Source organism: Triticum aestivum, chromosome 3A, assembly GCF_018294505.1.
Source record: "Triticum aestivum cultivar Chinese Spring chromosome 3A, IWGSC CS RefSeq v2.1, whole genome shotgun sequence".
Taxonomy (NCBI): Eukaryota; Viridiplantae; Streptophyta; class Magnoliopsida; order Poales; family Poaceae; genus Triticum; species Triticum aestivum.
Genome location: NC_057800.1, coordinates 500,089,674 through 500,161,762, shown reverse-complemented (window position 1 = coordinate 500,161,762; position 72,089 = coordinate 500,089,674).

Here is a 72,089-nt window from a genome sequence, read left to right as displayed (position 1 = left end):
GAAAGAGGTTTAGTCAATGGATTTGCAACATTCAGATTTGTATGTACTTTGCAAATGTTTATGTCCTCCTTGACTACATCATGAACGGAGATGAAGTGTCACTTTATGTGTCCGGTCCTCTTGTGAAACCTTGGTTCCTTGGCTAGAGCAATGGCCGCAGTGTTGTCACATAACAGAGTCATTCGATTAAGTACACTGGGCACAACTCCAAGATATGTCATGAACTGCTTCATCCAGACACCTTCCTTCGCTGCCTCCGAGGCAACTATGTACTCCGCTTCGCATGTAGAATCAGCTACCACGCTGTAACATCCCAATTTTCAATTGGTTTTATTTGGAATTTTAATCCTATAAGCCTTAAGCAACTCAAGGACCAATCGAGAGAGTTGGAGGTTTTCACAAAAAATCCCTTTTTGAATTTTTCAAAATTGGTAAATTGGTTCAAGGTGATTTTGTTTGAAATTATTTTTCCAATTATTTCAATTTAAATAAATGAGAGAAGATGATATGACTTCTTCAAAACAGCTAGGAAATATTGGAAATTTAATTTTGAATAAAAATATATTTATTTGAATTTTATTTGCAATTTTATTCGTTTGAATTTTATCAAATTAGGGGAAAATTTGCAATTTTAGTGTGAAAATTGTTTCCGGAATTTTAGGATTTTTGTTTTATTTTATTTTGATTTTTTCTTCACGGCGAAATTATTTTTTAAAAAAAAGAGAGAGTTCCGGACCAAACTGGGCCGAAGGCCCAGCCAGCCCGTCGCGCCGCCGCCTTCCCAGCCGTGCGGGAGCTGGACTCGCCGGGTCTGAGCCGCCGCCGCGCGCCCGCCCCTCCCCCAAGTCGGAGCCCCTCCCGGCCCCTCTTATAAGCCGTGCCGCCGCCCCCTCTCCTCTCCACCAAGCCGCCGCTCGCTGCCGCCGCCGCTGCCCGCACCGTCGCTGGAGCCGCCGCGCCGCCGCTAGCTGATCCACCGGTGCCGGTTTTTCCGTTCGAACCGGTATAACCGCCGAAAAACCCACCCCAGTTTCTTTTCTAGTTTCGGTTTTCTTTTTAGATCGGTTTATTTTATTAGGTTAGTTTAATTAGCGAATGTTCGTTTACTTAGATCTGCTAGTGAACGTTTTCGTTCGTTAGTTTTTGTTAGCGAACGTTCGTTAGATTTTTTTAATTTAGTTTAGTTTTCGGCCAGGGACCTATCCGTAATTTTTTTCATCGCAGATTAGTCCCTGGTCTTGAAACGATCACTACTTTCTGCTCGTTTGTCCAAATCCAACGAAACCAACGCCAAATTCTTCATTACGATCTCCTCTGTTCATATAAACAACTTAAACATGTTTTTGAAAGTTTAAAATTGGGTTTAAAACAGATTTGAATTTGAACTTTTTTTGATCGTAGTTTGAGTTTCGTATCTCCGATTCGATTGATTCTTTTTGCAAATCGAAGCACTTCACTTGTACTTTCTGTTTAGATCTTTTATTTGGTTTTATCTTGCATCTTATGCTTGAGTGCTGTTGTATGCTATTGTTTGTTCATGATAGAGTACCCGAAGTGCAAAGCTTGCTACTACGAATCTCTAGGGTTTTCCTATCGTCAGCAAGACAAGTCACACTTTGATCACATCCCTTTATTACCCAGTTTTTATGCATTAGTTTCAGATTTTTTTTCAAAACTATGACACATTTTATAGAAAATTCGGAAACTATAGCAAAGAATGGAGAAAAATCAAAACTAACACCCCGTCGGCCACGCGTGGGCCGAAAAGGGTGTTTTCGGCCTCCCTTTGGCCGAAATGGACTTTTCGGCCTTGCCTTGGCCGAAAAGGTGCGTACTTGGGCCCAAAAGACCCTTTTGGTTAGGAGTAGGCCAAAAAGTTCTTTTTGGTCAGGAGTAGGCCGAAAAGTCCCTTGGGCCCACCTTTTCACGTTAATGGTTGACCAAAGTAGCATGGCTCCACTCTTCGGCTTACGTTAGGCCGAAGCAATATTTTTTAAAATTTTGGTATATAAATACTATGCAACCATTGTGCATCTTAGACATTGAAAAAAATATATATTCGCGCAACCCTTTTCCCTCAATATTTTCCCGCCACCCGTTTCCCGCCAACCCCTTCCCGTCATATGTTCCTGCCACCCGTTTCCCGCCAACCCCTTCTCGCCATATGTTCCCGCCAACCCTTTCCCGCCATACCATAGTATACCATTAAATAAATTTTTCATATTTAAAAAAAATCATGTTTCTCAAAATCTTTTCCCTTTTTCTAAATGTATATAAAAATTATTATTTTTAATATAAATACATTAGCCATATGCTATCCTATTTGGCTGGTAATACATATACCCAGCGTGAGGTCAGGTTTTTGACTCCATCGCTTGCACTTTTATCCCATTTTTTAAAATATGAAGAATTTATCTAATGGTATACTGTGGTATGGCGGGAAAGGGTTGGCGGGAAACGGGTGGCAGGAACACATGTCGGGAAGGGGTTGGCGGGAAACGGATGGCGGGAAAGAGTTGACGGGGAAATATTGAGGGGAAAGGGTTGCGCGAAAATATATTTTTTCAGTGTCTAAGATGGATAATGGTTGCACAGTATTTATATACCAAAATTAAAAAAAATCGCTTCGGCCTAACGTAAGCTGAAGAGTGGAGCCATGCAACTTCGGTCAACCATTAACGTGAAAAGGTGGGCCCAAAGGACTTTTCTGCCTACTCCTGACAAAAAAGGACTTTTCGGCCTACTCCTGACCAAAAAGGTCTTTTCGTCCCAGGTACGCACCTTTTCGGGCAAGGCAAGGCCGAAAAGTCCATTTCGGCCAAAGGGAGGCCAAAAACACCCTTTTCGGCCCACGCGTGGCCGACGGGGTGCTAGTCTTGCTTTTTCTCCACTCTTTGCTATAGTTTCCGAATTTGCTATAAAATATGTCATAGTTTTGAAAAAAATCTTAGTTTCAACCCTCAAACATTGCATGAGTAGGATTGTGAACATGTGGATATGGAAAGTAGTTGATGAGGTAGGAACCTATTGTCTTTTTATCAACCCCGGGAATTACACGTTATGCTCATATTGCTTAGCCATGCTCGTAGATGGGATTGGTATGTGAGATTCATGCAAGTTGTGAGAGATTTTAACTAAGGAAAACTTAAGGTGGCTACTTTGATACACATCTGGGTGGATTGGTTGCGGGCACCTGGAGCAATCCAGTGTTGTCCTAGGATATCCTGGAGTACCCGTGTGATCATCCTATGGTATGACACCCAGGCTCAAAGGGATCATTAATATTATTCATGCTCAGAAAATTCCGTGTGCAACCACAAGCCATTATGGGCTCTGGCATAGTTGAGTAAGTTGTGTGATCTCTTTCGGTGGTAGGCAAGCAGATGTAGGGGAAAGTAGGTGGTACTGTCTACCCAGAGTAAAGAGTTAATGCTTCAAAAAGACTATGTCCCGATCATCCGATCATGGATGTGGTCGAGTCTTGTGGGGAAAAGTGCGCAAACCTCTACAGAGTGTATAAACTAATCATGGTTAGCCGTGTCCCCGGTTATGGACATCTGGAGTATCTGGTATTTGAATTATTGATTGATCTCATCACTTTACTTAATGAATTTGTGGGTTATTAATATTATTTTGGGATTGAATTGGAGGAACCTTCTCAATAATGACATAAACTTAGTAGTTAAATAAAATCTATTCCTTTGTTGTAGGAAAACAATTAGCTTTATGCAAATGTTAAACTTAGAGCCTCCACCAACCAAATATGCATGTAGTGATAGTTATTCTTGCATCATTATTCTCTATAGTGTGATCTTGCGAGCATATTCCATGTGCTGACCTACACGGCTGCAACGTATCATGTTGCAAAATTTTCAGACGAAGAGTAAGGTGCGATAGGTCGTTGTCATGCACTCAGTATTGCAATGGAGTTGATGGACTCATTATTCTTCGATACTTCCGCAAGTTATTTAGATGGCCTTTAGCCATATTATTGTAATAAGTACTCTTTTTGAGACACTCGATGTAATAAGTGTGTGATTGAGCTCTATTATAAATCCTCGAGTACTGTGTGTGTCAGCAATACTCCAGGAATGACACTTAAGCACAGAGACTACGGTCCATTGGGATCGGGTCGCTACAAGATGGTATCAGAGCACACACTGACTGTAAAACATGACCACTAGGAAAAGCCACATGATACTCTTCTCTACTCATTTCTAACTCTTCTCTATTTCTACACTATAGATGATGGACCCAAGGAACAAGTTCATTCAACCGGATGACGACACCCCTTTTGAACGACACTTGAAGGAAGTGATACGTCTCCAACGTATCTATAATTTTTGATTGCTCCATGCTATTATATTATCTATTTTGGATGTTAATGAGCTTTATTTTACACTTTTATCTCATTTTTGGGACAAACCTATTAACGGGAGGCCCAGCCCAAATTCCTGTTTTTTTGCCTATTTCAGTGTTTCGCAGAAAAGGAATATCAAACGGAGTCCAAACGGAATGAAACCTTCGAGAACGTGATTTTCTCAACAAACGTGATCCAGGAGACTTGGAGTGGGAGTCAAGAAACAATCGAGGAGGCCACGAGGCAGGGGCGCACCTACTGCTACCTCTTTTAGCACTGCGTTGGTGAAAGCACAAGTGCTCCCTGGGTGATTTTGATAATTAATGACAACATATCTCTTGTTGGACTAATACTTTTACCTAGTATGTTTCAGACAAGTTCAACAAATTAAGTGGCATGGACTAAAGGATGTGGAACCCCTTCAAGATGCTAAGGACAAAGGATTAGCTCAAGCTTCAAGATCAAGACTCTACATTTTCTATTTTAGTGATCCAAGATCACATTGAGTCTATAGGAAAAGCCAATACTATCAAGAGGGGATGAGGTGTTGCTTGATGAGGTTCTTGCTTCATAGTGCTTAGTGATATGCTCCAAAACCCTCAACTACCTTCCCACATCCACATATGACCTAAACCAAAAGTCAAACTCAGCCCCACCGATTCTTTCTATCCGGCGCCACCGAGTTCAGATGTCATAGCCACTGCCACAAACCCTAGGCAAATCGGTTTCACCAACAGGGATCTCGGTCTCACCAAGATGGGATTGTAATCTCACTGTGTATGTCCATTACCAAAATTGGTCCCACCGAGATTGAGAAATCGGTACTACCGAGATTACAATGCAAACTTTTTGGTTAGCTTATTACCAAAATCAGTCCCACCGAGTTTGCGCAATCGGTCTCACCAAGTTTGCCTGACCAACTCTCTGGTTAGCTTAATACCAAAATCGGTCCCACCGAGTTTGTGTAATCAGTCACACCGAGATTAAGTTATGCCCTAACCCTAACCATATCGGTCCCACCGAGTTGCATCTCAGTCCCATCGAAAATCCTAACGGTCACTAGGTTTGCTAAATCGGTCCGACCGAGTTTCTCAATTCGGTCTCACCGAGATTGGTAAATTGTGTGTAACGGTTAGTTTTTTGTGTGGAGGCTATATATACCCCTCCACCCACTCTTCATTCGTGGAGAGAGCCATCAGAACATACCTACACTTCCAATACACATTTTTTGAGAGAGAACCACCTACTCATGTGTTGAGGCCAAGATATTCCATTTCCACCATATGAATCTTGATCTCTAGCCTTCCCCAAGTTGCTTTCCACTCAAATCTTCTTTCCACCAAATCCATATCCTGTGTGAGAGAGTTGAGTGTTGGGGAGACTATCATTTGAAGCACAAGAGCAAGGAGTTCATCATCAACACACCATTTGTTACTTCTTGGAGAGTGGTGTCTCCTAGATTGGCTAGGTGTCACCTGGGAGCCTCCGACAAGATTGTGGAGTTGAACCAAGGAGTTTGTAAGGGCAAGGAGATCGCCTACTTCGTGAAGATCTACCGCTAGTGAGGCAAGTCCTTCGTGGGCGATGGCCATGATGGGATAGACAAGGTTGCTTCTTCGTGGACCCTTCGTGGGTGGAGCCCTCCGTGGACTCGCGCAACCATTACCCTTCATGGGTTGAAGTCTCCAGCAATGTGGATGTACGATAGCACCACCTATCAGAACCACGACAAAAACATTCGTGTCTCCAATTGCGTTTGAATTCTCCAAACCCTTCCCTTTACATTCTTGCAAGTTGCATGCTTTACTTTTCGCTGCTCATATACTCTTCGCATGCTTGCTTGAAATGTATTGTGTTTGTTAAACTTGTTCCAAAACTCCACTTCAACTTAAAGAAATTAAAAACTGCAACTTTTGCTACTTAGTGTCTAATCACCCCCCCTCTAGACACCTCTTCTCGATCCTTTCAATTGCTGTCAGAGCTTTGGTCTCCATTGCCTTGGTTTAAACACCATTGGAGGAAGATGGATGAGTCTACTTTGGGGAGTCTTAGACGTAGAGTGCCTATTCTTGATGGAGAATATTTTCATGATTGGAAAAATGAAATGCTTGAGATTTTCAATGAATATCATTTGAGCAAGTATATTGCTAGCCCTTGTGCACCTCATGTTGATCCCATGCATCCTACCCTTGATGAGTCAATTGACATGATTCGCAATCTTAGAACTGTTAATCTTATCACTAGAGGCTTGCCTAGAAACTTGATTGGATGTTTGCCTACTATTAAGTGTGCCTACACCATATGGAAATTTCTTGAGGAACTCTTTCCAAATTATTCCTTGAAATATCTAGATGAAATCCTCCATAAGTCTATTGCCTTGATTAAGATGAGTTCCAATGATCCCAAATTTGGTGACTGCTTATTTGAGCTTACTAATCTTACGAGTGCCAAAGGAGATGTTGGAATCATTAGCAATATCATTTCCAGAGCTATTAGAATTCATAAAGATAACTATAGAAATGATCATTTGTCTAATGAATTACCCTCTCTAGGAATTGATCAATCACAAAATGATGTTGAAAATGGATACTACGATGAGGATGATGATAGTGACTATGATCTCGATGATGCGATGAGACACTTTGGTCTTATGGCAAATCTTCACGGCTACATGGCTGGAGGAAAGGAATGGGTCCTTGATAGTGGATGTACTAATCATATGACCGGAGATAAAGACATGTTCCGTGAGCTTGCTGGAAACGACAGCCCTCGAAAGTATGTCACTTTTGGTGATAATTCAAAGGGTAAGGTGGTTGGCCTTGGTAAGGTGGCCATCTCACATGATAGCTCCATACAAAATGTCATGCTCATTGAATCTCTTGGCTACAACTTACTTTCAGTATCTAGACTTGCTGATTTTGGTTTCAATGTCCTATTTACTGAAGTAGACTGCCAAGTGTTTCGTAGAGATAATCATAAAAGTCTTTATCGGTATACGTAGAGGGGATCTTTACATTGTTGATTTCACTAAAAAGGCTCAACCTAGAACTTGCTTAATTGCTAAATCTTCTAAAGGCTGGTTGTGGCATAGAAGGCTAGGCCATGTGGGCATGCGAAACCTTGACAAACTCATTAAAGGAAATCATATCCTTGGCGTTAACGATGTCATATTTGACAAGGATAGACTTTGTAGTGCTTGTCAAGCAGGGAAACAAGTTGGAGGAAGTCATCGCGCTAAGAACATTATGACCACAAGAAGACCACTCGAGCTACTTCACATGGATCTCTTTGGTCCAAATGCCTACAAGAGTCTCGGTGGTAACTCATTTGGTCTAGTCATAGTTGATGATTTTTCAAGATTTACGTGGGTATTCTTTCTTGATGAAAAATCGCAGGTCCAAAAGATCTTCAAAAACTTTGCTAGGAAGGCCCAAAATCAATTTGACGTGAAGATCAAGAAGGTTCAGAGTGACAATGGAACGGAGTTCAAGAATGCAAATGTGGATGCCTTTCTTGACGAAGAAGGGATTACACATGAGTTCTCGGCTACGTACACACCTCAACAAAATGGAGTCGTTGAGAGGAAGAACCGGACTCTTATCGAGATGGCAAGAATGATGCTTGATGAGTACAAGACGCCAAAACACTTTTGGGCGGAAGCGGTTGAGACAGCTTGTCATGCAACAAATCGCTTGTATCTTCACAAGCTACTCGGCAAGACGACATATGAGCTCCTCACCGGTAACAAACCCCAAGTTGGATACTTTCGAGTATTCGGCTCGAAGTGCTACATTCTTGATAAGCATCGTTGTTCTAAATTTGCCCCTAAGTCTCATGAAGGTTTCCTACTTGGTTATGGCTCAAACTCTCACACATACCGTGTCTACAACAATTTCACTCGAAAGGTTGAAGAAATGGTAGATGTGAAGTTTGATGAATCTAACGGCTCGCAAGTAGAGCAATTGCCAATTGATGTAGGAGACAAAGATCCCTCGGAAGCAATCCAAGACTTGTCTATTGGTAAGATTCATCCAACATAGATAAAGGAGAGTACCTCGTTCGTCCAAGTGGAAGCTTCTACCTCATGACAAGGTGAACCAAGAGTTGATACGGAAGCATCCACGAGTGGGACACACCAAGATGAAGAAAACGAGGAAGTGCACCAAGACGATTGTCAACAACCTCCTTCTCCACCACGACAAGAGAACGACAACGCTAACAATGAAGAAGGCCAAGAAGAAGAACAAGATGAAGAAGATGTTCAACCAAGACCCAAGCAAAAGCTTTCACGAGTTCGAGCAAGAATTGCTAAAGATCATCCCGTGGAGCAAATCTACAATGATATCCAAACCGGGAGAATCACTCGCTCTAAAACTCATTTGGCTAACTTTTGTGAACATTACTCATTCATCTCTAGCATTGAACCTATGAAGGTTGAAGAAGCATTGGAGGATCCGGACTAGATAAACGCTATGCATGAAGAGCTACACAACTTTGAGAGAAATCAAGTGTGGACATTGGTCGAGAAGCCCGACAACAACCACAACATCATCGGTACCAAATGGGTGTTTCGCAACAAGAAAGATGAAGATGGACAAGTGGTTCGCAACAAAGCATGTCTTGTCGCCCAAGGCTACACACAAGTCGAAGGTATGGACTATGGTGAGACATATGCTCCCGTTGCTAGACTTGAGTCCATTCGCATCTTACTTGCTTATGCTAATCACCATGATATCACTTTGTACCAAATGGACATTAAAAGTGCTTTTCTAAATGGTGAAATTGAGGAGGAAGTTTATGTTAAGCAACCTCCCGGCTTTGTCAATCCTAAGAAACCTAATCATGTCTACAAACTTCACAAAGCCCTTTATGGTCTTAAACAAGCTCCTAGAGCATGGTATAAATGCTTGACCAAGTTCCTTATTGAAAAAGGCTTTGAAATTGGAAAAATAGATTCTACTCTTTTTACTAAAAGGGTTAATGGAGAACTATTTGTATGCCAAATTTATGTCGATTTTATCATATTTGGATCAACTAACCCTCATTTTAGTGAAAAGTTTGGGAAACTAATGTCGGAGAAGTTTGAGATGTGTATGATGAGTGAACTCAAATTCTTTCTTGGTTTGCAAATCAAGAAAACTATGGAAGGCACCTTTGTCTCTCAAACTAAGTACACCAAGGACTTATTCAAGAAGTTCAATATGCAAGAATGCAAAGGTATGACTACACCCATGCCTACTAGTGGACATCTTGATTTTACCAAAGATGGTGAACCGGTTGATCAAAAAGTTTACCGCTCTATGATTGGTTCATTGTTATATCTATGTGCTTCACGTCCCGATATCATGCTAAGTGTGTGCATGTGTGCACGATATCAAGCTGCTCCTAAGGAATGTCATCTTAAGGTCATGAAGAGGATAGTGAGATACTTAATACATACACCAAATTTTGGCATTTGGTATCCAAAGGGGGCTTCCTTTGATCTTGTTGGCTACTCCGACTCGGACTATGCTGGTGACAAGGTTGATAGAAAGTCCACTTCAGGTACTTGTCAATTCCTTGGTAGATCTCTTGTGTCTTGGTCTTCAAAGAAACAAAACTCGGTATCCTTATCCACCACCGAAGCGGAATACATTGCCGCTGGTTCATGTTGTGCTCAATTACTCTGGATGACCCAAACTCTTAAAGATTATGGGATATATGTGAAACATGTTCCATTACTTTGTGACAATGAAAGTGCTATCAATATTGCTCACAATCCCGTGCAACACTCTCGAACTAAGCATATTGAAGTTCGTCATCATTTCATTCGAGATCACGTTGCTAAGGGTGACATAAACCTTAAGCATGTTCGCACCGATAAGCAATTAGATGATATATTCACTAAACCACTTGATGAGAAAGTGTTTTTGCAGGTTAAGAGGTTAATTGAACATCATTGATGCTTCAAACTTGGAGTAGGAACTCCATTGGATACATGCAAGACTTGAGCTTACGACTAATCACTTGATATTTCTCCTATGATGATTATCTTATGTCTTGAAAATTTGCATCTTGCATGTTATCTAACCCTTGTAGGTACTTGGATGAATCTAATTCTATGAGATTGCAACTCACTCACATCTTGAGCAATCTCTACATCACCAAGTCTCTACACAATGGTGGTTGATGACAAGGAAGCACGAAACCTTTCAAACATATCCTTTGACAAATTCTATGTTGAGCTTCATGATTGTCATGTTGGATACACAAGTGTTCTTCCTTGTGACAACTAACCCATGTAGGTAGATGAACTCAAAATCCAAAGGGTGCTCCCAACTCTTGATGGGCTACATCAACCTTGAGCAACCCACACAAGTTCAACTACATGATCAAGATCAACACCGCCACCCAATGTATGTTATTCCATCTTAGAGTAGCTTTACTCCAAGTCATGAGTCAAAGCAACTCGACAAGATGTGAATACATCAAGATACTTAAACAAAAAATGGTAACCCCATTTTGAGCTTAAACGATGAGTACGACCTATGATCAAGTGATCTCACTTGACTCCTAAGTCAATATACTCTAACATAGGTGACTTTGTCACCGCCCAATTTTAGTTTCTTTTCTTTGCTTTTTGTTATGCATTTTCTGCATCCAATTCATTGCATATCTTTGTGAGATCTTATTTGTCCAGTGAGCTGAGGTGACAAGTCTTTTTCTCTGTGATGGACTCAGTTCCACCGGTTTCATGTCTCCGGTCTAGCCGAAGATTTTCGGAGCAACCGAAGCATACAACTCGGTGACACCGATTTCACTATAAGAAAAACATTTCGCCATTTATTCCTGCTTTATTCTTGATCCAGCTCCACTCAATGAATCTTGTCCTCTGCAAGCATCACATTTACCTTAATACTTTGTACTGTGATTCAAGGACCGAACCCATTCACAACAAATTCCAGAAGACCCTTCTTGGAAATTGATGTCAAAGTGGGAGAGAGAGATCACATCAAAGCTTAATCATATCTCTAGGGGGAGGGAATACTCCAGGGAAGAGTAATCTTCAAGGATCCCAGATGCTTGATGTTCAAGAGGAGATATGCCACATGTCTTCTTGGGGGAAAGACACGTTCATATGTGCTTATTTGCATTAGCTCTGCTCATTTGCTTCTTTGAGCTCTGTTTTTCTGTTCCCTATCTTCTCCCAGTATCCCATGCTAGATTTAGGGGGAGAAAGACATCCAAGGGAAAGAAATTTATTAAATTCATTGCATATCTTTCTCTTTGGGGACATGTCAATATCTATCGTGGTACTCTGTACTCACTCTACATGTCATCCCAGTCTTGGTACTCTTGTGGTTTCTTTTGTTTGCTCTAGCTAGTGGGTGCATCTGTGTTATCTAACCTTGTTTACGCAGGCTCATCCCATCCTAGCCAACTCAAGACCACAAGGTAAGTATATGCATCATAGTCATGTGTATGAGAAATTCTTGCTGATGTACATACTGTTTGCAAGAAGGACTCATGGGCATGAAGGTACATTTCCCATATTCATGTCTTTTGCCCTGATGCATATATCCAAGATACATGTAACACATTGCTACTCTGTCATGGTTATGCTCTCACATGCTTCTATATTCCATATTCACATGATTGCATACATGTAGGGGGAGCCTATGCTTGTTACATGTCTTTCCAAAGCTTTACTTGCTATTCTCTATATCTTTATCTAAAGCTTTGATGTATGTTGCCATCAATTACCAAAAGGGGCGAGATTAAAAGCACAAGTGCTCCCTAGATGATTTTGATAATTAGTGACAACATATCTCTTGTTGGACTAATACTTTTACCTAGTATGTTTCAGACAAGTTCAACAAATTAAGTGGCATGGACTGAAGGATGTGGAACCCCTTCAAGATGCTAAGGACAAAGGATTAGCTCAAGCTTCAAGATCAAGACTCTACATTTTCTATTTTAGTGATCCAAGATCACATTGAGTCTATAGGAAAAGCCAATACTATCAAGAGGGGATGAGGTGTTGCTTGATGAGGTTCTTGCTTCATAGTGCTTAGTGATATGCTCCAAAACCCTCAACTACCTTCCCACATCCACATATGACCTAAACCAAAAGTCAAACTCGGCCCCACCGATTCTTTCTATCCGGCGCAACCGAGTTCAGATGTCATAGCCACTGCCACAAACCCTAGGCAAATCGGTTTCACCGATAGGGATCTCGGTCTCACCGAGATGGGATTGTAATCTCACTGTGTATGTACATTACCAAAATTGGTCCCACTGAGATTGAGAAATCGGTACTACCGAGATTACAATGCAAACTTTCTAGTTAGCTTATTACCAAAATCGGTCCCACCGAGTTTGCATAATTGGTCTCACCAAGTTTGCCTGACCAACTCTCTGGTTAGCTTATTACCAAAATCGGTCCCACCGAGTTTGTGTAATCAGTCACACCGAGATTAAGTTATGCCCTAACCCTAACCATATCGGTCCCACCGAGTTGCATCTCAGTCCCACCGAAAATCCTAACGGTCACTAGGTTTGCTAAATCAGTCCGACCGAGTTTCTCAATTCGGTCTCACCGAGATTGGTAAATTGTGTGTAATGGTTAGTTTTTGTGTGGAGGCTATATATACCCCTCCACCACTATTCATTCGTGGATAGAGCCATCAGAACATACCTACACTTCTAATACACATTTTCTGAGAGAGAACCACCTACTCATGTGTTGGGGCCAATATATTCCATTCCCACCATATGAATCTTGATCTCTAGCCTTCCCCAAGTTGCTTTCCACTCAAATCTTCTTTCCACCAAATCCATATCCCGTGAGAGAGAGTTGAGTGTTGGGGAGACCATCATTTGAAGCACAAGAGCAAGGAGTTCATCATCAACACACCATTTGTTACTTCTTGGAGAGTGGTGTCTCCTAGATTGGCTAGGTGTCACTTGGGAGCCTCCGACAAGATTGTGGAGTTGAACCAAGGAGTTTGTAAGGGCAAGGAGATCGCCTACTTCGTGAAGATCTACCGCTAGTGAGGCAAGTCCTTCGTGGGCGATGGCCATGATGGGATAGACAAGGTTGCTTCTTCGTGGACCCTTCGTGGGTGGAGCCCTCCGTGGACTCGCGCAACCGTTACCCTTCGTGGGTTGAAGTCTCCAGCAATGTGGATGTACGATAGCACCACCTATCGGAACCACGACAAAAACATCCGTGTCTCCAATTGCGTTTGAATTCTCCAAACCATTCCCTTTACATTCTTGCAAGTTGCATGCTTTACTTTCCGCTACTCATATACTCTTCGCATGCTTGCTTGAAATGTATTGTGTTTGTTAAACTTGTGCCAAAACTCCACTTCAACTTAAAGAAATTAAAAACTGCAACTTTTGCTACTTAGTGTCTAATCACCCCCCTCTAGACACCTCTTCTCGATCCTTTCAGTTGGTTTTCCCCGAAGAGGAAGGGATGATGCAGCAAAGTAGCGTAAGTATTTCCCTCAGTTTTTGAGAACCAAGGTATCAATCCAGTAGGAGGCTACGCGCGAGTCCCTCGCACCTACACAAAACAAATAAATCCTCGCAACCAACGCAAATAGGGGTTGTCAATTTCTATAGGGCCACTTACGAGAGTGAGATCTGATAGATATGATAAGATACTATTTTTGATATTTTTATGATAAAGATACAATGCAAAGTAAATAGCAAAGTAAATAACTAAGTAGTAGTAGATTGATATGATAAAGATAGACCCGGGGGCCATAGGTTTCACTTATGGCTTCTCTCGAGAGCATAAGTATTCTACGGTGGGTGAACAAATTACTGTTGAGCAATTGACATAATTGAGCATAGTTATGAGAATATCTAGGTATGATCATGTATATAGGCATCACGTCCGAGACAAGTAGACCGACTCCTACCTGCATCTACTAGTATTACTCCACTCATCGACCGCTATCCAGCATGCATCTAGAGTATTAAGTTAAAAACAGAGTAACGCCTTAAGCAAGATGACATGATGTAGAGGGATAGACTCATGCAATATGAAGAAAACCCCATCTTGTTATCCTCGATGCCAACAATACAATACATGCCTTGCTGCCCTTACTGTCAACGGGAAAGGTGTTGGAAATATGCCCTAGAGGCAATAATAAAAGCATTATTATTATATTTCCTTGTTCATGATAATTGTCTTTATTCATGCTATAATTGTGTTATCCAGAAATCGTAATACATGTGTGAATAATAGACACCAACATGTCCCTAGTAAGCCTCTAGTTGACTAGCTCGTTGATCAACAGATAGTCATGGTTTCCTGACTATGGACATTGGATGTCATTGATAACGAGATCACATAATTAGGAGAATGATGTGATGGACAAGACCCAATCCTAAACATAGCATAAAGATCGTATAGTTCGTTTGCTAGAGTTTTTCCAATGTCAAGTATCCTTTCCTTAGACCATGAGATCGTGTAACTCCCGGATACCGTAGGAGTGCTTTGGGTGTACCAAACGTCACAACGTAACTGGGTGACCATAAAGGTATACTACGGGTATCTCCAAAAGTGTCTGTTGGGTTGACACGGATCAAGACTGGGATTTGTCACTCCGTATGACAGAGAGGTATCACTGGGCCCACTCGGTAATGCATCATCATTATGAGCTCAAAGTGACCAAGTGTCTGGTCACGGGATCATGCATTACGGTACGAGTAAAGTGACTTGCCGGTAATGAGATTGAACAAGGTATTGGGATACCGACGATCGAATCTCGGGCAAGTAACATACCGATTGACAAAGGGAATTGTATACGGGGTTGCTTGAATCCTCGACGTCGTGGTTCATCCGATGAGATCATCGAGGAGCATGTGGGAGCCAACATGGGTATCCAGATCCCGCTGTTGGTTATTGATCGGAGAGTCGTCTCGGTCATGTCTACATGTCTCCCGAACCCGTAGGGTCTACACACTTAAGGTTCAGTGATGCTAGGGTTGTGAAGATATGTATATGCAGTAACCCGAATGTTGTTCGGAGTCCCGGATGAGATCCCGGACGTCACGAGGAGTTTCGGAATAGTCCGGAGGTAAAGAATTATATATAGGAAGTGCTGTTTCGGCCATCGGGACAAGTTTCGGGGTCACCGGTATTGTACCAGGACCACCGGAAGGGTCCCGGGGGTCCACCGGGTGGGGCCACCCATCCCGGAGGGCCCCATGGGCCAAAGTGGGGAGGGGAACCAGCCCATAGTGGGCTGGTGCGCCCCCTAGGCCCACCCCATGCGCCTAGGGTTGAAACCCTAGGGGTGGGGGGGCGCCCCACCTTGCCTTGGGGGCCACTCCAGCCCTGGCCGCCGCCCCCCTAGGAGATCTCATCTCCTAGGGCCGGCGCCCCCCTAGGGGAGCCTATATATATGAGGGGGGGGGAGGGGGCAGCCGTACCTTGAGTCTTGGCGCCTCCCTCTCCCCTGCTACACCTCTTCCTCTCGTAGTATACGGCGAAGCCCTGCTGCTGTGACGCCCTGCATCCACCACCACACCGTCGTGCTGCTGGATCATCATCAACCTCTCCTTCCCCTTGCTGGATCAAGAAGGAGGAGACGTCACGCTGACCGTACGTGTGTTGAACGCGGAGGTGCCGTCCGTTCGGCGCTAGGATCTCCGGTGATTTGGATCACGTCGTGTACGACTACCTCATCCCCGTTCTTTGAACGCTTCCGCTCGCGATCTACAAAGGTATGTAGATGCATCCGATCACTCGTTGCTAGATGAACTCATAGATGGATCTTGGTTAAACCGTAGGAATTTTTTTGTTTTCTGCAACGTTCCCCATCAGTGGCATCATGAACTAGGTTTATGCGTAGTTCTTCTTGCGCGAGTAGAACACAATTTGTTGTGGGCGTAGATGTTGTCAACTTTCTTGCCGCTACTAGTCTTATCTTGCTTCAGCGGTATTGTGGGATGAAGCGGCCCGGACCAACCTTACACGTACGCTTACGTGAGACCGGTTCCACAGACTAACATGCACTAGTTGCATAAGGTGGCTGGCGGGTGTCTGTCTCTCCCACTTTAGTTGGAGCGGATTCGATGAAAAGGGTCCTTATGAAGGGTAAATAGAAGTTGACAAATCACGTTGTGGCTTTCACGTAGGTAAGAAAACGTTCTTGCTAGAACCCTATTTCAGCCACGTAAAACTTGCAACAACAATTAGAGGACGTCTAACTTGTTTTTGCAGCAAGTGCTTTGTGATATGATATGGCCAAAGTTGTGATGAATGATGAATGATATATATGTGATGTATGAGATGTTCATGCTATTGTAATAGGAATCACGACTTGCATGTCGATGAGTATGACAACCGGCAGGAGCCATAGGAGTTGTCTTTATTTTTTGTATGACCTGCGTGTCATTGAGAAACGCCATGTAAATTACTTTACTTTATTGCTAAACGCGTTAGCCATAGTAGTAGAAGTAATAGTTGGCGAGCAACTTCATGGAGACACGATGATGGAGATCATGATGATGGAGATCATGGTGTCAAGCCGGTGACAAGATGATCATGGAGCCCCAAGATGGAGATCAAAGGAGCTATGTGATATTGGCCATATCATGTCACTATTATTATTTGATTGCATGTGATGTTTATCATGTTTTGCATCTTGTTTACTTAGAACGACGGTAGTAAATAAGATGATCCCTCATAATAATTTCAAGAAAGTGTTCCCCCTAACTGTGCACCGTTGCGACAGTTCGTTGTTTCGAAGCACCACGTGATGATCGGGTGTGATAGATTCTAACGTTCACATACAACGGGTGTAAGACAGATTTACACATGCAAACACTTAGGTTGACTTGACGAGCCTAGCATGTACAGACATGGCCTCGGAACACAGAAAACCGAAAGGTTGAGCATGAGTCGTATAGAAGATACGATCAACATGAAGATGTTCACCGACGTTGATTAGTCCGTCTCACATGATGATCGGACATGGCCTAGTTGACTCGGATCATGTTATACTTAGATGACTAGAAGAGGGATGTCTATCTAAGTGGGAGTTCATTGAATAATTTGATTAGATGAACTTAATTATCATGAACTTAGTCTAAAATCTTTGCAATATGTCTTGTAGATCAAATGGCCAACGTTGTCCTCAACTTCAACGCGTTCCTAGAGAAAACCAAGCTGAAAGACGATGGCAACAACTATACGGACTGGGTCCGGAACCTGAGGATCATCCTCATAGCTGCCAAGAAAGATTATGTCCTACTAGCACCGCTAGGTGACCCACCCGTCCCACAAAACCAAGACGTTATGAACGCTTGGCAGACACGTGCTGATGACTACTCCCTCGTTCAGTGCGGCATGCTTTACAGCTTAGAGCCGGGGCTCCAAAAGCGTTTTGAGAGACATGGAGCATATGAGATGTTCGAAGAGCTGAAAATGGTTTTCCAAGCTCATGCCCGGGTCGAGAGATATGAGGTCTCCGACAAGTTCTTCAGCTGTAAGATGGAGGAAAACAGTTCTGTCAGTGAGCACATACTCACTATGTCTGGGTTGCATAACCGCTTGACTCAGCTGGGAGTTAATCTCCCGGATGACGCGGTCATTGATAGAATCCTTCAGTCGCTTCCACCGAGCTACAAGAGCTTTGTGATGAACTTCAATATGCAGGGGATGGAAAATACCATTCCTGAAGTATTTGCTATGCTGAAATCAGCAGAGGTAGAAGTCAAAAAGGAGCATCAAGTGTTGATGGTGAATAAAACCACTAAGTTCAAGAAAGGCAAGGGTAAGAAAACCTTCAAGAAGGATGGCAAGGGAGTTGCCGCGCCCGGCAAGCAAGCTGCCGGGAAGAAGCCAAAGAATGGACCCAAGCCCGAGACTGAGTGCTTTTATTGCAAGGGAAGTGGTCACTAGAAGCGGAACTACCCCAAATACTTAGCGGACAAGAAGGCCGGCAAAACAAAAGGTATATGTGATATACATGTAATTGATGTGTACCTTACTAGTACTCATAGTAGCTCCTGGGTATTTGATACCGGTGCAGTTGCTCACATTTGTAACTCAAAGCAGGAGCTGCGGAATAAACGGAGACTGGCGAAGGACGAGGTGACGATGCGCGTCGGGAATGGTTCCAAGGTCGATGTGATCGCCATCGGCAAGCTACCTCTGCATTTACCCACGGGATTAGTTTTAAACCTCAATAATTGTTATTTAGTACCAGCTTTGAGCATGAACATTGTATCGGGATCTCGTTTAATTCGAGATGGCTACTCATTTAAATCCGAGAATAATGGTTGTTCTATTTATATGAGAGATATGTTTTATGGTCATGCTCCGATGGTGAATGGTTTATTCTTAATGAATCTCGAGCGTAATGCTACACATGTTCATAGTGTGGATACCAAAAGATGTAAGGTTGATAATGATAGTCCCACATACTTGTGGCACTGCCGCCTTGGTCACATAGGTGTCAAACGCATGAAGAAGCTCCATGCAGATGGACTTTTAGAGTCTCTTGATTATGAATCATTTGACACGTGCGGACCATGCCTCATGGGTAAAATGACCAAGACTCCGTTCTCAGGAACAATGGAGCGAGCAACCAACTTATTGGAAATCATACATACTGATGTGTGCAGTCCAATGAGTGTTGAGGCTCGCGGTGGCTATCGTTATGTTCTCACCCTCACTGATGACTTGAGTAGATATGGGTATATCTACTTAATGAAACACAAGTCTGAGACCTTTGAAAAGTTCAAGGAATTTCAGAGTGAGGTTGAAAATCAACGTGACAGAAAAAACAAGTTTTTGCGATCAGATCGTGGAGGAGAATACTTGAGTCACGAATTTGGCACACACTTAAGAAAATGTGGAATAGTTTCACAACTCACGCCGCCTGGAACACCTCAGCGTAATGGTGTGTCCGAACATCGTAATCGCACTCTATTAGATATGGTGCGATCTATGATGTCTCTTACCGATTTACCGCTATCTTTTTGGGGCTATGCTTTAGAGACTGCTGCATTCACTTTAAATAGGGCTCCGTCGAAATCCGTTGAGACGACACCGTATGAATTATGGTTTGGGAAGAAACCTAAGCTGTCGTTTCTAAAAGTTTGGGGATGCGATGCTTATGTCAAGAAACTTCAACCTGAAAAGCTCGAACCCAAGTCGGAAAAATGCGTCTTCATAGGATACCCTAAAGAAACTATTGGGTATACCTTCTACCTCAGATCCGAAGGCAAGATCTTTGTTTCCAAGAATGGATCCTTTCTAGAGAAGGAGTTTCTCTCGAAAGAAGTAAGTGGGAGGAAAGTAGAACTTGATGAAGTGTTACCTCTTGAACTGGAAAATGGCGCAACTCAAGAAAATGTTCCTGAGGTGCCTGCACCGACTAGAGAGGAAGTTAATGATGATGATCATGAAACTTCAGATCAAGTTGCTACTGAACTTCGAAGGTCCACAAGGACACGTTCCGCACCAGAGTGGTACGGCAACCCTGTCTTGGAAATCATGTTGTTAGACAACGGTGAACCTTCGAACTATGAAGAAGCAATGGCGGGCCCGGATTCCGACAAATGGCTAGAAGCCTTGAAATCCGAGATAGGATCCATGTATGAAAATGAAGTATGGACTTTGACTGACTTGCCCGATGATCGGCGAGCCATAGAAAATAAATGGATCTTTAAGAAGAAGACAGACGCGGATGGTAATGTGACCATCCATAAAGCTCGGCTTGTCGCTAAGGGTTATCGACAAGTTCAAGGGGTTGACTACGATGAGACTTTCTCACCAGTAGCGAAGCTGAAGTCTGTCCGAATTATGTTAGCAGTTGCCGCATACTATGATTATGAGATATGGCAAATGGACGTCAAAACGGCATTCCTTAATGGTTTCCTTAAGGAAGAATTGTATATGATGCAGCCGGAAGGTTTTGTCGATCCTAAGAATGCTGACAAGGTGTGCAAGCTCCAACACTCGATTTATGGGCTGGTGCAAGCATCTCGGAGTTGGAACATTCGCTTTGATGAGATGATCAAAGCGTTTGGGTTTACGCAGACTTATGGAGAAGCCTGCGTTTACAAGAAAGTGAGTGGGAGCTCTGTAGCATTTCTCATATTATATGTAGATGACATACTTTTGATGGGAAATGATATAGAACTCTTGGACAACATTAAGGCCTACTTGAATAAGAGTTTTTCAATGAAGGACCTTGGAGAAGCTGCTTATATATTAGGCATCAAGATCTATAGAGATAGATCAAGACGCCTCATAGGTCTTTCACAAAGCACATACCTTGATAAGATATTGAAGAAGTTCAATATGGATCAGTCTAAGAAGGGGTTCTTACCTGTGTTACAAGGTGTGAAATTGAGCTCAGCTCAATGTCCGACCACGGCAGAAGATATAGAAGAGATGAGTGTCATCCCCTATGCCTCAGCCATAGGTTCTATTATGTATGCCATGCTGTGTACCAGACCTGATGTAAACCTTGCCGTAAGTTTGGTAGGAAGGTACCAAAGTAATCCCGGCAAGGAACACTGGACAGCGGTCAAGAATATCCTGAAGTACCTGAAAAGGACTAAGGAAATGTTTCTCGTTTATGGAGGTGACGAAGAGCTCGTCGTAAAGGGTTACGTCGACGCTAGCTTCGACACAGATCTGGATGACTCTAAGTCACAAACCGGATACGTGTATATTTTGAATGGTGGGGCAGTAAGCTGGTGCAGTTGCAAGCAGAGCGTCGTGGCGGGATCTACATGTGAAGCGGAGTACATGGCAGCCTCGGAGGCAGCACATGAAGCAATTTGGGTGAAGGAGTTCATCACCGACCTAGGAGTCATACCCAATGCGTCGGGGCCAATCAAACTCTTCTGTGACAACACTGGAGCTATTGCACTTGCCAAGGAGCCCAGGTTTCACAAGAAGACAAGGCACATCAAGCGTCGCTTCAACTCCATTCGTGAAAATGTTCAAGATGGAGACATAGATATTTGTAAAGTACATACGGACCTGAATGTAGCAGATCCGTTGACTAAACCTCTCCCTAGAGCAAAACATGATCAACACCAGAATTCCATGGGTGTTCGATTCATCACAATGTAACTAGATTATTGACTCTAGTGCAAGTGGGAGACTGTTGGAAATATGCCCTAGAGGCAATAATAAAAGCATTATTATTATATTTCCTTGTTCATGATAATTGTCTTTATTCATGCTATAATTGTGTTATCCGGAAATCGTAATACATGTGTGAATAATAGACACCAACATGTCCCTAGTAAGCCTCTAGTTGACTAGCTCGTTGATCAACAGATAGTCATGGTTTCCTGACTATGGACATTGGATGTCATTGATAACGAGATCACATCATTAGGAGAATGATGTGATGGACAAGACCCAATCCTAAACATAGCATAAAGATCGTATAGTTCGTTTGCTAGAGTTTTTCCAATGTCAAGTATCCTTTCCTTAGACCATGAGATCGTGTAACTCCCGGATACCGTAGGAGTGCTTTGGGTGTACCAAATGTCACAACGTAACTGGGTGACCATAAAGGTATACTACGGGTATCTCCAAAAGTGTCTGTTGGGTTGACACGGATCAAGACTGGGATTTGTCACTCCGTATGACGGAGAGGTATCACTGGGCCCACTCGGTAATGCATCATCATTATGAGCTCAAAGTGACCAAGTGTCTGGTCACGGGATCATGCATTACGGTACGAGTAAAGTGACTTGCCGGTAACGAGATTGAACAAGGTATTGGGATACCGACGATTGAATCTCGGGCAAGTAACATACCGATTGACAAAGTGAATTGTATACGGGGTTGCTTGAATCCTTGACGTCGTGGTTCATCCGATGAGATCATCGAGGAGCATGTGGGAGCCAACATGGGTATCCAGATCCCGCTGTTGGTTATTGATCGGAGAGTCGTCTCGGTCATGTCTACATGTCTCCCAAACCCGTAGGGTCTACACACTTAAGGTTCGGTGACGCTAGGGTTGTGAAGATATGTATATGCAGTAACCCGAATGTTGTTCGGAGTCCCGGATGAGATCTCGGACGTCACGAGGAGTTTCGGAATAGTCCGGAGGTAAAGAATTATATATAGGAAGTGCTGTTTCGGCCATCGGGACAAGTTTCGGGATCACCGGTATTGTACCGGGACCACCGAAAGGGTCCCGGGGGTCCACCGGGTGGGGCCACCCATCCCGGAGGGCCCCATGGGCCAAAGTGGGGAGGGTAACCAGCCCATAGTGGGCTCGTGCACCCCCTAGGCCCACCCCATGCGCCTAGGGTTGAAACCCTAGGGGTGGGGGGGGGGCGCCCCACCTTGCCTTGGGGGCCACTCCAGCCCTGGCCGCCGCCTCCCCTAGGAGATCTCATCTCCTAGGGCCGCCCCCCCCTAGGGGAGCCTATATATATGAGGGGGGGGAGGGGGCAGCCGTACCTTGAGTCTTGGCGCCCCCCTCTCCCCTGCTACACCTCTTCCTCTCGTAGTATACGGCGAAGCCCTGCTGCTGTGACGCCCTGCATCCACCACCACGCCGTCGTGCTGATGGATCATCTTCAACCTCTTCTTCCCCTTGCTGGATCAAGAAGGAGGAGACGTCACGCTGACCGTACGTGTGTTGAACGCGGAGGTGCCGTCCGTTCGGCGCTAGGATCTCCGATGATTTGGATCACGTCGTGTACGACTACCTCATCCCCGTTCTTTGAACGCTTCCGCTCGCGATCTACAAAGGTATGTAGATGCATCCGATCACTCGTTGCTAGATGAACTCATAGATGGATCTTGGTGAAACCGTAGGAAATTTTTTGTTTTCTGCAACGTTCCCCAACAAAAGGACACCGCAAGATTGAACCCAAAGCTAAGCACTTCTCCCATTGCAAGAAAGATCAATCTAGTAGGCCAAGCCAAACTGATAATTCGAAGAGACTTGCAAAGATAACCAATCATACATAAAAGAATTCAGAGAAGATTCAAATATTATTCATAGATAGACTTGATCATAACCCACAATTCATTGGTCTCAACAAACACACCGCAAAAAGAAGATTACATCAAATAGATCTCCACAAGAGAGGGGGAGAACATTGTATTGAGATCCAAAAAGAGAGAACAAGCCATCTAGCTACTAACTATGGACCGGTAGGTCTAAGGTAAACTACTCACACTTCATCGGAGGGGCTATGGTGTTGATGAAGAAGCCCTCCGTGATCGATGCCCCCTCCGGCGGAGCTCCGGAACAGGCCCCAAGATGGGATCTCGTGGATACAGAAAGTTCCGGCGGTGGAATTAGGGTTTTGGCTCCGTATCTGATCGTTTGGGGGTACGTGGGTATATATAGGAGGAAGAAGTACATCGGTGGAGCAACAGGGGGCCCACGAGGGTGGAGGGCGCGCCTGGGGGGGGGGGGGGTAGGCGCGCCCCCCTACCTCGTGGCCTCCTGTTACGTGTCTTGACGTAGGGTCCAAGTCTCCTGAGTTGTATTTGATGAGAAAATCACGTTCCCGAAGGTTTCATTCCGTTTGGACTCCGTTTGATATTCCTTTTCTTCGAAACCTTAAAATAGGCAAAAAACAGCAATTCTGGGCTGGGCCTCCGGTTAATAGGTTAGTCCCAAAAATAATATAAAAGTGGATAATAAAGCCCAATAATGTCCAAAACAGTAGATAATATAGCATGGAGCAATCAAAAATTATAGATACGTTGGAGACGTATCAAGCATCCCCAAGCTTAATTCCTGCTCGTCCTCGAGTAGGTAAATGATAAAAACAGAATTTATGATGCGGAGTGCCACTTGGCATAATTTTAATGTAATTCTTCTTAATTGTGGTATGAATATTCAGATCCGAAAGATTCAAGACAAAAGTTCATATTGACATAAAAATGATAATACTTCAAGCATACTAACTAAGCAATTATGTCTTCTCAAAATAACATGGCCAAAGAAAGTTCATCCCTACCAAATCATAAGTTTTATGTTGGAAATATGCCCTAGAGGCAATAATAAAATGGTTATTACTATATTTCCTTGTTCATGATAATTGTCTGTTGTTCATGCTATAATTGTGTTATCCGGAAATCGTAATACATGTGTGAATACATAGACCACAACATGTCCCTAGTGAGCCTCTAGTTGACTAGCTCATTGATCAATAGATGGTTACGGTTTCCTGACCATGGACATTGGATGTCATTGATAACGGGATCACATCATTAGGAGAATGATATGACGGACAAGACCCAATCCTAAGCATAGCGCAAGATCGTGTAGTTCGTCTGCTAAAGCTTTTCTACTGTCAAGTATCTTTTCCTTAGACCATGAGATTGTGCAACTCCCGGATACTGTAGGAATACTTTGGGTGTGCCAAACGTCACAACGTAACTGGGTGACTATGAAGGTGCACTACGGGTATCTCTGAAAGTGTCTGTTGGGTTGGCACGAATCGAGACTGGGATTTGTCACTCCGTATGACGGAGAGGTATCTCTGGGCCCACTCGGTAAGACATCATTGTAATGAGCTCAATGTGACTAAGGGTTGGTCATGGGATGATGTGTTACGCAACGAGTAAAGTGACTTGCCGGTAACGAGATTGAACGAGGTATTGGGATACCGACGATCGAATCTCGGGCGAGTAACGTACCGATTGACAAAGGGAATTGTATACGGGATTGCTTGAATCCTCGACATCGTGGTTCATCCGATGAGATCATCGTGGAACATGTGGGAGTCAACATGGGTATCCAGATCCCGCTGTTGGTTACTGGCCGGAGAGTTGTCTCGGTCATGTCTGCATGGTTCCCGAACCCGTAGGGTCTACACACTTAAGGTTCGATGACGCTAGGGTTATTAGGAAGACTTGTGTGTCATTAAGGAATGTTGTTCGGAGTCTCGGATGAGATCCCGGACATCACGAGGAGTTCCGGAATAGTCCGGAGGTGAAGATTTATATATGGGAAGTCATCATACGGTCACCGGAAATATTCAGGGGTATACTGGTATTGTACCGGGACCACCAGAGGGGTTCCGGGGGTCCACCGGGAGGGTCCACCTGCCCCGGAGGGCCTTATGGGCTGTAGGTGGAAGGGAACCAGCCCCAAGTGGGCTGGGGCGCCAAACCCCCCCAGGGCCCATGTGCCTAGGGTTGGCGGAACCCTAAAGGGGGCGCCCCCCTTGGCTTGGGGGGCAAGCCCCCTCCCCCTTGGCTGCCGCTCCCCCTCTAGATCCCATCTAGAGGGGCCGGCCCCCTTCCCCCTTCTCCCTATAAATAGAGGGGTGAGGGGAGGGCTGCAACACCACATCCAAGGCGCAACCCCTCCCCTCCCCAACACCTCTCCTCCTCCGCATGAGCTTGGCGAAGCCCTGCCGGAGAACTGCCAGTCCATCACCACCACGCCGTCGTGCTGCTGTTGGAGCCTTCTTCCTCAACCTCTCCCTCCTCCTTGTTGTATCAAGGCGCGGGAGATGTCACCGGGCTGCATGTGTGTTGAACGCGGAGGCACTGTTGTTCGGTGCTTAGATCGGATTCGGTCGCGGTCTGAATCGCTACGTGTACGACTCCTCCAACCGCGTTCTTGCAACGCTTCCGACTCGCGATCTTCAAGGGTATGAAGATGCACTCCCTTCTCTCTCGTTGCTAGTTACTTCATAGATTGATCTTGGTGATGCGTAGAATTTTTTTAATTTCTGCAACAATCCCCAACAGTGGCATCATGAGCTAGGTCTATGCATAGTTTCTATGCACGAGTAGAACACAAGTTGTTGTGGGCGTCGATTTTGTCAATTTACTTGCCGTTACTAGTCTTATCTTGATTCGGCGGCATCGTGGGATGAAGCGGCCTGGACCGACCTTACACGTACGCTTACGTGAGACTGGTTCCACCGACTGACATGCACTAGTTGCATAAGGTGGCTAGCGGGTGTTTGTCTCTCCCACTTTAGTCGGATCGGATTCGATGAAAAGGGTCCTTATGAAGGGTAAATCGAAATTGGCATATCATGCTGTGGTTTTGGCGTAGGTAAGAAACGTTCTTGCTAGAAACCTATAGCAGCCACGTAAAAACTTGCAACAACAATTAGAGGACGTCTAACTTGTTTTTGCAGCATATGCCGTGTGATGTGATATGGCCAAAAGGATGTGATGAATGATATATGTGATGTATGAGATTGATCATGTTCTTGTAATAGGAATCACGACTTGCATGTCGATGAGTATGACAACCGGCAGGAGCCATAGGAGTTGTCTTAATTTATTTATGACCTGCGGGTCAACATAAACGTCATGTAGTTACTTTACTTTATCGCTAACCGTTAGCCACAGCAGTAGAAGTAATAGTTGGCGAGACAACTTCATGAAGACACGATGATGGAGATCATGATGATGGAGGTCATGGTGTCATGCCGGTGACGATGATGATCATGGCGCCCCGAAGATGGCGATCAAAAGGAGCAAAATGATATTGGCCATATCATGTCACTATTTGATTGCATGTGATGTTTATCATGTTTTACATCTTATTTTCGTATAACGACGGTAGCATAAATAAGATGATTCCTCATTAAAATATCAAGAATGGTGTTCCCCCTAACTGTGCACCGTTGTTAAGGTTCGTTGTTCCGAAGCACCACGTGATGATCGTGTGTGATAGGTTCTAACGTTCACATACAACGGGTGTAAGCCAGATTTACACACACAATACACTTAGGTTAACTTGACGAGCCTAGCATGTACAGACATGGCCTCGGAACACGAAAGACCGAAAGGTCGAACATGAGTCGTATAGAAGATACGATCAACATGAAGATGTTCACCGATTATGACTAGTCCGTCTCACGTGATGATCAGACACGGCCTAGTTGACTCGGATCATGTATCACTTAGATGACTAGAGGGATGTCTATCTGAGTGGGAGTTCATTAAATAATTTGATTAGATGAACTTAATTATCATGAACATAGTCTAAAAATCTTTGCAATATGTCTTGTAGATCAAATGGCCCACGCTAACGTTGCCCTCAACTTCAACGCGTTCCTAGAGAAAACCAAGCTGAAAGACGATGGCAGCAACTACACGGACTGGGTCCGTAACCTGAGGATTATCCTCATAGCTGCCAGGAAAGCATATGTCCTTGATGCACCGCTAGGTGAAGCACCTGTTTTCCCAGCAGAACAAGATGTTATGAACGCTTGGCAGACGCATTGTGATGATTACTCCCTGGTTCAGTGCGGCATGCTTTACAGCTTAGAACCGGGGCTCCAAAAGCGTTTTGAGCAAGACGGAGCATATGAAATGTTCCAAGAGCTGAAAATGGTTTTCCAAGCTCATGCCCGGGTCGAGAGATATGAAGTCTTCGACAAGTTCTACAGTTGCAAGATGGAGGAGAATAGTTCCGTCAGCGAGCACATACTCAAAATGTCTGGGTTGCACAACTGCTTATCTCAGCTGAGAGTTAATCTCCCGGATGATGCGGTCGTTGACAGAATCCTTCAGTCGCTCCCACCTAGCTACAAGAGCTTTGTGATGAACTTCAATATGCAGGGGATGGAAAAGACCATTCCTGAGGTATATTCAATGCTGAAATCAGTGGAGGTGGAAATCAAAAAGGAACATCAAGTGTTGATGGTGAATAAAACCACTAAGTTCAAGAAAGGCAAGGGTAAAAAGAATTTCAAGAAGGACGGCAAGGGAGTTGCCGCGCCTGGTAAGCAAGTTGCCGGGAAGAAGCCAAAGAATGGACCCAAGCCTGAGACTGAGTGCTTTAATTGCAAGGGAAACTGTCACTGGAAGCGGAACTGCCCCAAGTACTTAGCGAATAAGAAGGCCGGCAATGCCAAAGGTATATGTGATATACATGTTATTGATTTGTACCTAACCAGCGCTCGTAGTAGCTCCTGGGTATTTGATACCGGTGCAGTTGCTCATATTTGTAACTCAAAACAGGAACAGTGGAATAAACGGAGACTAGCGAAGGACGAGGTGACGATGCGTGTCGGGAATGGTTCCAAGGTAGATGTGATCGCCGTCGGCACGCTACCTCTACATTTACCTACGGGATTAGTTTTAAACCTCAATAATTGTTATTTAGTACCAGCTTTGAGCATGAACAGTGTATCTAGATCTCGTTTAATGCAAGATGGCTACTCATTTAAATCTGAGAATAATGGTTGTTCTATTTATATGAGAGACATGTTTGTTCTACGGGATTAGTTTTAAACCTCAATAATGGTTGCTCTTTCATACTTCACAACACAAAACTCAAAGTAGAAAATCTCGTGAGCTCCGTTAGCGAAAGAAAACAAAAGAACAATTCAAGGTACTGTAATGAACTCATTATTTATTTATATTGGTGTTATACCTACTGTATTCCAACTTCTCTATGGTTCATAAACTATTTAACTAGCCATAGATTCATCAAAATAAGCAAACAACACACGAAAAACAGAATCTGTCAAAAACATAACAGTCTGTAGTAATCTGTAGCTAGCTCAGGATCTGGAACCCCAAAAATTCTAAAATAAATTGTTGGACGTGAGGATTTTATCTATTAATCATCTGCAAAAAGAATTAACTTAATATCACTTTCCAAATAAAAATGACAGCAGTTCTCGTGAGCGCTAAAGTTTCTGTTTTTTTACAACAAGTTCAACAAGACTTTCCCCAAGTCTTCCCAACGGTTCTACTTGGCACAAACACTAATTAAACACAAAAAACACAACAAAAACAGAGGCTAGATAATTTATTTATTACTAAACAGGAGCAAAAGGCAAGGAATAAAAATAAAATTGGGTTGCCTCCCAACAAGCGCTATCGTTTAACGCCCCTAACTAGGCATAAAAGCGAAGATAGATCTAGGTATTGCCATCTTTGGTAGGCAATCCATAAGTGGCTATCATAATAGATTCATATGGTAATTTAAATTTATTTCTAGGGAAGTGTTTCATGCCTTTCCCTAACGGAAATAGGAATCTAATATTCCCTTCCTTCATATCAGTAATTGCACCAATCGTTCTAAGGAAAGGTCTACCCAGAATAATAGGACATGAAGGATTGCAATCTATGTCAAGAACAATGAAATCTAAGGGCACATAGTTCCTATTTTCAACAATAAGAACATCATTAATTATTCCCATAGGTTTCTTAATAGTGGAATCCGCAAGGTGCAAGTTTAAAGAACAATCATCAAAATCACAGAAACCTAGCAAATCACACAAAGTTTTCGGAATCGTGGAAACACTAGCACACAAATCACACAAATCATAACACTCATGATCTTTAATTTTTATTTTTGTTGTAGGTTCCTACTCATCATAAAGTTTTCTAGGGATAAACTTCCAACTCAAGTTTTTCTTCATAAGATGCATCAAAGCATCAACGATATGTTTAGTAAAAGCTTTATTTGGACTATAAGCATGAGGAGAATTTAGCACGGATTGCAACAAGGAAATACAATCTATCAAAGAGCAATTATCATAATTAAATTCCTTGAAATCCAAAATAGTGGGTTCATTGATATCTAAAGTTTTTACCTCTTCAATCCCACTTTTAACAATTTTTGCATCAAGATCTAAAAACTCCAAAGTTTTGGAACACCTTCTAGGTAAAGGTGGCTCATCTTCAGTCACATCATTATCAAGATTCATATTGCAAAACAAAGATTTAATAGGACACACATCAATAACTTTTAGATCTTCATCTTTATTTTCATAGAAACTAGAAGAACATGCTTTCACAAAGCAATCTTTCTTAGCACGCATCCTAGTGGTTCTTTCTTTGCACTCATCAATGGAAATTCTCATGGCTTTGGGAGACTCATTGATATCATGCTTAGGTGGAATAGATCTAAGTTTCAAAGAATCAACATCAAGAGAAATTATATCAATGTTCCTAGCCAATTCATCAACCTTATGCAATTTTTCTTCAAGCAAAGCATTGAAATTATTTTGCGAATTCATAAACTCCTTAACACTAGTCTCAAATTCAGAGGGCATCTTATTAAAATTTCCATAAGAATTGTTGTAGGAATTACCATAATTATTAGAGGAATTACTTGGAAATGGCCTAGAATAAAAATTACCTCTATACGCATTGTTACCAAAATTGTTCCTACCAACAAAATTCACATCCATAGATTCATTATTATTCTCAATCAAGGTAGACAAAGGCACATCATTAGGATCAGAGGAAACACTCTTATTAGCAAAAAAATCATAAGTTCATCCATCTTTCCACTCAAAACATTAATCTCTTCAATTGCATGCACTTTTTTACTAGTAGATCTTTCGGTGTGCCATTGAGAATAATTAACCATAATATTATCTAGGAGTTTAGTAGCTTCTCATAAAGTGATTTCCATAAAAGTGCCTCCCGCGGCTGAATCTAAAAGATTTCTAGAAGCAAAATTCAATCCGGCATAAATTCTTTTATAATCATCCAAAGATTCAAACCATGTGTAGGGAAATTACGTATCATTAATTTCATCCTCTCCCAAGCTTGTGGAACATGTTCATGATCAAGTTGCTTAAAATTCATAATATCGTTTCTAAGAGAGATGATCTTAGCGGGAGGAAAATACTTAGAGATAAAAGCATCTTTGCACTTATTCCATGAATCAATACTATTTTTAGGCAAAGACGAAAACCAAGCTTTAGCACGAACTCTAAGGGAAAAAGGAAATAGCTTCAATTTAACAATATCATTGTTCACATCTTTCTTCTTTTGCATATCACACAAATCAACAAAGTTGTTTAGATGGGTAGAGGCATATTCACTTGGAAGGCCGACGAATTGATATTTCATGACAAGATTCAACAAGGCAGCATTAATTTCACAAGATTCGGCATCGGTAAGAGGAGCAATCGGAGTGCTAAGAAAATCATTGTTGTTGGTATTGGCAAAGTCACACAATTTAGTATTGTCTTGAGCCATCGTGACAAGCAAGCAATCCAACACACAAGCAAACAAGCGAAGAAGCAAAAGAGGCAAACTGGAAAAGAGGAGGGGAACAGAAAGAAAGGGCGAATAAAACGGCAAGGGTGAAGTGGGGGAGAGGAAAACAAGAGGCAAATGGTAAATAATGTAATGCGAGGGATAAGAGTTTCTGATGAGTACTTGGTATGTCTTGACTTGTGCGTAGACTCCGGCAACGGTGCTAGAAATGGCTCGTTGTCGGGAGTCAAATCTTGACTTGACTTGGCGTGAATCTCCCCGGCAACGGCGCCAGAAATCCTTCTTGCTACCTCTTGAGCACTGCGTAGGTTTTCCCTTGAAGAGGAAAGGGTGATGCAGTAAAGTAGCGTAAGTATTTCCCTCAGTTTTTGAGAACCAAGGTATCAATTTAGTAGGAGATCACGCTCGAGTCCCACACACCTACACAAAAAAATAAGAACCTCGCAACCAACGCGATAAAGGGGTTGTCAATCCCTTCACGGTCACTTACGAGAGTGAGATCTGATAGATATGATAGGATAATATTTTTGGTATTTTAATGATAAAGAGAAATAAAGATGCAAAGTAAAATAAACGGTAATATAAATAACTAAGTGTTAGAGGATTAATATGATGGAAGATAGACCCGGGGGCCATAGGTTTCACTAGTGGCTTCTCTCAAGAGAAAAAGTATTACGGTGGGTAAATGAATTACTCTTGAGCAATTGATAGAATTGAGAATAGTTATGAGAATATCTAGGTATGATCATGTATATAGGCCTCATGTCTGTGACAAGTAGACCGAAACAATTCTGCATCTACTACTATTACTCCACACATCGACCGCTATCCAGCATGCATCTAGAGTATTAAGTTCATAAGAACAGAGTAATGCTTTAAGTAAGATGACATTATGTAGAGGGATAAACTCATGCAATATGATATAAACCCCATCTTTTTATCCTCGATGGCAACAATACAATACGTGCCTTGCTGCCCCTGCTGTCACTGGGAAAGGACACCGCAAGATTGAACCCAAAGCTAAGCACTTCTCCCATTGCAAGAAAGATCAATCTAGTAGGCCAAACCAAACTGATAATTCGAAGAGACTTGCAAAGATAAACCAATCATACATAAAAGAATTCAGAGGAGATTCAAATATTGTTCATAGATAAACTTGATCATAAACCCACAATTCATTGGATCTCGACAAACACACTGCAAAAGAAGATTACATCGAATAGATCTCCAAGAAGATCGAGGAGAACTTTGTATTGAGATCCAAAGAGAGAGAAGAAGCCATCTAGCTAATAATTATGGACCCGAAGGTCTGAAGTAAACTACTAACACATCACCGGAGAGGCCATGGAGTTGATGTGGAGGCCCTCCGTGATCAATTCCCCCTCCGGCAAAGCTCCGGAAAAGGCCCAAGATGAGATCTCTTGGGTACAGAAGGTTGCGGTGGTGGAATTAGGTTTTTGTGGTGCTCCTGGATGTTTGGGGGGTACGTGGATATATAAAGGAGGAAGAAGTAGGTCGGTGGAGCAACGAGGGGCCCACGAGGGTGGAGGGCGCACCCAGGGGGTAGGTGATACGTCTCCAACGTATCTATATTTTTTGATTGCTCCATGCTATATTATCTACTGTTTTGGACATTATTGGGCTTTATTATCCACTTATATATTATTTTTGGGACTAACCTAACCGGAGGCCTAGCCCAGAATTGCTGTTTTTTTGCCTGTTTTAGGGTTTCGAAGAAAAGGAATATCAAACGGAGTCCAAACGGAATGAAACCTTCGGGAACATGATTTTCTCATCAAATACAACTCAGGAGACTTGGACCCTACGTCAAGACACGTAACAGGAGTCCACGAGGTAGGGGGCGCGCCTACCCCCCCAGGCGCACCCTCCACCCTCGTGGGCCCCCTATTGCTCCACCGACGTACTTCTTCCTCCTATATATACCCACGTACCCCCAAACGATTAGATACGGAGCCAAAACCCTAATTCCACTGCCGCAACTTTCTATATCCACGAGATCCCATCTTGGGGCCTGTTCCGGAGCTCCGCCGGAGGGGGCATAGATCACGGAGGGCTTCTTCATCAACACCATAGCCCCTCCGATGAAGTGTGAGTAGTTTACCTCAGACCTATGGGTCCATAGTTAGTAGCTAGATGGCTTCTTCTCTCTTTTTGGATCTCAATACAATGTTCTCCCCCTCTCTTGTGGAGATCTATTCGATGTAATCTTCTTTTTGCGGTGTGTTTGTTGAGATCGATGAATTGTGGGTTTATGAACAAGTCTATCTATGAATAATATTTGAATCTTCTCTGAATTCTTTTATGTATGATTGGTTATCTTTGCAAGTCTCTTTGAATTATCAGTTTGGTTTGGCCTACTAGATTGATATTTCTTGCAAAGCTTTGGGTTCAATCTTGCGGTGTCCTTTCCCGGTGACAGTAAGGGCAGCAAGGCACGTATTGTATTGTTGCCATCGAGGATAACAAGATGGGGTTTTCCTCATATTGCATAAGTCTATCCCTCTACACCTCGATGGCAACAATACACTGTTTTGGCTTGTTGGGAGGCAACCCAATTTTATTTTTATTCCTTGCCTTTTGCTCCTGTTTAGTAATAAATATTTTATCTAGCTTCTGTTTTGGCTGTGTTTTTGTGTTTAATTAGTGTTTGTGCCAAGTAGAACCGTTGGGAAGACTTGGGGAAAGTCTTTTTGATCTTGCTGTAAAAAACCGAAACTTTAGCGCTCATGATAATTGCTGCCATTTTTATTTGGAGAGTGATATTTAGTTAATTCTTTTTGTAGATGATTAATAGATAAATTACTCACGTGCATAAATTTATTTTAGAATTTTAGGGGTTCCATAAGTTTGCGTTAGCTACAGATTACTACAGACTGTTCTGTTTTTGACAGATTCTGTTTTTCGTGTGTTGTTTGCTTATTTTGATGAATCTATGGCTAGTAAAAGAGTTTATAAACCATAGAGAAGTTGGAATACAGTAGGTTTAACAACAATATAAATAAATAATGAGTTCATTACAGTACCTTGAAGTGGTGTTTTTTTTTCTTTCGCTAACGGAGCTTATGAGATTTTCTATTTTGAGTTTTGTGTTGTGAAGTTTTCAAGTTTTGGGTAAATATTTGATGGATTATGGAACAAAGAGTGGCAAGAGCATAAGATTGGGGATGCCCATGGCACCCCAAGTTAAAATTCAAGGACACCAAAAAGCCTAAGCTTGGGGATGCCCCGGAAGGCATCCCCTCTTTCGTCTTCGTCTATCGGTAACTTTACTTGGAGCTATAATTTTATTCACCACATGATATATGTTTTGCTTGGAGCGTCTTTTATGATTTGAGTCTTTGCTTTTTAGTTTACCACAATCATCCTTTCTGTACACACCTTTTGAGAGAGACTCACATGATTTGAAATTTATCAGAATACTCTATGTGCTTCACTTATATCTTTTGAACTATATAGTTTTTGCTCTAGTGCTTCACTTATATCTTTTAGAGCACGGCGGTGGTTTTATTTTATAGAAATAATTGATCTCTCATGCTTCACTTATATTATTTTGAGAGTCCTCTAGAACAACATGGAAATTTGCTTTTAGGAATAATATAAAAACTTTCATAGAAGTGCATTGAATACTATGAGAAGTTTGATACTTGATAATTGTTTTGAGATATGGAGATGGTGATATTAGAGTCATGCTAGTTGAGTAGTTGTGAATTTGAGAAATACTTGTGTTGAAGTTTGTGATTCCTGTAGCATGCTCGTATGGTGAACCGTTATGTGATGAAGTCGGAGCATGATTTATTTATTGATTGTCTTCCTTATGAGTGGCGGTCGGGGACGAGCAATGGTCTTTTACTACAAATCTACCCCCTAGGAGCATGCGCGTAATACTTTGTTTCGATAACTAATAGATTTTTGCAATAAGTATGTGAGTTCTTTATGACTAATGTTGAGTCCATGGATTATACGCACTCTCACCCTTCCACATTGCTATCCTCTCTAGTAGCGGGCAACTTTCGCCGGTACCATAAACCCACCATATACCTTCCTCAAAACAGCCACCATACCTACCTATTATGGCATTTCCATAGCCATTCCGAGATATATTGCCATGCAACTTTCCACCGTTCCGTTATTATGACACGCTTCATCATTGTCATATTGCTTGCATGATCATATAGTTGACATCGTATTTGTGGCAAAGCCACCGTTCATAATTCTTCATACATGTCACTCATGCATCATTGCACATCCCGGTACACCGCCGGAGGCATTCACATAGAGTCATATTTTGTTCTAAGTATTGAGTTGTAATTCTTGAGTTGTAAGTAAATAAAGTGTGATGATCATCATTATTAGAGCATTGTCCCAAGTGAGGAAAGGATGATGGAGACTATGATTCCCCCACAAGTCAGGATGAGACTCCAGACGAAAAAAGAGGCCAAAAAAAGAAGGCCCAAATAAAAAAATGTGAATGAGAGAAAAAGAGAGAAGGGACAATGCTACTATCCTTTTTCCACACTTGTGCTTCAAAGTAGCACCATGATCTTCATGATAGAGAGTCTCCTATGATATCACTTTCATATACTAGTGGGAATTTTTCATTATAGAACTTGGCTGCTATGGGTATCTAGCAAGAATGATTTTTACCTGCACAAAGCCACAACTTTGATATGCAAGTTGCTATTTAACCTTCTACAAGGACCGCCTTTGTCAAATCCGATTCAACTACGGCGGGAGAGACAGACACCCACCAGCCATCTTTATGCAACAATGTCACATGTCAATCGATGGAACCGGTCTCATGTACGTGGACATGTAAAGTTGGTCTGGGCTGCTTCATCCCACAATATCGCCGAATCAAGAAAAGACCAAGGAAGGAAGCAATCTAAATATCAATGCCCACAAACTCCTTTGTGTTCTACTCATGATGTCATCTACGCATAAACCTAGCTCATGATGCCACTCTTGGGGAACGTTGCATGGGAAACAAAAATTTTCCTACGCTCGCCAAGATCGATCTAGGAGATGAACATCTACGGGAGGAGACATTGCATCTACATACCCTTGTAGATTGCTAGGGGGAAGCGCATAACACGCGGTTGATATACTCGTATTCTTCGCGATCCGATCACGATCCAATCCAATCTAGCACCGAATGGACGACACCTCCGCGTTCATCACACGCATGGCTCGATGACGTCTCCTCCTTCTTGATCCAGCAAGCGAAGGAGGATAATTAGATGGGACCTCAACCAACACGATGGTGTGGTGGAGATGGTGGTGGAGCAATCCCAGCAGGGCTCTGCCAAGCACCTCTGGAACTATGAATGAGGAAGAACGGGAGAGAGGGGAGGCTGCAGGGCGTGGGAATTGTTGTCTCCAACCCTTGCCCCTCCTCCCCACTATATATAGGGGTGTTGGAGGGCTAGGGGCGCAGGGGAGTCGTCCAAAGGGGGAGGAGTGCCCTCCAAGCCAAGTAGAGGGCCCTCCTCCTTAGGGTTTCCCTTCCCCTAGGCGGATGGGCCTTAGTGCATCTCCAGCCGCGCCCCCAACACGCCCCCAAGGTGATTTTTCATGCTGGTGCCCAAAAATTGGCCAAGTCGCGCCCCAGGAGCCCGTTTTTCGCCGGTTTAGGCCGAAACTGGCGCCGGCGGACCCAGGCCGAACCCGACACGCTGGGGGTGCCGGGGAACGTGATTTTGGTGCGAACTAACTACGGGCCCGCCGAGTCAGCGACACTCGTCTCGTCGTCCTCAGAACGCCTCGGTTTCCTGTGGGGAATCAATGCCAAGGTTGCCGCTGGTCAGCCTTCCGTTGATTCCTCACGGGCGGCGCGACGACGCCCCAGCTCCCGCCACGCGTACACACGACGCCCGACCGCTATAAAAGCAAAGCCTCCCCCTCGCCTCTGGCCACACCCACCTGCAGCCGCCGTGCTCTGCCCCACCGACGAGCTCTGCCTCTCTTTCCCCTTCCTTCCCTCTCCCCCAAGCCCAGCCGCGAGGATGTGCGAGCGATTCCCCAATGATGGGGTGGCGGCCAACGGCTTCGGCCGCCGCTCGCTGCACCAGTGGGAAGCCTACCTGCTCTTCGAGGCCAACAACCCGGCGCCTCCCAACATGCGCGCAGGGCCGGGGAGGGGGGGGGGGGGTTGGAGGCTCAGCGCTGGTGGTGTCCCCATTCCCCAACTGCCCGACGTTAACACGCGCCCCGACCACTTCGCCGACGAGGTCGACCGCGTGCGGGCGTCCCTGACGGAGGAGCAACGCGCCCTCTAATAACCCACAAGTATAGGGGATCACAACAGTTTTCGAGGGTAGAGTATTCGACCCAAATTTATAGATTTGACACAAGGGGAGCCAAAGAATATTTGAAGGTATTAGCAGCTGAGTTGTCAATTCAACCACACCTGGAGATTAATTATCTGCAGCAATATGATCAGTAGCAAAGTAGTTTGATAGTTTTGATAGAAGTGACAGTAGCAACGGTAACAGTAACAGTGGTAGCAGTAATTTGTAGCAAGTGTAACATTGATGATAGCAATAGTAACGCAGCAAGATCAATAAGGATAAATTCATAGGCATTGGATCGGTGACTTGTTGGATGATATTCATCATGTGACACTTATAACCTAGGGCGATACGACACTAGCTCCAGTTCATCGATATAATGTAGGCATGTATTTCGTAAATAGTTATACATGCTTTACTAAAAGAACTTGCATGACATCTTTTGTCCTACCCTCCCGTGGCAGCGGGGTCCATATTGGAAACTAAGGGATATTAAGGCCTCCTTTTAATAGAGAACCGGAACAAAGGATTGACACATAGTGAATACATGAACTCCTCAAACTACGGTCATCACCGGGAGTGGGCCCGGTTGTTGTCACTCCGGTGTTGCCGGATCATAACCGTAGTAGGTGACTATAACTTGCAAGATCGGATCTAAAACATGGATATAATGATGAATTCATAGACGGTTCAGATCTGAAATCATGGCACCTGGGCCCAATGTGACAAGCATTAAGCATGGCAAAGTCATAGCAACATCAGTGTAAGAATATAGTGGATACTAGGGATCAAGCCCTAACAAAACTAACTCGATTACATGATGAATCTCATCCAACTCCTCACCGACCAGCGAGCCTACGAAGGAATTACTCACTCCCGGTGGGGAGCATCATGGAATTGGCGGTGGAGATAGGTTGGTGATGACGAAGATCAAAGACCCCCCTCTTCGGAGCCCCAAACAGACACCAGATCTGCCCTCCCAAGGAAGAACAGGGCTTGGCGGTGGCTCCGTCTCATGGATCGTGATAATTCTTTCTCCTTGATTTTTTCTAGAAATATATGAATTTATAGTATCAGGGGGGTCATCAGCGGGGCCATCAGGTGGGTACAACCCACCTGGGCGCGCCAGGAGAGGGGGCGCGCCCTAGTGGGTTGTGCCCACCCAGGCCCCCCTCTCCGGTGGGTCTTGGCTCCAGAAATTCTTATTATTCGTATAAAAAATCCTCAAAAAGTTTCGTTCCATTCCGAGAACTTTTATTTCTGCACAAATACAACACCATGGTAGTTCTGCTGAAAACAGCGTCAGTCCGGGGTTAGTTCCATTCAAATCATGCAAATTAGATTCGAAAACAAGAGGAAAAGCGTGAGAAAAAGTAGATATGTTGGAGACGTATCAACTCCCCAAGCTCAAACCTTTGCTTGTCCTCAAGCAATTCAGTTTATAAACTGAAAGTGAGAAAGAAAAACTTTTACGAACTCTTTTGCTCTTGTTTGCATAAATAAGCTTAAACATCACCCAGGTTTTCAACCAACATTATAACTAACCATGTCGACAATAACACTTAAAGATTATAATGATTCATATCAATGACATAATCAACTAGCGAGCAATAGTAAGATATCTCAAATAGCAACACGTTGTCAAAACAATCATGATATAATATGACAATAATGGTATCTCGCTAGCCCTTTCTGAGACCGCAAAACATAAATGCAGAGCACATCCGAAGTTCAAGCAGCGACTAAACATTGTAATTCATGGTATAAAAGATCCAGTCACGATGCACCCAACCTTAGCTATACACAATACATAAATCATGACCGTTGTGCTCTACTCAATTTCTAGCGCTTGTTTATAGAAGGTGATGACACAACATAAAAGTAAATAGGAAGTCCCTTCGCAGAGGGAAGCAGGGATTTGCAGAGGTGCCAGAGCTCAATTTTTAAAATAGAGATAAATGATATTTTGAGACATGCACCCTTCTTATTCACTTCACGACCATTAGTTATCAACATCTTCCATGCTAAGCACTCTAGTGGCGGTTCCCAAGCAGAAAGTAAAGGTTTTGACTCCATTGGGAGTTTTTGTTTGATTATGTAAAAGATGAACTCTTTTTTGTATTTTGTAGTTTGGGACTGGGCATCCCTATTATGCCCATTTCCTCGTGCAATGGCGACTGAATAAACACTCGACCTGAGGATAACATGCTTAGCACAGAAGATATCGACCACCTCCTGTCGTTCCATGAACGATCCAGGCACACAAAATGGATATTTTTTTAGAAGTTTTTAGAGGTGGCACATGCAAATTTACTTAGGACGGCAGGGTAATACCATGTATAGGTAGGTATGGTGGACTCATCTGGAATAACTTTGGGTTCAAGGTTTTTGATGTACAAGCAGAATCCCCACTTAGTACATGCGAAGGCTAGCAATTTAAGATTGGGAAGCGGGCAGCTAGAGAGCAACAACGATCATAACCAGGCATTATGCATAAGTAACATTAGACACTCGCATGAGTATGATATGAACACCATGAACATAAACATTATAGAGGCTATGTTGGTTTTGATTCAACTACACGCATGAATATGTACCAAGTCAAGCCACTCGAACATTCAGAGGAGGATACCATATCATCATACTACACCATAATCATTTTAACGCTCTGTTGATATCCAAGATCAATCATTATCCACTCCTAGCTACTTATGCATGGCATGAGAAACTATAATCTCTAATTGTCATTGCAAACATGTTTAATCATAACGGGTTGAATCATGGGCACTAGGTTAAACATATTTACATAGACAAGACAAGTCGAGTTCATACCAGTTTCTCTTTGCCACGGCCAATTCATCGGATGTCGTCATTATTGCCTTTCACTTGCACGACCGAATGATATGAAAATAATAATAGTGCAAGAGTGCCATGGATTAAGCTGGAATCTGCAAAACATTTTATTCAACAGGAGAAGACAAGGTAAAATGGGCTCTTATTAGTTCAACCGTTATTCATGTGAGAGCTACTCAGCATTTTCATCGTGGTCTTCTCCTTGGTAAGACTCGAATAAAAGAAAATAAATTCAAAGAAATACACTAAAATATTTTTAGAGTTTTTGGTTTTTCTTCAACAAGCAAATAATAAGCAAAAACGAGAAAAACTATTTACACAGGAAAGCTCCCAACAAGCAAAAGAAGAACAAGGAAATCTTTTTGGATTTTCTTTTTAGTACTACTACAAGCATGCATAGAAAGTAAATTAATACAACTAATTTTTTTGGTTTTCTAAAGTTTTTCAAACACACAAGAAGAAAGCAAGAAAAATAAATCTAAGCATGGATGATACAATGAAAAGGTGTGAACACCGACAAATAGAATGATATGTGAACATGAATATAATATCGGTGAGAAACACGTACTCCCCCAAGCTTAGGCTTTTGGTCTAACTTGGTAGCGAATCAGTAGCCTGGAGGGTAGTAGTTGGCGTGGTAGCTCACGGAGGCTCTCAATGGAGATGCCTCGGCCTGCCGGGCTTCCACCACTGCTGCGTTGTGAGCTCGGGCCTCGCTCTCAAGAACAAAATATCTCCCCTTGCCGTGACAATCAAAGAGAGCATGCGCAGGCAAATATGTGTCCACAACATGTGATTGGTTAAACAACAAATTATAAGTGAAGTTATTAGCCCTTCCCGATAGAATCTTATGCTCTTTTAAAGCATCAAAATATAAATACCGAGTGGGAAGGATAGGATCAAAGGGCAAAGGTGAAACACCTAGTCCTCGTGCTAAATGTGTGGCATAAATTCCACCATAGAACCAACCACTTTTGGCATTATTCTGAAGTCTACGTGCAACAATCGCTCCAAGGTTATAATTCCTTTCAATAGTGAGAGCGGTGTGAATGAGGCTCAAGTCTGGAGAACAAAGTATGCTACAGTCTTGCTTGCCTACTATGCACTTCCCGTTAAATAATGCAAGGTACTGAATTGCGAGAAAGTGAATGCTCTTTATTCTTCCTTGCCTTACTCCCCTATTTTCACCGTAGCAAAGGCTAGTCAAGAAGGTCTCATACTCAGCCTTTGCTGGCTCATCAAGCGAACCCCAAAATGGAAGTTTGCAATGGTAAGCAAAGTTCTCTAGTGAAATGGTATATGGTTCATCATAAAGCATAGACGACACCCTAGACTCACATGGAAAATATTTAAATCCTTTGACAAATGATTCAGTGAGAAGATTGTGTTGTGCACACTTATCTGATAGGTAGGGACCGAGACCGGCATTTTGAACATATTGCTCAAATTCCTCCTTAATGCCCACCTGCATCATATATTCATCGCAAGGCCATAACCATGTTTTGGTGGCTGCATCTCGTGTGGAACTTTCACTTGGTTCAACATAAGACCGGCGTGCAGTACTGTCACTAGAGGATGCCCCCGAGGATTGTCTCCTTGAAGAACTCCTTCCAAATAGGTTCATCATGTCCGCGTACAATTTTCTATAAATAAATTTTTTGGAGTGACAAAATTTTGTCAACAAAACTTTGTAAGATTGATAGCAACTACTCATAGGGATACATAGAGGCCATAACAAGCATTGAAACAACTTAGAACACTAAGAATTCAACATGCAAGCACATCTACAACAGTAGTGAGAGTAGCTAATTATTCAAAGTATAAACCACTAAAACAAAAGCTAATTGGACAAATGATGGAGTCACATACCAAGCAACAATCTCCCAAAACAATTTCGGAAATGGAGCTTCGAGCAAAGAGATCGGAATGGCAGCAAAATGAGCAAGAACTCGGGAGAGAGAGGGAGAGTGATTTTTTATTGCACGGGAAATTCAGGAAACAAACAAAACATGGCATTTTATTTTATTTAACTAATAAAAATAGAAAACAAAAGGTAGGGACAAAAAGTAGTGCTTACTAAATTCATCAACTTCATACCGTTCAAAAATGATATATTAATAAGGTTGATCAAGTCTTATTAACAACCACTTTCGGTTAGCGTGAAACCGAAGAACTTCCGTAAATCACTAAGTTACCTCAATGGGGATATGCATTTCCCCAACAATAAGAATTTAATATTTATTTTTGACAGTAGGTAGAGGTATTTGAAAACTTCCAATAGTGATTGTGGGAGATTTTTCAATAACATTAATACCATTCACTTGGAATTGTTTCTTCGGAAAGTACACCGTATGCTCATTACCATTAATATAAAAAGTGACCTTACTTTTATTGCAATCAATAACAACCCCTATAGTATTCAAGAAGGGTCTACTAAGGATAATCAACATGTTGTCATCCTCGGGCATCTCAAGTATAACAAAGTCAGTCAAAATAGTAACATTAGCAACAACAACGGGCACATCCTCACAAATACCGATAGGTATGGCGGTTGATTTGTCAGCCATTTGCAAAGATATTTCAGTAGGTGTGAGTTTATTCAAGTCAAGTCTTTTATATAAAGAGAAAGGCATAACACTAACACCTGCTCCTAAATCACACAAAGCAGTTTTCACATAATTCTTTTTGATGGAGCAAGGTATAGTTGGTATCCCCGGATCTCCAAGTTTTTTAGGTACTCCATCTTTAAAAGTATAATTAGAAAGCATAGTGGAGATTTTAGCTTTCGGTATTTTTCTCTTATTTGTGGTGATGTCTTTCATATACTTTCCATAAGGAGGCATTTTCAAGATATCAGTCAAGCGAGTACGCAAAAAGACTGGCCTCAGCATTTCAGCAAAGCATTCAAATTCTTCATCATCATTCTTTTTAGGTGACTTGGGTGGAAAAGGCATAGGTTTTTGAACCCACGGTTCTCTTTCTTTACCGTGTTTCCTAGCCACAAAGTCTCTTTTGTCATATCTTTTATTTTTAGCTTGTGGGTTGTCAAGATCATAGGTGGTTCTATCTCAACATCATTATCTAGTTCTTTATCATTTGTTGGTTGAGAGTCTTCATGAACCTCATCATTATATTTTTCATTATTACTAGGTGAGTGTTCATTAGTAGATTGGGTTTCAACATCAGAAATTGAAGTTTCATTATCATTATCATGAGGTTTCTCTATTTCAGGTTCACTAGGAGCATGTGAAGTCCTATCATTTTTCTTTTTCTTTTTCTTTATAGAAGGACTAGGTGCACTAGTGTTAGCTCTTTGTGAATCTTGTTCAATTCTTTTAGGTGTCCCTCCGGACAAAGTGGTTCCTGAGTCGTTTTACCTCCTCTAGTTGCAACTCTAATAGCAAAGTCATGCATATTATGATTCATTTCATCAAGTAATTCTCTTTGAGATTTAGCAACTTGTTCTAGTTGAGTTTGAACCATAGAAGCATGTTTTCGAACACCTCTAACATCATTTGAGATTCTAAATAACAAGTCACTCAAGCGAGCAATCATATCAGAATTATATTTCAATTGTTTCATAACATTTGCATTGAAGTGATGTTGTTTTCTAATATAGTTTTCAAACTCATAAATGCATTGACTAGGATGCATATTGTGAGGATTATCATTATCATTAACCTTCATAAGAGAATTTTCCTCTACCACCTTAGGCAGTGGTGGTGTATTAAGCCCATGTATTTCTTCAATACGAGGTAAATTTTTAACATCCTCAGCTTAAATACCTTTTTCCTTCATAGATTTCTTTGCCTCTTGCATATCTTCGGGACTGAGATATAATATACCCTCTTCTTCGAAGTGGGTTTAGGCGGTGGTTTAGGAAGTCCAATCATCATAATTTTTCAATATGTTATTAAATAATTGTGACGCCCGGATAGTTATGCTATAGTAATTCCCTGCTAATGATGCCACATCACCACACTTACTGTTGTTAAACTCTTGTTGGTTCGGAACCGATTCAAAATCGAATTAAAAATCAAGTCAAACAATAAAGGTTCTCAGATATTAGAAAAAAAACAAAAAAAATGTTCGAAGTGTTGCAAATGACCAATGGAAAAATGTCATGGTGGAACCAACATTTTATAAGATGTTAAAATACCCTAGAGTAATTAAATCAGTGGCTAACATAATAATTTAAATGCCTTTTTAAATGTACAAATTACAAACTAATTATTTAAATGCTAAAACTCAATGTGGCAGTAGCATAGATTATAATAATGAAATTAGGTGCTAGATTTAAATTTTATAAGACTAAACTGATTTGAAACTAAAACAAAAGCAATATAGATAAAAATAAAATAAAATGAGGGACCCCCTCCCCGTGGACCATTTGGCCCACCTGGCCACTAGCAGGCCAACCCACCCACTCCCCTGGCCTACTTAGGATGGCCTCCCCCACCTAACCCTAAATCCCCTCTCACTTCTCCCCGATCCTCTCACCCCCTCCCACCATCTGGATCGGGCCGCCGCCCGGTGCCTGCACCTCGCCCCTATGCCCCGCCGCCGTCCTGGCTCCACAGGGCGCCGTGCTCGAGCCCCGCGCCGCCTGGCGACCCTGCTGCGGTGGACGAGACACCCGCCGGCGATGAAGCTCCCCCCATCACGCCTGTGCCACGGCCTTCTCCTTGCCTCGACGCCGTTGTGCCGTCACGGTCGCCGCCCACCCCACTGGACCTCCTCGTCCTCCTCCCCAATGTGAGCTCATGCTCCGATTCCCCTCTCCCTTCTCTCGTTTAGCCCCCATAGGCGCCGCCCGCGACCTCCCGTGCCGTGGCCGGAGCTCACCCTGCCCACGCTCACCACATTGTGGCCGCCCCTTTCCCGCTAGCTCGCGCCCACCCGCTTCGCGGCATGTCCACGCTCGCTGCGTCCTGCCCTCGCCCACAGCCCGCTCGCTCCGTGCTGTCTCGCTGCCCGTGGTCACCGCCCCGCGACCGCAAGCGCGCTTGCCGCGCATAGCTGCATCGCCCCTACCTGCCGTTGCAGCTCCAACCGCTGCTTTCGCTCTACTGCTGCTAGCCGCCTGTGCCGCCGCCCGAGGCCGCGCCCCTGCTCTCTGCTGCCACTGCTACAGCCCGGCCGCCGCCGCCGATGTCGCCCAGCTCATCGCCGTCGTCTGCGCTCGCCCTCCCTCGCTTGCCCCGCGTAGTCGCCTCTTCCCCCGAGCCTCGCTCCGACACCCACCTGCGCGGCGCCGCTCCGGTGCCCGCCCGCGCGGCCCCGCTGTGGCCTGCGCCCGCCCAGTCAGCCGCGTTCGACCGCCCAGCACCTGGTGCCGCTCGCCGGCCCTGGCCGAGGCCCCTCCCCTTGCTGCACGGGCATGCCCAGCCGAGGCCACGGCCTCGCCCTCGATGGGCGCCCGCGCTCGGTACTCGCACGCCCGAACCCGCTATGGCCCCCCTGGCCCAATGACATGTGGGGCCCAGCCCCTAGAACGTTTTAATAAAAAAAGAATTTTAAAAAATAATTAAATAAATAAAATAAAATATTAATTTATTAGTTAACTAGATAATTAACTTAATTAATTCTATTTAAAGTAACTAATTAATATTAATTAACATAACAACTAATTAACCTAATTAACTACTGTTAATTAGCTAAGCAGTCCTTGAAAGGTGGGACCCACCTGTCAGGTTGACCAAGTCAATAGTCAACTACTGACGTCATGTTGATGCATTAATTAATTTTTGAATTAAGTTAAGTTATTAACTCCAGAAAATTGATTAAATCTCTAAAAATAAATAAGGCATACAAGCATCATATTACAAGCCAGGGGCCTCGAGGGCTCGAATACAAGATCTCGATCATAGACGAGTCAGCGGAAGCAACAACATCTGAGTACAGACATAAGTTAAACAAGTTGCCATAAGATGGCTAGCACAAACTGGGATACAGATCGAAAGAGGCGCATGCCTCCTGCCTGGGATCCTCCTAAACTACTCCTAGTTGGCAACCTGCATGTAGTAGTAGGCACCTCCGGTGTAGTAGGAGTCGTCGTTGATGGTGGCGTCTGGCTCCTGCGCTCTAACATCTGGTCGCAACAACCAGGTATAGAAAGGGGGAAATGGGGGGAGCAAAGCAACAGTGAGTACTCATCCAAAGTAATCACAAGCAAGGAACTACACTACATATGCACTAGTATCAAATGGAAGGGGTAGTATATGTGGACTGAACTGCAGAATGCCAGAATAAGAGGGGGATAGCTAGTCCTATCGAAGTCTACACACTTCTGACAGCCTCCATCTTGAAGCAGTAGAAGAGAGTAGATGGTAAGTTAACCAAGTATCATCACATAGCATAATCCTACCCGGTGATCCACTCCTCATCGCCTTGTGAGAGAGCGATCACCGGGTTGTATCTGGCACTTGAAAGGGTGTGTTTTATTAAGTATCCGGTTCTAGTTGTCATGAGGTCAAGGTACAACTCTGGGTCGTCCTTTTACCGAGGGACACGACTATTCGAATAGATAAACTTCCCTGTAGGGGTGCACCACATTTCCCAACATGCTCGATCCCCTTTGGCCGGACACACTTTCTGGGTCAAGCCCGACCTCGGAAGATCAACATGTCGCAGCCCCACCTAGGCACAACAAAGAGGTCAGCATGCCGGTCTAAATCCTACGCGCGCAGGGTTCTGGGCCCATCGCCCATTGCACACCTGCATGTTGTGTACGTGGTCGGTGAGCAGACCTAGCAACCTCCATTACAAAGGAAGTTGCGTTACACGGTCCAACCCGGTGCGTGTCGCTCAATCGCCAACGTCACGAAGGCTTCAGCTGATACCACGATGTTGAGTGCCCATAACTGTTCCCGCGTAGTTGGTTAGTGCGTATAGGCCAGTGGCTAGACTCAGATCAAATACCAAGATCTCGTTAAGCTTGTTATTTTGAAGTAACCACGAACGCCGACCAGGGCCAGGCCCACCTCTCTCCTAGGTGGTCTCAATCTGCCCTGTCGCTCCACCACAAAGTAACAATTGGGGGTCGTCGGGAAGCCAGGCCCACCACTACTTGGATGGAACCACCTGCCCCTTCAGCCCCCACATCGGAATCACTCGCGGATACTCTATGAGCCGACCTGACTTTAGTCACCACATGTATCACATATTATGTATATAAGTATATACCCGTGATCACCTCCCGAGTGATCACGACTCGATAGTATAGCATGGCAGACGGACAAGAATGTAGGTCCACTGATGGAAAACTAGCATCCTATACTAAGCATTTAGGATTGCAGGTCAAGGTAACAACAATAGTAGCAACAACAGGCTATGCATCAGAATAGGATTAACAGAAAGTAGTAACGTACTACACTACTCTAATGCAAGCAGTAGAGAGAAGGAGTAGGCAATATCGGGTTGATCAAGGGGGGGAGTGCTTGCCTGGTTGCTCTAGGAAGGAGGGGTCATCTTCGATGTAGTCGAACACACGAACATCGGCAGCGGTCTCGGAGTCTACTGGAAAGAAGTAACGGAGGTGGAACACAATAAATAACAGAGCAATCAAATGTAACACAAAGTAATACGCGGCAATACGTTGTGCTAGGGGTGACCTAATGCAGGGATAGGTGATACCGGCGAAGGGGAGGAAACATCCGGGAAAGTATTCCCAATGTTTCACGTTTTTGGACAGATGAATCGGAGGGGGAAAGTTGCATGTTTGCTATGCTAGGGATGTGTGGCGGGCGAACGGACTAAGTATCCGGATTCGTCTCGTCGTTCTAAGCAACTTTCATGTACAAAGTATTTTCATCTGGGTTACGAATTATTTTATATTAATTTTTAAAGATTTAATCAATTTTCTGGATTTAATAACTTAATTTAATTTGAAAATAAACTAATGCGCCAGCATGACATCAGCAGTCAACGTTGACTTGGTCAACTTGACAGGTGGGTCCCACCTGTCAGGGACTGCTTAGCTAATTAACAGTAGTTAATTAGGTTAATTAGTTACAATGTTAATAAATCTTAATTAGTTAATTTAAATAGAATTAATTAAGTTAATTATTTAGTTAACTAATTAATTAATATTTTATTTATTTTATTTACTTACTTATTTAAATTCTTTTTTATTAAAACATTCCAGGGGCTGGGCCCTACATGTCATTGGGCCAAGGGGGCCATAGCGGGTTCGGGCGTGCGGGTACCGGGCGCGGGCGCCCATCGAGGGTGAGGTCGTGGCCTCGGCTGGGCATGCCCGCGCAGCAGGGGGAGGGGCCTTGGCCAGGGACTGCGAGCGGCACCAGGGGCTGGGCGGTCGGAAGCGACTGACTAGGCGGGCGCAGGCCGCAGTGGGGCAGCGCGGGCGGGCACCGGAGCGGGGCCGTGTGGGTGGGTGCCGGAGCGAGGCTCAGGGGGAAGAGGCGACAGCATAGGGCAAGCGAGAAGGGCGATCCCAGGAGACCGCGGTGAGCTGGGCGGCATCGGTGGCGGTGGCCGGGCTGCGACAGTGGCAGCAGAGAGCATGGGTGCGGCCTTGGGCGGTGGCACAGGCGGCGAGCAGCAGCAGATCCAAAGCAGCGATTGGAGCTGCAGCGGTAGGTAGGGGCGACGTGGCTGTGCGCGGTGAGCGCGCTCGCGGTCGCGAGGCGGTGACCGCGGGCAGCGAGACGACACGGAGCAAGAAGGTTATGGACGAGGGCAGGACGCAGTGAGCACGGACATGTCGCAAAGCGGGTGGGCACGAGCTAGCGGGAAAGGGGGCGGCCATGATGTGGTGAATGTGGGCGGGGCGAGCTCCAGCCAAGGCACGGGAGGTCGCGGGCGGCGCCTACGACGGCTAAATGAGAGAAGGGGAGAGGGGAATCAGAGAAGGAGCTCTCATTGGAACATGGGGAAGGCTCGACGAGCATTGGGGAGGAGGATGAGGAGGTCCGGCGGGGTGGGCGGCGACCGCAACGGCACAACAGCGTCGAGGCAAGGAGGAGGCCATGGCACGAGCTTGATGGGGGGGGGGGGGTTCGTCGCCGGCGGGCGGCTCGTCCACCGCAGCAGGGTTGCCAGGCGGCGCGGGGCTCGAGCACGGTGTTTTGCGGAGCCAGGACGGCGGCGGGGCACAGGGGCGAGGCGCGGGCACCGGGCGGCGGCCCGATCCAGATCATGGGAGGGGATGAGAGGATCGGGGAGAAGTGAGAGGGGATTTAGGGTTAGGTGGGGGAGGCCAGCCTAAGTAGGCCAGGGGAGTGGGTGGGCCGACCTGCTAGAGGCTAGGTGGGCCAAATGGCCCAGGGGGAGGGGGGTCCCTCATTTTTTATTTTTATCTACATTGTTTTTGTTTTAGTTTCAAATCAGTTTAGTCTTATAAAATTTAAGTCTAGCACCTAATTTCATTATTATAATCTATGCTACTGCCACATTGAGTTTTAGCATTTAAATAATTACTTTGTAATTTGTACATTTAAAAAGGCATTTAAATTATTATGTTAGCCACTGATTTAATTACTCTTGGGTATTTTAACATCTTATAAAATGTTGGTTCCACCATGACTTTTTCCATTGATCATTTGCAACATTTCGAACATTTTTGTTTGTTTTTTTTCTAATATCTGAAAACCTTTATTGTTTGACTTGATTTTTCATTCGAATTTGAATCGGTTCCGAACCAACGAGAATTTAACAATACTAAGTGTGGTGATGTGGCATCATTAGCAGGGAATTACTGTAGCATAACTATCCGGGCGTCACAATTCTCCTCCACTAAAAGAAATCTCGTCCTAAGATTTAAGAGGGGGAGTAAGGGGGAAGTTCTGGTTATGAAATTCTAACGGATCTTCTCGATCTTGGTTGCTCTCCTCGAAGAGGTCGATCCATTACGTTGATGTCTCCATTTCTCTGCTTCAATTCATCATGATGAAGTATGAATCCTTCTTTCAGGAAGTCCATCGTCCTTGAGAAATAATAAAGGGGGGGAGGTATTCCGAGAGAACGGACCTCTGCAAGGTTGACTATCTAGTCGATAACATCGGGGAAGGTGGCGGGAAGGAACTCTCGAATTGAAACTTAAGAAATTATCAAGAGCAAAGTAAGGAGGTATCATGGGAAGTTTCGAGCGGGCGGGCAATCGTTCGATGCCTGAACCAAAGTGTGAAAGGGGTCAAGAGCAACGAGAATAAGTAGTGCGTCTGATACCGAAAGATAATATCTGATTGAAGGTAGCTCGCAGAATTACATACGAGGTAAGGTGCAAAGGATAAACTTTGGAAGCAGGGATGTACAAGAGAGTCAGGTTTCGATCCTGTGGAACTGTGGGTTATGGACCCACCACATGGGATAAAAGTAGGAATGGCACTTACATCATGCGTGGTCATGAAAGAAAGGCTTGTTAGGGGATAGTCTGTCCGTTATGTCAGCAACAACGTCGGTACCAAGGGCGAGGGATGAAGAAAACCATTTTCCTGCTCATTGAAACGAGGCGGACCTATAGGCAAAGTTCTCGTCCATCGGTGGTTGCCGGAATGCCATCAACAAAAACAACAGGGTCTTACTGACACGGTTGCACACCAAGGTGTTTACATAAGCAGAAGAATATTGCTGCTTAGATTATAGATCACCAGAAAGGTTAAAAAAAACAATGGAAAGGAAAAGGTGATCATCAGATTAAACAGAAGAATGGAAAGGAAAATGTGTTTAAACACATATTTCAGGGGTATATCCTTCCCAAGGACAAGCAAAGCATGATATCCATGACAGGATATAACGTAGAAAAACCTTTTTAGGAAAGGAGAGAGAAGTTTCATGGCATTACCCATAAAATGGTGGTTGGATAATTGATAAAGAGAATTTAGTATTGTGCTTCAAATGTTCTTATGGAAGACCGGAGTACCACAAACATGCTTCGAGATAGCATTGACATGGTCATCAAGTAAGGGTCATATTTTTGACACACAAAGGATCCACCAGGAACAACTTATAGAATAAGTCTTACGATTTCCTCATGGAAGAATCACTAACCTTGCTAAAAAGGAAACTATAACAATAGGTCCTCCGGCTAGGTGTGCTAGGCATGACATCATCTTACTGGGTCATATAAAGACCAATGTGATAACTCTTGGAAATATATTCAAACCATCAGATCTAACCGAGATTCAGATCTGATTGGTGTCAGGATAACTTAGAATCAGGATGCCTGAGAAGAAAGGTGCAACACAAATTGTCGAGATGACATTGTAAGATTCTCGAGAATTGAACTATGGAAGCAAGTTTCGAAACAAGAGTTCATCATTAAATCAAGGAGAGGTGAGGAGGCGGCTGATGATCTCGGTTACAATTCATTGGGATTTACAAAAGATGGATTTCCAAAATTATGTGAATAAGGAGATAACACTTGTCAGATCAAATGATATAATGAGGTATGCTCGAGGAAAACATACACAATTAAACATTATTTGAAAGGTGCACCCGAAATATGGGCTTACGTAGCATGATCAATGTTAGAATGGTGATTCGATAACCAATACCCAAAGAATGAAACTATCGTTCATTAACTTATAAGAAATAGGGTTGCTAGAAGTTTTGAACTTCACACATCATAGTTCAATTGTCGGTATCCCGGTTAGAAACAACACAAGAAAGAATGTTGATGGTGAGAAGTATCACTATACCAAGAATGCTTAAGAGGTGGAGCAATTCTCACAACATCCTTGACATAAAAGGTGGTAATACTTCAAGCTAGAACGTAATACAAGCTTGATAGCAAGTTGCATCCACAACACGGACAAGTTTATGATGAAAGAAATATAAGGATGTTGTCGATGGTAACTCAAATTACCAAGGGACGAGGATGGTACTTACCATCATGAATTCGATTGGTATCCTATAAGGAGTCAAAATGTTGATGATGATCATGACAAATTTTCTCGAGAGGCTCCCCAAAGAAGTAATCGAACGACAACTATATCAAGTAAAAGGACTGATGCAACAAAAGATTATTGAAACCATGGATATGACACCAACTCGGAATCAAGCTTGTTGTTCAAGGTGGAATGATAAGATGAGGAAACCGACGTAAGCTTAGCTCATCATCAAAGGTTGTGCTCCGGGATTAAGGACCAGGTAGCACAGTTAAAATTAGCACGATAATGATATAGTTGATCAGGCTAGGAATGACGTGATGGAGTATTAAACTTCTCAACAACAAAGTACTGAGAGTACTGAATCTTAGTGTTGATTCGATTCACAAAACGGTGTTCTTGGTTGACGACAACCCAGAACCTGTGGAGTGACTATGATGGGGAAAGGAACTTTTTCATCAAAAATTCATAAGATGAAATGCAATGGGTTGATATCCTCGAGATACTAGGGGGTAATACTCGAAGGTAGAACAAAATAGAGGTTGGGCAGGCGTATTGATCTGAGAAGGCAAGTATTTTACTCGTCTGAGAAATGGGATCAAAGAAAGACAATATGGTCAAAACCACGATTGAAAAAGACCAAATCCCAGATAGAATATGAACTTATACCAAGGGAAAAATTGATTTAAGAGAAGCTTCCATGATAAGATCTACATCGTATCCATGGGCATGAACACAAAGTTCAAGGTCGACTCCCACTTCTCCAATGCATAATCATCCATTCACCTCTCGTATTTCGAAAATGACATTAGTTGTTGAAAGTTTTACCAGGTGCAATACCAGATAAGTATGACACGTGAAATCTTTTGGGTTCACACAAATTAGGGAAGACGTTGGCTCAACCCATCGAGGCATCTTAGAAACATATACCACAACTTTAGGAGTAATTTATACAAGCTCGAAAGCGAAGCATGGTTGAGAAAGTAGAGGGTACAATTTACCAAAGGCATTATGTACCCGAGGGAAGGCTCACAAGGTTATTGAATATGAAGGATGATGTCGGATAAAATCCAACAAAGGATCTGACGGTCCATAACGGAGCTGATGTGAGCATCGACACACTACCAGAGGAAGAAACATTGCGAAGGCATTGGATTACAGAAGAACCTGAAAAATTCAAAGCTCAAATGCCAAGGAATTATGATTTCCAAATCAAGGGATCAGAAGCAAAGGCTTTGATTAATGATGGATAAGTTGAATAGCCTTAGGGGTACAATCGACAACAATTTGATTGGTCGATAACCAGCTCATGTTTAAAATGACGTCTGAGCCGGAAGGATGAATTCTAGGATCTAATTGAGGATTGCGAGCATCCACAACATTTTGAATCAACAGACTCAAAATGATAATGACAAGGGATGCTAATAAGATTACTAGACTTATGGGATTAACCATAATGCAAGCAAGCAAGAATTTCAAGAGCAATAGGCTGCTCAGGATTTTTAGAAGTTCAAATAGTATTTCAAAGACTTTTGCGAATTACTTGAATCAACTGGGGATCAGCAGATACTCGATAAGTGCAAGAAATTATTTGTAGGGGTACTCAGGTGGCAAAGAACTGCAAGGCAGTATGCACAAAGTATTCTCGGGGTATCTTATAATAACAAGATCAATTGGGATAAAAGTAAGAATGACTTGTGTAAGTATTTGTCCATAGGGATATTTTAGTGGTAGGGAATTGCAAAAGCAACGGGCACAAAGTCTTGAGAGAACATCAGAGAGTATCTTCAAAATCTTTTGGCGCAATAGGCGATCATCTGTAATAAGGGGCTCTCCGGGAGGAAGTAGTTACGAGAACCTAGCGTCAGAGTTAGTAAAATCATTTAACCTGAATAGAAGAGAGTTCAGAGTCCCGGAGTAAAGATCAAGGAGTAAAAGATCCTAATACCACCCAAATGGCAACGTGGGCCCGTAAGACACACAACCATGTTAGTAAAGGTTTTGCAATGTCTAGACTCGACTTCGGCTAAGGAGTGTGGAAGGGGGATTCCTACAGGCAGTCGGCTCTGATACCAACTTGTGATGCCCCCGATTCAATCATACACTACTCATACAGGCAAACATGTACGATCAAGATTAGGGACTAACGGGAAGATATCACAACACAACTCTAAAAATAAAATAAGGCATACAAGCATCATATTACAAGCCAGGGGCCTCGAGGGCTCAAATACAAGAGCTCGATCATAGACGAGTCAGCGGAAGCAACAATATCTGAGTACAGCCATAAGTTAAACAAGTTGCCATAAGATGGCTAGCAAAAACTGGGATACAGATTGAAAGAGGCGCAGGCCTCCTGCCTAGGATCCTCCTAAACTACTCCCGATCATCGTCGGCAGCCCGCACGTAGTAGTAGGTAGCTCTGGTGTAGCAGGAATTGTCATCGACGGTGTCATCTAGCTCCTGGGCTCCAACATCTCACTACAAAAAAAGACACATTCGTGACATTTTGGGCCGAACGAAAAAAAATTCTGTCATACATATGACACTTCTATGACGATAATTGTGACAAAACCAGGTATCATCATAGATGTGGTGGGCTCGTACTTCTATGACAAAAAATCATGACAGAAAATGGGCTTTTCGTCCTGGGCGGGACGGAGACGCAACTGCATGACATTCTTTGGGCCGTCCATGACGAAAAAAACCGTGGTAGAAGCGAGGGGAGGAAAATTTCGGGGAGTTCCCGGTTACGGTGGGAGGTCGGGGGCCAAGCGATGTGCATTTCTCTCATACATGTACACGCGTGTGTGCGAGGCGTTGGCTCTAACTAAACCCAAGCGAGGCGTTGGGCTCTAACTAAACCCGAGCGATTGCACTGCAGGCTACACGTTACTGAACCCGAGCGATCGATCGATGGCTGTTAACTGAACCCGATCGAGCGATTCCTTCGCTACTGCTGCTAACTGAAGCCGATCGATGGGATGAACAGTGAGCGTTGCGGGGGGGGGGGGGGTTTGGATGAATAGTGAGCGGTGGTGTTGCCTCTGGATGAACATGACCCCGTGGTGTGGTGGAGGGCTGGATAAACAGTAGACGGTGGAGGGGTGCCCGTGGAGGGGTGGATGAACAGGACCCCGTGGTGTGGAGGGCTGGATGAACAGTAGACAGTGGAGGGGTGGTTGAATAGGACCCCGTGGTGTGGAGGGATGGATGAACAGTAGACGGTGGAGGGGTGCCCGTGGAGGGGTGATTGAACAGGACCCCGTGGTGTGGAGGGCTGGATGAACAGTAGACGGTGGAGGGGTGGTTGAACAGTAGCTGGTGGAGTAGCGCGCGCTGGAGGCTGGATGAACAGGAGCCCGTGGAGGCTGGAGGAGGTCGACGGTGGAGATGAACAGTATCCCGTGGAGTCCCGTTTTGCGGTATGCCACACCCCTCCCGATGAACATGACCCCCGTTTCGACCGTAGTGCTCCAACACAAGTCCTTTTCGTTCGTTTTGCGGTACGCCACACCCCTCCCGATTAATAGGACCCCCATTTCGACCGTAGGACGTCCGTTTCCTCCGTTTTGCGGTACGCCAGACCCCTCCCGATGAACAGGATCCCGTTTCGAACGTGGCCGGTCGAACACAAGGCCGTTTCCTCCGTTCTGCGGTACGCCAGACCTCGTTTCCATCGCCTGTTCCGTCCAAGCCCTCCCGATAAACACGACGCACTCCGTTGCCTCCCCATGAACATGACACATTCCGTTGCCTCCCCATGAACACGACGACGACGATGTTTCTCCGTTCCGACCCAGCCATGTACACGAGCCCTGGCCATACGTATGCGCGAGTAGGCGTTCGAGACCCCGCCCGTATGTACACATACGTGGTCGTATTTTCTTTCTTGCACCCTGGCCGCTGTACGTATGTGTAAATGCTACGTGCGTGCCTCTACTAAGACACGTGCGCGCCTCTACTACGACACGTGCGTGCCTCTACATCGACCAGTATGTACGTACACATTCGCGACCAGAATGACAACGCTACGTACGCTTTGAGCAGGTGGGTCCCGACTGTCAGGCACTTCCTTGCCTGCAAAGATGTAGCTGGTCGGTCCCAGCAGTCAGGGGGCGAATCATTTTTTTCCCGAACGCACTTCCTTGCGTGCGAAGATGTAGCTGGTGGGTCCCAGCAGTCAGGGGGAAACGTTTTTTTCGCAAAATACAGTGGCCCGTCCGATGGGTCCCACCTGTCAGGTGGAGGAATCATTATTTTCCATGTAATAAGGAGGCACTTTCTTGCTGCGGCCGTGGACCCAGCTGTCAGCCTCTCCACGTACAGCCCACGTCCGATGGAAGTCGTTCCTTGACCACGTTGACCATGCCGCGCCGAGAGCACCAGGGTGGTGGACGACGATGAGGCCTAGGAAGGGGACGACACGGAGGCAGAGAAGACTCGGTAGTTGTTTCCCATGCGGAGGGGAGTACGATGTACGAGGGTTTACTGGTTCGTCTACCGTCGCCAGAGAATAACAACAGGTGTGGGTGAGTAGAGGGATGGCTAGGCCAGCGATGGGAGTACGGTCGGGCGGTGAGGCCTGTGCGGCAGCACAACCGGCCACGAGGAGGAGGGAGCAGGCAGTCCCACCGGCGCTTGTTTGAGTGGCTGGAGTAGGAAGAGCAGAGATTGAAGAAGCACGACGGCCGTTGGATGGACATCCAACAGTTAGTGCTTGTGCGTCAACCTGTTTTATAGGAAAGCCTCAAATTTGTGGGAAACATCATACAACCCATCTGCCATTATTTCTAATAATTTACAGCCCATTTGCTAATTCTTAAGGTTTTTCTGGAGCCCATATTCTTTTTGTTAGCATTACAGCCCATATTGTGGCAACGGTTAAAAAATTATACAAAATTTTGCATATTTCGGTGCGGTCCGAACTGTTTTTAATCCCGAAATTTCGACTCACATTCAAACTGATTTTAAAAATAATTGTATATCAATATAAAATCCAACAAATTCGCCACGCATAAAAATTAATGTAATTTAAAATCTTGAAATAAAAAAAAAGATATTTGAAACTAATTGCCGGTTTGATGTGTTTTAAAAATGTACAACCCATTTCTCATTATTGATGGGCCATTTTCTCGGCCAGCCGAATGAAAGCTCTCCTCGTCTTGAAAGATTTCCAGCCCAACAGGCCTGACAAAGTGACTTACTTGGCAAATCACAAAAAAACTGGGTTGTGGCCGTGGACCCAGCTGTCAGCCTCTCCACACATAGTACTCTTTCGATGGAAGTCGTTCCTTGGCCATGTTGACCACGCCGCACGGAGAGCACCACGGCGGTGGATGACGGCGAGGCCTAGGAAGGGGACGACGCGGCAGTGGAAGCCCGCGCAGAGAGGACTATGAGGGTTCACTGGTTCGGATGTGGTGTGAGGCTGCCGTCGCCGCAGGGCCTAGCCAGCGGTGGGAATAGTAGGGGGCGGTTAGGCCTCTGCGGCAGCACAACTGGCGATGGGAGGCAGGAGCATGCGGCATGACCGACGCTGCTTTGGGCGGCTGGAGCAAGAAGACCAGAGGTTGAAGAAGCACTACGACCGTTGGATGGACATCATACGGTCACTGGAGCTAGAATCGTTCATATTGACTAAGTTGACAAAGCCCTTCGTCCTCGTTAACTTAGTAGGCCCACAAGTCAGCCTCCCATCAAGGTGGGTCCCAGCTAGCCGGGGGAGTATTCATTTTTTTGTGCGTAATAAGGAGGCACTTCCGGTGGGTCCGAGCTGACAGCGGGGGGAATGTTTTTTTCGCGAAATACGGTGGCCCGCCCGGTGGGTCCCAGCAGTCAGGGGGAAATGATTTTTTTCGCAAAATACTGGTGGCCCGTCCGGTGGGTCCTCGCTGTCAGGTGGAGGAATAATTATTTTCCACGTAATAAGGAGGCACTTCCTTGCGGCTGCCGTGGACCCAGCTGTCAGCCTCTCCACGTACAGTACTCTTCCGATGGAAGTCAGTCGTTGACCACGTTGACCACGCCGCACCGAGTGTTGGGGAATGTAGAAGAAATTCAAAATTTTCCTATGTGTCACCAAGATCTATCTATGGAGAGACAAACAACGAGGGAAGGAGAGTGCATCTACATACCCTTGTAGATCGCTACACGGAAGCGTTCAAGTGAACGGGGTTGATGGAGTCGTACTCGTCGTGATCCAAATCACCGATGATCCTAGTGCCGAACGGACGGTACCTCCGTGTTCAACACACGTACAGCCCGGTGACGTCTCCTACGCCTTGATCCAGCAAGGGGAGAAGGAGAGGTTGGGGAAGACTCCATCCAGCAGTAGCACGACGGCGTGGTGGTGGTGGAGGAGCGTGGTACTCCAGCAGGGCTTCGCCAAGCACCGCAAGAGACGAGGAGGGAGAGGGGTAGGGCTGCGCCAAGAAGGAGAGGAACTCGTGTGTCTTGCAGCCTCCAATACCTCAAGTATATATAGGGGAAGGGGAGGGGCTGCGCCCCCACCTAGGGTTCCCTCCCTAGGGGTGGCGGCAGCCCCCAGATCCCATCTGGGTGGCGGCCAGGTGGAGGGGAGAGGGAGGCGCACCATGCATGGGCCCTAAGGCCCATCTACCCTTAGGGTTTGCCCCCCTCCCCCCTTAGGCGCCTTGGGCCCTTGTGGGGGGGCGCACCAGCCCACCTGGGGCTGGTCCCCTCCCACACTTGGCCCATGCAGCCCTCCGGGGCTTGTAGCCCCACTTGGTGGACCCCCGGGACCCTCCCGGTGGTCCTGGTACGTTACCGATAAACCCCGAAACTTTTCTGGCGACCAAAACAGGACTTCCCATATATAAATCTTTACCTCCAGACCATTTCGGAACTCCTAGTGACGTCCGGGATCTCATCCGGGACTCCGAACAACATTCAGTAACCACGTATATCTATTCCCTATAACCCTAGCGTCATCGAACCTTAAGTGTGTAGACCCTACGGGTTCGGGAACCATGCAGACATGACCGAGATTACTCTCCGGTCAATAACCAATAGCGGGATCTGGATACCCATGTTGGCTCCCACATGTTCCACGATGATCTCATCGGATGAACCATGATGTCAAGGACTTAATCAATCCCGTATACAATTCCCTTTGTCTATCGGTACGATACTTGCCCGAGATTCGATCGTCGGTATCCCGATACCTTGTTCAATCTCGTTACTGGCAAGTCTCTTTTACTCGTTCCGTAACACATCATCCCGTGATCAACTCCTTGATCACATTGTGCACATTATGATGATGTCCTACCGAGTGGGCCCAGAGATACCTCTCCGTTTACACGGAGTGACAAATCCCAGTCTCAATTCGTGCTAACCCAACAGACACTTTCGGAGATACCTGTAGTGTACCTTTATAGCCACCCAGTTATATTGTGACGTTTGGCACACCCAAAGCACTCCTACGGTATCCGGGAGTTGCACAATCTCATGGTCTAAGGAAATGATACTTTGCATTAGAAAAGCTTTAGCATACAAACTACATGATCTTGTGTTAGGCTTAGGTTTGGGTCTTGTCCATCACATCATTCTCCTAATGATGTGATCCCATTATCAACGACATCCAATGTCCATGGTCAGGAAACCATAACCATCTATTGATTAACGAGCTAGTCAACTAGAGGCTTACTAGGGACATGATGTTGTCTATGTATCTGCACATGTATCTGAGTTTCCTATCAATACAATTCTAGCATGGATAATAAACGATTATCATGAACAAGGAAATATAATAATAACTAATTTATTATTGCCTCTAGGGCATATTTCCAACAGTCTCCCACTTGCACTAGAGTCAATAATCCAGTTCACATCGATATGTGATTAACACTCAAGGTCACATCCCCATGTGACTAACACCCAAAGAGTTCTGGGTTTGATCATGTTATGCTTGTGAGAGAGGTTGTAGTCAACGGGTCTGCAACATTCAGATCCGTATGTACTTCGCAAATTTCTATGTCATCTTGTAGATGCAACTACTATGCTACATTTGTAGCCATTTCAAATAACTGTTCTACTTGGAGATATTCTAAATTGTTGCTCCATTATACGTATCCGGTATCTCTACTCAGAGCTATCCGGATAGGTGTTAAGCTTGCATCAACGTAACTCTTTACGTCGAACTCTTTATCACCTCCATAACCGAGAAACATATCCTTATTCCTCTAAGGATAATTTAGACCGCTATCTGGTGATCTACTCCTAGATCACCTTTGTACCCTCTTTCCAGACATGTGGCAAGGCACACATCAGGTGCGGTACTCAGCATGGTATACCGTATAGAGCCTATGACAAAAGCATAGGGGACGACCTTCGTCCTTCTTCTTTCTTCTGCCGTGCTCGAGCTTTAAGTCTTAACTTCATACCTTACAACTTAGGCAAGAACTCCTTCTTTGACTGATCCATCTTGAACACCTTCAAGATCAGGTCAAGGTATGTGCTCATTTGAAAGTACCATTAAGCGTTTTGATCTATACTTATAGATCTTGATGCTCAATGTTCAAGTGGCTTAATCCAGGTTTTCCATTGAAAAACACTTTCCAAATAACCCTATATGCTTTCCAGAAATTCTACGTCATTTCTGATCAACAATATGTCAATAACATATATTCATCAGAAATTCTATAGTGCTCCCACTCACTTCTTTGGAAATACAAGTTTCTCATAAACTTGTATACACCCAAAATCTTTGATCATCATCAAAGCGTATATTCCAACTCCGAGATGCTTACTCCAGTCCTTAGAAGGATTGCTAGAGATTTGCATATTTGTTAGCATCTTTCAGGATTGTTAAAACCTTCTGGTTGTATCACATACAACCTTTCCTCAAAAAAATCATGAGGAAACAATGTTTTTGACATCCTATCTGCAAGATTTCATAAACAATGCAGCGACTGCTAATATAATTCCAAACGGACTCTTAGCATCGCTACGAGTGAGAAAGTCTCACCGTAGTCAACTCCTTGAACTTGTCGAGAAACATCTTAACGACAAGTCGAGCTTTCTTAATGGTGAAATTTACCATCATTGTCCGTCTTCCTTTTAAAATCCATCTGTACTCAACAGGCTTACGACCATTGAGCCGTTCTGCCAAAGTCTACACTTTGTTTTCATACATGGATCCTCTCTCGAATTTTATGGCCTCGAGCCATTTATCGGAATCCAGGCCCACCATCGCTTCTCCATAGCTCGTAGGTTTATTGTTGTCTAGCAACATGACTTCCAAGACAGGATTACGTACCACTCTGAAGTAGTACGCATCCTTGTCATCCCACGAGGTTTGGTAGTGACTTGATCTGAAGTTTCATGATCACTATCATAAGCTTCCACTTCAATTGGTGTAGGTGCCACAGGAACAACTCCTTGTGCCCTGCCACACACTAGTTGAAGAGATGGTTCAATAACCTCATCAAGTCTCCACCATCCTCCCACTCAATTCTTTCGAGAGAAACTTTTCCTCAAGAAAGGACCCAATTCTAGAAACAATCCCTTATTTCTTTCGGATCTGAGACATGAGGTATACCCAACTGTTTTGGTTGTCCTATGAAGATGCATTTATCCGCTTTGGGTTCGAGCTTATCAGCCTGAAACTTTTTCACATAAGCGTCGCAGCCCCAAACTTTTAAGAAATGACAGCTTAGGTTTCTCTAAACCATAGTTCATACGATGTCGTCTCATCGGAATTACATGGTGCCCTATTTAAAGTGAATGTGGTTGTCTCTAATGCGTAACCCATAAACTATCGTGGTAATTCGATAAGAGACATCATTGTATGCATCATATCCAATAGGGTGCAGTTATGATGTTAGGACACATCATCACACTATGGTGTTCCAGGCTGTATTAGTTGTGAAACGATTTCCACAATGTCTTAATTCTGTGCCAAACTCGTAATTCAGATATTCATCTCTATGATCATATCATAGATATTTTATCCTCTTGTCATGACGATCTTTCAACTTCACCCTGAAATTACTTGAACCTTTCAATAATTCAGACAGTAAATATACTCAACATCTACTCAAATCATCTGTGAAGTAAGAACATAACGATATCCACTACACGCCTCAGCACTCATTGGACTACACACATCAAAATGTATTACTTCCAACAAGTTGCTTTCTAGTTCCATTTTACTAAAAACGAGGCTTTCAGTCATCTTGCCCATGTGGTATGATTTGCATGTCTCAAGTGATTCAAAATCAAGTGAGTCCAAACGGTCCATTTGCATGGAGTTTCTTCATGCATATACACCAATAGACATGGTTCGCATGTCTCAAACTTTTCAAAAACGAGGGAGCCCAAAGATCCATCAACATGGAGCTTCTTCATGCGTTTTATACCGATATGACTTACATGGCAGTGCCACAAGTAGGTGGTACTATCATTACTATCTTATATCTTTTGGCATGAACATGTGTATCACTACGATCGAGATTCAATAAACCATTCATTTTAGGTGCAAGACCATTGAAGGTATTATTCAAATAAACAGAGTAACCATTATTCTCCTTAAATGAATAACCGTATTGCGATAGACATAATCCAAACATGTCTATGCTCAACGCAAACACCAATCTCGATGGTAGAGGGAGCATGCGATGCTTGATCACATCAAGCTTGGGAAAAACTTCCAACACATATCGCCAGCTCACCTTTAGCTAGTCTTCGTTTATTCTGCAACCTTTTATTTCGAGTTTACTAACACTTAGCAACCGAACCGGTATCCAATACCATGGTGCTACTAGGAGTACTAGTAAAGTACACATTATAATGCATATCCAATATACTTCTGTCGACCTTGCCAGCCTTCTCATCTACCAAGTATCTAGGGTAATTCTGCTCCAGTGGCTGTTCCCCTTATTACGGAAGCACTTAGTCTCGGGTTTGGGTTCAACCTTGGGTTTCTTCACTAGAGCAGCAGCTGATTTGCCGTTTCATGAAGTATCCCTTCTTGCCCTTGCCCTTCTTGAAACTAGTGGTTTCATCAACCATCAACAATTGATGCTCCTTCTTGATTTCTACCTTTGTGGTGTCAAACATCGCGAATATCTCAAGGATCATCATATATGTCCCTGATATATTATAGTTCATCACGAAGCTCTAGCAGCTAGGTGGTAATGAGTTCGGAGAAACATCACTATCTCATCTGGAAGATCAACTCCCACTCGATTCAAATGATTGTTGTACTCAGACAATCTGAGCACAAGCTCAAGATTGAGCTTTTCTCCCTTATTATGCAGGCTAAGAAAATCGTCAGAGGTCTTATACCTCTTGACGTGGGACGAGCCTGAAATCCCAATTTCAGCCCTCGAAACATCTCATATGTTTCGCGAAGTTTTAAAACATCTTCGGTGCCTCAACTCTAAACCGTTTAAATCACGTAGTTATCAAAATATGTATGTCAGATGTTCGCAACATCCACAGACGACATTCAAGGTTCAGCACACTGAGCGGTGCATTAAGGACATAAGCCTTCTATTGTCTGCATAATTGCTACTCCCTCCTTCCATCTATATAGGGCCTAATGCATTTTTTAAGACCGCATTTGACTATTGACAAGATTAATAATACATGACATGCACAATGTGAAAATTATATCATTGAAAACTCCTTTCACACACGAATTTAACGGTGTGCTTTGTGTAAGTTGCATGTCATATATTATTACTCTAATATTTGGTCAAAATTAGCCTCGAAAAACGCATTAGGCCCTATATAGATGGAAGGAGGGAGTACTACCAACTTTCAACTAATTTTTCTCTAGGAACATATCTAAACAGTAGAACTGAAGCGCGAGCTACGACATAATTTGCGAAGACCTTTTGACTATGTTTAGGATAATTAAGTTCATCTTATGAACTCCCACTCAGATAGACATCCCTCTAGTCATCTAAGTGATCACTAAGTGATTACATGATCTGAGTCAACTAGGCCGTGTCCGATCATCACGTGAGACGGACTAGTCATCATCGGTGAACATCTTCATGTTGATCGTATCTACCATACGACTCATGCTCGACCTTTCGGTCTCTTGTGTTCCGAGGCCATGTCTGTACATGCTAGGCTCGTCAAGTCAACCTAAGTGTTTCGCGTGTGTAAATCTGGCTTACACCCATTGTATGTGAACGTAAGAATCTATCACACCCGATCATCACGTGGTGCTTCGAAACGACGAACTTTCGCAACGATGCACAGTTAGGGGGAACACTTTCTTGAAATTTTAATGAGGGATCATCTTATTTACTACTGTCGTTCTAAGCAAATAAGATGTATAAACATGATAAATGTCACATGCAATCAAATAGTGATATGATATGGCCAATATCATATTGCTCCTTTTGATCTCCATCTTCGGGGCTCCATGATCATCATCGTCACCGGCATGACACCATGATCTCCATCATCATGATCTCCATCATCGTGTCTTCATGAAGTTGTCTCGCCAACTATTACTTCTACTACTACAGCTATTGGTTAGCAATAAAGTAAAGTAATTACATGACGTTTATGTTGACACGCAGGTCATAAATAAATTAAGACAACTCCTATGGCTCCTGCCGGTTGTCATACTCATTGACATGCAAGTCATGATTCCTATTACAAGAACATGATCATCTCATACATCACATATATATCATTCATCACATCCTTTGGCCATATCACATCACATAGCATACCCTGCAAAAACAAGTTAGACGTCCTCTAATTGTTGTTTGCATGTTTTACGTGGCTGCTATGGGTTTCTAGCAAGAACGTTTCTTACCTACGCCAAAACCACAACGTGAATTGCCAATTTCTATTTACCCTTCATAAGGACCCTGTTCATCGAATTCGATCCGACTAAAGTGGGAGAGACAGACACCTGCCAGCCACCTTATGCAACTAGTGCATGTCAGTCGGTGGAACCGGTCTCACGTAAGCGTACGTGTAAGGTTGGTCCGGGCCGCTTCATCCCACGATGCCGCCGAATCAAGATAAGACTAGTAGCGGCAAGATAATTGACAATATCGACGCCCACAACTACTCTGTGTTCTACTCGTGCATAGTAACTACGCATAGACCTAGCTCATGATGCCACTATTGGGGAACGTAGCAGAAATTCAAAATTTTCCTACATGTCACCAAGATCTATCTATGGAGAGACCAACAACGAGGGAAGGAGAGTGCATCTACATACCCTTGTAGATCGCTACGCGGAAGCGCTCAAGTTAACAGGGTTGATGGAGTCGTACTCGTCGTGATCCAAATCACCGATGGTCCTAGTGCCGAACGGACGACACCTCCATGTTCAACACACGTACAGCCCGGTGACGTCTCCTACGCCTTGATCCATCAAGGGGAGAAGGAGAGGTTGGGGAAGACTCTATCCAGCAGCAGCACGACAGCATGGTGGTGGTGGAGGAGCGTGGTACTCCAACAGGGCTTCGCCAAGCACCGCAAGAGACGAGGAGGGAGAGAGGTAGGGCTGCGCCAAGAAGGAGAGGAACTCGTGTGTCTTGCAGCCTCCAATACCTCAAGTATATATAGGGGAAGGGGAGGGGCTGCGCCCCCACCTAGGGTTCCCTCCCTAGGGGTGGCGGCCAGGTGGAGGGGAGAGGGAGGAGCACCATGCATGGGCCCTAAGACCCATCTGCCCTTAGGGTTTGCCCCCCCTCCTCCCCTTAGGCGCCTTGGGCCCTTGTGGGGGGGCGCACCAGCCCACCCGGGGCTGGCCCCCTCCCACACTTGGCCCATGCAGCCCTCCGGGGCTTGTGGCCCCACTTGGTGGACCCCCGGGACCCTCCCGGTGGTCCCGGTACGTTACCGATAAACCCCGAAACTTTTCCGGCGACCAGAACAGGACTTCCCATATATAAATCTTTACCTCCGGACCATTCCGGAACTCCTCATGACGTCCGGGATCTCATCCGGGACTCTGAACAACATTCGGTAACCACGTATATCTATTCCCTATAACCCTAGCATTATTGAACCTTAAGTGTGTAGACCCTACGGGTTCGGGAACCATGCAAACATGACCAAGATAACTCTCCGGTCAATAACCAACAGCGGGATCTGGATACCCATGTTGGCTCCCACATGTTCCACGATGATCTCATCGGATGAACCACGATGTCAAGGACTTAATCAATCCCGTATACAATTCCCTTTGTCTATCGGTACGATACTTGCCCGAGATTCGATCGTCGGTATCCTGATACCTTGTTCAATCTCGTTACTGGCAAGTCTCTTTTACTCGTTCCGTAACACATCATCCCGTGATCAACTCCTTGATCACATTGTGCACATTATGATGATGTCCTACCGAGTGGGCCCAGAGATACCTCTCCGTTTACACGGAGTGACAAATCCCAGTCTCGATTCGTGCCAACCCAACAGACACTTTTAGAGATACCTATAGTGTACCTTTATAGCCACCCAGTTACGTTGTGACGTTTGGCACACCCAAAGCACTCCTACGGTATCCGGGAGTTGCACAATCTCATGGTCTAAGGAAATGATACTTGACATTAGAAAAGCTTTAGCATACGAACTACATGATCTTGTGCTAGGCTTAGGTTTGGGTCTTGTCCATCACATCATTCTCCTAATGATGTGATCCCGTTATCAATGACATCCAATGTCCATGGTCAAGAAACCATAACCATCTATTGATGAACAAGCTAGTCAACTAGAGGCTTACTAGGGACATGGTGTTGTCTATGTATCCACACATGTATCTGAGTTTCCTATCAATACAATTCTAGCATGGATAATAAACGATTATCATGAAGAAGGAAATATAATAATAACTAATTTATTATTGCCTCTAGGGCATATTTCCAACACCGAGAGCACCAGGGCGGTGGACGATGGCGAGGACTAGGAAGGGGACGACTCGGAGCCTGGGAAGACGCAACAGTGGATGCCCACGCGAAGAGGAGTACGAGGGTTCACTAGTTCGGCTGCGGTGTGAGGCTGCTATCGCCGCAGAATAACAGGGGGTGTGGGTGAGTAGAGGGATGGCCTGACCAGCGGTGGGAGTAGTAGGGGGTGGTGAGGCCTCCGCGGCATCACAACCGGCCACGGGAGGCAGGAGCACGCGGCACGCCCGGCGCTGGTTTGGGCGGCTGGAGCAAGAAGACCAGAGGTTGAAGAAGCATTACGACCATTGGATGAACATCGTACGGTAACATGAGATAGAATCATTCATATTGACTAAGTTGACAAAGCCCTTCGTCCCCGTCAACTTGCAAGGCCCACAAGTCAGCCTCCCACTATGCTGGGTTCCAGCTGGCAGGGGGAATATTCATTTTTTGTGTGTAATAAGGAGACACTTCCTTGCGTGCGAAGATAGCTGGTGGGCCTGACATGTCAGCAGGGGGCACTTTATTTCACGAAATACAGAGGCCCTTCCGGTGGGTCCTAGATGTCAGGTGGAGGAATCATTATTTTGCGCGTAATAAGGAGGCATTTCCTTGTGTGCGGCCGTGGACCCAGCTGTCAGCGTCTCCACGCATAGTATACTTCCGATGGTGTCGTTCGTTGACCACATTGACCACGCCGCGCTGAGCGCATCCAAGGTGGTGGACGACGGCGAGGCCTCGGACAGCAACGAGCCGGAGATGGGAAGACGCGGGAGTAGAGTCGTAGACAGAGAGGTGTACGAGGGTTAACTGGTTCTAGTGCGGTGTGGTTCGGCAGTCGGTGGAGAAGAACAGGAGGTGTGGAGGGGTGGAGGGATGGCCTGGCCAACGGTGGAGTAGCGCTTCATAGCGAAGCGTGCTAAGCAGAGCTGCTAGCAGCAGGAGGCGGGAGGTGGCCCCGGCGGCGCTGGAGGAAGAAGACGAGAGATTGAAGATGGATGCCGGTTGTTGGATGTTAATCCAATGGCTAACATGTCAGAATCATTTGTTGACTAAATTGACAACGACTTGCATTGGCTTCGACCTATTGGCCCACATTTCAGCCTCCAAAGCTGTGGCACGTATTCAACCCATTTTTTTCAGAATTACAGTCTTTTTTTGCGTGGTAGAATTTACAGTCAATTTGATCTTTTTTTGAATTACAGCCATTAGCTGGGCTGGGTGAACAAATAATGTAGCGTCCATGCAGCCCGTTTATTTTATTTCCTAAAAAATTACAGGCCATTTGCACTTTCTCGAAATACATGATTTTGCTGGGCTGATTCTAATTATAATGTTGGGTTGGGCCAGCAATGTTATCAAAAAATAAAAAGGGGCTGAGCATTTTGTTATAAATATATTTAAATAATAAGTGATATTATTACATTCATCCTTAAATCTTACCAAGCTTTTGTACACAATCACTAGGATTTTCGTGCCAAAACAATCCAGGATTTTATTTGTTAAGAAATTATTTTTATAAGTTAATAAGATGTGGGATATTGTTTTCTTACATATGTAAGTATCTGTTAAATATATGATGACAATAAAAATAATATATAATAACATATAAAATAATTTTTTTTAGAAAAACAGGGAGCATCTCCCCGGTTCCATTGCTGAGAACGAAACCACAACATATTCTGATACATCAGCTCAAAGAGCAGTTCGAAAGCAAAGGTAGAAAAGCTACAAACTAGGGGGGGTGGATGAACAAGTTCTCTGAATAACACAAATCACCCGAGCGGTGCCAAAGGCAGAGCGGATAGAGCACTCAAATGACACAAGGAGGGTCCAGCGAAGCCTTCATGGTCTTCAGCCGAGGGGCCGTGTCAGCCTGCGGCGACTAGTAAGCAAGCGGAGACACTGGGCTGGAAGGCGTAGCATGGTGGATGTCTCTCTTTTTCGGCGCCAGGTGCCCATCATCTTCATCAGAGATCTTGAGACGAGCCCACAGATCCAGCCCCAGAGCAGGTCGAGCCTTGTTCAGCCACAAGTGATCGCCAACGGTTTCTGGAGGGATCTTGTTAGAGTTTCCATGAAGCTCATCAACTTGTCCTTGTCCGATCCGGAGGAGAGAATCGCCCAGTTCCTCACCATGTTCCTGATCAACCTCAAGACCTACGGAATGGAAATCCAGGAGGTGTTACTGAAAATCATAGCATTTCTATATTTCCAGAGGCACCAAAGGACAGATGAGCTAATAGTGTTTAAAACTGAGCACTTTTTGGTAGCAATCCAGAATCTGGCGACAGATTTGAAGGATGAGCCAATCTGACTAGAGAAATATTCCTCAATGTGGGCCCAGAGATGTTTAGCAACTATACATTCAAAAAATAGGTGAGAACAAGACTCTTATTCCAAGCAGTAAACACAATCAAGGGGTTTGATGATGTGTCTCTTCCTAAGGTTATCCCTAGTCATCAATTTGTTTTTGGAGAGAAGCCATAGAAATACATGAATTTTAGGGGGAACTCTCAATTTCCAGACAGCAGGGATAAACACGGGTTGAACCCCTCTAAAGTTCATAACATGATAGAGGGAGCTAGAGGAATACTTCCCCTTATTGTCCAGCTGCCAAATCAGGGCATCCAGCTCGGCAGTAAAGGTAATACTTTTGGCAATTTCCTCCAACTGGAACCATTGTTCCATGAGACTATCACTAAAGTTCCTTCTAAAAGAGAGTTTTAGGCATTGACCGTCCCAAACTTCATTGACACTTTTGTTAAGCTCATTGCAGATAGAGTAAATAGGCCAAAATTGGACTGCTAGGGGGGATGTGCCAAACCAAGTATCTTCCCAGAACCTGGTTCTGCTCCCATCCCCTATATTCCATTTGTAGCCAAATTTCACAGCATGCATAATAGATTTTAATCCTTTCCAGAATCTAGAGGTCTTAGGGTTGGAGGAAGGGACAAAAATATTAGGTTTATTTCCTAGGTATTTTAATCCAAGACCCTAGAAGACAGATGTTAATTTCTTGGAGGTTAGGTATGCCTAGGCCTCCGAAATCTTTTTTCATAGAGACTAGGGCCCAATTAGCAAGGTTTAGCTTCCTATTTCCCTCAAAATCATTCCACAATCAATGAGGCATCTGAGAATTGATGAGGTTCACTGCCCATTTAGGGAACTTGAAGAGGAGAGGAGATACACTGGAATGCTAGCCAAACAAGCTTGTATGAGGGTCAATCTACCTCTGTAAGATCGAAGTTTGCCCCTCCACCCAGCAATCCTTTTAATGATTTTATCCAGAAGGGGTTGGATATCCTCTCTTCTCAGTTTGTCATAGTGGAGAGGGATACCTAGGTACTTAATGGGGAAGTTACCTTTATTACAGACTAGAATAGAGAGGAAGTCAGCTAACTCCTGATCATCCATGTTGATAGGGATGAGTTCATCTTTAGAGTAGTTGATTCTCATGCCTGAGACATGTTCAAACCAGGTTAGAACAGTTTTCAGATTGCTAGCATGTGTGGAGTCATTGTCTAAGAAAAGGATGGTATCATCTGCATATTGAAGGCAGATGATGCCACCAGGGCAGACCTCAGGACAGAGCCCTGCAATCAGACTATGATCAGCAACTTTGCTCAGCATTTTAGTAAGAACGTCCACTACTAAATTAAACAAAAGCAGGGAGATGGGGTCACCTTGCCTAAGGCCTTTACCAGCAAGGAAAAAAATCACTTTCACAGTTATTTAACTTGACCCCAACAGACCCCCCATGAGTAAGCTGCTGGATCCAACTCTCCTCTATGAAAGGCTTGGAAAAGATCTAAGAGATCATTTTTCACCAAGTCCCAAAAATGCTGGTAAAACAAGAAGGGAATCCCATCAGGACCAGGAGCCCCATCAGGATAAGAGCTAAAAATGGCTTCCTTCACCTCTGTCTCTGAAAAAGGGGCTTCTAGCAGCTCATTTTCAGCAGGAGACTTTTTTAGAAGCAGAGAAAAAAATGTTTTGTAGAGAGAACCCAGAAGGGTTTTCTTTCTTAAATAGGTCTTTGTAGAAGTCACTAGCCACTTTCAGCACCTCATCTACCTCAGTAATAGGGCCATTAGGACCATCAAGGGAGTGAATGAGGGTTTTCCTCCTCCTCTGGTTAGCTACTGCATGGAAGTAAGCAGTATTTCTATCACCCTCCTTAATGTTCCTATCTCTAGACCTTTGTTTGGCTTTGATTTCTTCTTGAAGCCAAATTTTCTTGAGCTCTCCATGGACAAAGTTTAATCTATTAGTCTCAGCCTCAGAGAGGTCAGTGGTTTCTGCCTTAATATCTAGAGAATCAAACTCAAGAAGGAGAAGCCTTTTGTATCTTCTAAGATTAGCTTCCTCATTGGAGTTCCACCCATTGGTAGTTCTTCTAAATCTCCTGATTTTGATCTGCCAATTTTCTAGGGGGCAGCTACTCCCAGTAGGCTCATTCCAGATTTTTCTGACTAGCAGAGCTTCGCATTGTCCTCCCGAAGTCGCAGGATTTCGCCGGTCGCCTTCTTCTCCGAGGCAATGCTCTTCTTCAGCAGCATCACCAAGCCGGCGGTCAACTCCCCCTACTGATTGAGCTCTGCGGGCATGTCGTCGAGGCTCTCCTTCAGCAACTCCATCAAGCCTTGGATGAACTCCTTCTGCTTATTGAGCTGATCGGGCATGCCGTCGAGGGATAACGACTCCAGCTCCGCTAGCTCGGCATGTTCGCCTCCGCAGCTAGGGCGCTCCTGGGAGCCATCGCCTGCCCGTGAGAGATCTTTTGAGGTCTCTGCGTGGCGGCGAGCCCTCTTTTTTTCCGCAGCCTCGTTTGCCGCTCCCTTGTTACGAGTAGTTCTCGACCTAGAGCTCTGC